We start from the raw sequence: 66,758 nt of genomic DNA, 5'->3' as shown, positions 1-66,758 counted from the left end.
GGGGTAACTGGGAGTTCTATTGAAGATGGGAAGGTAGATGGGAAGGTTGCCCATAGCAACCAACCAAATTTTTAAATTTACCCCTGAGTTGGGCATAAAGGAACAAAGAGCAAGTGCATACCTCCCAACTGTCATGGGACAGTCCCGTATTAGACCTTCTGTCCCATCCGTGGGGAGGAATGGGATCATTCGTCAGTCTGCATTTAGGTCTACAGTCATTTGGTCGACCCCACTAGGTCTACTCGCAGGACGGTCGACCTGACTTAAGGTCGACATGGGCCAAGGTCGACATGACTTAAGGTCGAATTTGCATAAAGGTCGACATGAGGAAGGTCGACTGGTCATAAGGTCGACATGGGTTTTTCACTGTTTTTTGATCCGAATGTCGACACAGTCGACATGGACACAGTTAGCAATGAGAATCGGACCCTCGCATCGCTCGCTTCGCTCGCCATGCTTCGGGCACGGTGCCTCGCTGCGCTCGGCACACTATTTTATTCTCCCACCACGCCCTAGTGGATGGTAGGGCATGAAATACCGCCTGTCGGCACATGTCGGCTCAAAAAACAGTGAAAAACCCATGTCGACCTTATGACCAGTCGACCTTCCTCATGTCGACCTTTATGCAAATTCGACCTTAAGTCATGTCGACCTTGGCCCATGTCGACCTTAAGTCAGGTCGACCTTCCTGCCAGTCGACCTAGTGGGGTCGACCTAATGACTGTAGACCTAAATGCAGTCTGACGAATGACCGCATCCCAGTGGGGAGCAGTGCCGCAGTGGGGGATGTGGCAGTTGGGAAGCAGCCTGTCACTCGCTGCTCTGCTCAGCACCTGGGTCACATGCGTGCACCGTCTATTCATGAGAGAGAGGAACTGGGGCATGGCTAGCAACTCCCAGAGTGCTTTGCATGCCCCCATAGTGAGGCCAAACGGAGGTTTGTCATTCCCAAGAAGAAGCCATACCTTCTTTTGCCGTACAATGGCCATACAATGTTGTCTGTGCAGCAGGGGCATCTAATTAGCTAAGCGGTGGCATTATCTTCTAATACCTAAGATAAAGCTCCACAGCTATGGACATACTGTATTTTAGTTTTGCAAGTTTAAGTGTGAAATGGTGGATAAGTGTGGGTGAAGTATGTCAGTACCGTAGAACACAGGGTTCTTCTCACTGTCGACTACCTGGAGGCTGACTACTCCCGTCACCTGGACACAAGGGCATACAGGACAAGGAACACCCAAAAGAGCTAAACCCCAAAAACACAATAGTAGTAACGATCACCACATGTGTGGACGTTGAGTCGCGTTTTTTATTGCACGGGATAGCTGTTCACCACTAAAGGTGACCATACATGTACAGATTGATTGCCAGATCTGGCTTGTCGGAACAAAAATCTGGTAGCATCTGAATGACAACATTTCAAAGCAAATGGTCAACTGTCATTTGCTCTCATCCATTACCAGGTTTTTGTTCCAACCAGCCAGATTGGACAATAAATCTGTACAGTATGTCCAGATGGGCTCTTCATGCTGCCGCCTGTGAGCGGGCGGGGAGGGAGCTGGCTGCACGGTTCCAGCGCCCGACGCTGTCTATTCTTTCATGCTGGGGGGGGACTCCCAACTGCCCCCCCCCTCCGCGGGATACGGCCGGCCCCGTGTGGGACCGTCGTCCCATACAAACGGACTGTTGGGAGGTATGGTTATGACATCTTTTTCCTTATCATGCAATGGCAGCAAAACTGAAGGGCAAGACCATGGGGTGAAATTAGGGTTGCCACCACACTCATCTTGGATTCCTGCGCGCGGTCCAAGAGAAGTGGGCATGGCCCAATAAAAGGGGCATGGCCTATTCAATACAGTGGGCGTGGCCCCTGTAATAGCTTCAGTCTGATTTAAGCATCTGGGCTGAGCCATGGATATACCTAAAACCTGGACCGTTGGGGTGCCTTGAGGACCGCGTTTGGGAACCTCTGGGTTAGTGGCTGACAGTGTATCGTTTCACTGTCTTAGTGACTGCATCGCATTTGTAATGTTTTACTAAATGTGACAAGGAATCACATACACTGGATAAAGATGAAGTCTGGGTCTTTATTTTGAAACAGGTAAACAGTATACCAGGTTAACAGCTCGGCATACAAAGTTACAGCATCGCCGGGTTTTCCACAGATTTCACAGTCAAGGTACACTCCAAAGAACCTAACGTAATATAATATTACCAGTCTATCTCTCACCTGCATTTTAGCATTGGGAGCAATGATCTCCTGCCCTGGACACACATATAACAGGAAACCACAGGTGCTGCTAATCAGCCGAACCTTGATCTCATCAGATTAGGAAACCTGGACTTGATTTAATTTTCTTGCTGCTGCTCTTTTAAACTCAAGTGGAAATATGCTGTCCCAAAAGTCAATGGCCTTTATTCAGATTGCAGTACAAATTTGTTTGGAAAATGGGCAAAACCATGTGCACTGCAGAGAGAGTTAAATGTGGGTGGGGTGTGTTGAAACTGAAATCTAAATTGCAGTGTAAAAATAATTTAGCCAGTATTTACCCTGCACAGAAACAAAATAACTCACACAAATCTATCTATCTCTGTTGCATCTGCCCGACCTGCAGTGCACATGGTTTTGCCAATTGTCCAAAGAAATTTGTACTGCAATCAGATCTGAATAAGGGCCAATGAACGCAAGAGACGGTGTGGAAAGCTAAACTGTCCGTAGAAGAAAAATAGTGAAAGGGGCCTCATGCAGGTGGGATTTGCTCAGCCTTTGTCTTTAGTGGTATTGGTGGTAAGTCAGGTCACAGTAGATTTACTGCACAACTATGTGACTTAGTTTCACACTGTTACATGGAGCAGACACAAGTAGGCAGTGGGTAGAGTACACGCCTTGCATATGTGAGTGGTGCAGCCAGGATCAAATGTAGGGGTTGGTCCGTCCCTAGGAACAACATTATTGGTAGCCATCAAAGTGATTTGTCCCACTACTGCATAAACTCTAGTCTCAAAAGTAAGTGGAGGAACGATTGGCATATAAGGGGCTGTAATGGCATTTAAGAGGTATTTGGAGTGGTGTGATGGCATAAAATTGGCACTTAGAGAAGAGTGATGGCATATAAAGGGCATGTAGAGAGGTGTGATGGCATATAAATTACCTAACGGAGAGTGATGGTATGTAGAGGGCATATGGGTGTGATGGCATATACATAGGCTTACCATACTATCCCTTTAAACCAGGACACTTATGAATTACACAGGTTCCCTATCTTATGCTAACCAAATTAATTGCAGACTTGAAGTCTGCCAACCACATACCCTGTGTAATTCATGAGTGTCCCAGTTTAAAGGGATGGTATGGAAAGCCTACATATAAAGGGCATGTGGTGAGGTGTGATGGCATCCAATGGGCACATTGTGGAGCTTGATGGCATATAAGCAGTGCAATTTTTGTAGGAAAATAGGTTCAGGAACTGTGGGCAGGGCAGAAAGTGGGCGGTGATGTGGGTGGAGCTAACAAAGGGGTGGGGCATCTATTATTGCATAAACTTTTTTTAACACATAATGCCCCCGGCAGAGCTTTATATACACAATGCCCCTCCCCCTCAGCAGTGCCATATATACACCTAATGCCGCTAGTAATGCCATATAATACACATGCCACCAGCAGTGCTAGCTAGACAAATCCCCCAATTCCAGCAGTAATGTCAGATACACAATGCCCCCCAGCCACATGGGGCGTAGCCAATGAAAATGGGGGTGCCACCAATATGCCCCCAATAGTGCAGTGCCAGATACACATATGCCCCGATAGTGGCAGATACACATATGCTCCCAATATTGCAGTGCCAGATACACATACAGTATGACCCCACAATGTCAGATACACATATGCCCCCAATATTGCAGTGCCAGATACACCTATGCCCCCACAGTGCAAGATATACAGCCTACACATAGCCTACAAACAGAGGATAATCACATGAATGGGGATAGCACATATACTTTTTTCAACATGCTCTGCTCCGATCGGGTTGGAAGAGGTATTATGGAGAAAAGCGGCACAGCTTGAGATGGAGGGCTACCAGGTGGCAAAGCAGAGATGATGTAGAGCTACATTCTCTGCACACTGCAGGTGGTGAGTGGGGCGCAGAGATCCCTACTGCTGTGGGACTTTATAAAAATAGCACCGCTCCCCCTCCTGTCCGCCATTACCGATGCCCGTTCCCTACCATTGAACGGTGCCTCTCTCAACCCTCTCCCCGATGCTCCTGACTGCTGGTCCCTCAACCAATCAGAGCTCGCTGGCTGGCTCCTGATTGGCTGCCGTCCCGCGAGCTCTGTTCGGCTCGCGGGCCAGCAGCCAATCAGTAGCCAGCCTCCAAGCTCTGATTGGCTGATGGACCAGTCAGGGGCTCCTGTCTGAAGGAAAGTCGCGGTGAAGGAGTTGGACAGACTGGCAGGCCACAGAGGTCCCGGAACGCCGTTCCTGATGACGTCATTTTTCAAGAGAGGTTCAGGAACGGCGTTCCGGACCAAAAATAGCCCTGCGTATAAGGGTCATGTGAAGGAGTTAAGGTGGCCATACACCTACAGATTTATCTTCAGATCTGGCTGGTTGGAACAAAAACATGGTAATGTATGAGAGCAAATGACAGTTGACCATTTGCTTGGAATTGCTGGAAAACTGACAAACTGTCATTCAGAAATTACCAGATTTTTGTTCCAACCAGTCAAAACTCAAGATAAATCTGCAGGTGTATGCATACCTCCCAACTGTCCCAAATATCCCGGGAATGTCCCAGTTTTCGGGGACTTTCCCGTGTCCCTCCCGTGGCCGGCAGTGTCCCACGGCGGGGGCAGTTGGGAGCCCCCCCCCGAGTTGCTGACAAGCGCTAAATAGACGCAGGCAGGGGGGCTGGGGGCATGGCTAGAGGCTTCACAGAGCCTCTGGGCCATACCCCCACAGTGGCGGAATGGGGGCTGGCCTCACGGGAAGACGCAATGATAGGCCACACCCCCTTTCTCAGTAAGCCGTCCCCTAGGCGCGCACCTTTGTCCCTACTTGAAAGACCAAAAGGTTGTGAGATATGGTGTATGGCCACCTTTAGACATTGACATATACTGCATCTCTCTGGTCTGTCCTGTCCTGTCTCAGTCATGAGCAGCATTTGCTGGGACAAACACATATGGCCTCCAGTGCCACGTCAGATGGGACATGTTCACAGTTGTGGCAACATGAGATATCCAGACAGTAAGTGTAACACTAGTCTGGGACTGGCGCTGGGCAGAACCAGTGTACGATGGGTCCAAATGACTAGTCTATATAAAAAAAACTCTTGACAGACCTTAGTTGAAGTTAAAATTGATAGTTTGCTCTCCAGGTGGTAATCTAGAAGGGTCAACTGTTTGTAATGACCTACAGTATTGTATCTAACCATTTTCATTGTGGTTAGATACAGTACCATACTGTAGGTACGAGTACATTTTGGAAGAACAGAGTAATACACTGGGTGAAATGTAATAGGATGAGAGATTCAGAAAGTGAGGGATTCGGTAAGAAATCTACAGTTTTTTTAAAAGCGGCAATCATTTACACTGCAAAACCAGTTTGATGTAGAAGTGTGATGCTGCTTTCAGACCGCATAACTGGCTTTGACCCTGTATTTGGAAATGTTTCCAAAAACGGGTCTGCCAGATAAAACCCCTTTCACACCGCAGCACTTAAACGGTATATTACCGTTTAAGTGCCGATTTTTTGACACTGGCAGACCCGTTTTTGGAAACTTTCCAAATACAGGGTCAAAGCCAGTGCAGCCTTCAGCCCTCCCCTCCGTGCAGCTCCCCCCCCCCCCCCCTCGCGTGTCGACCGAGAGCATGTCGACGCCCCCCGCGCATGTCGACGCCCCCGCGCGTGTCGGCGCCCCCCCACCCCACCCCGCGTGTCGGCGCCCCCCCCCCGTGTCGACTTACCCCGTGCCGGTACCTCCGTTGTGGACTGCAGCTCAGTATGCTCGGAAAGCACTTATGAAAAAAGTGTCTTCCAGAAAATGGCTGCCCCATAGGAAACCCTGTTTAAAAAAACTGTCTTCCGTATAGGGGGCAGCCATTTTCTGAAAGACACTTTTTTCATAAGTGCTTTCCGAGCATACTGAGCTGCAGTGCCGGGAACCACAACGGAGATACCGGCACGGGGTAAGTCGACACGGGGGGGGGGGCGCCGACACGCGCGGGGGTCGACACGCGGGGGGGCCGTCGACACGCGCGGGGGGGCGTCGACACGCGCGCGGGGGGTGTCGACACGCGCGGGGGGGGCTCCAGTGCTGTGAATACTTAATGAGCGCTCATTAATTATTCACTGTGCTGAATTTAGGACCCAGCTCATTGGCTGGGTCCTAAATACCGTTTCTGAGCCGATTTTTGCGCTAAAATACCGGTTCAGAAACGGGTAGGACCCTGCATTTTAACCGGTTAGAAAAAACTGCATTTTCTAACCGGTTAAGTGGGACTGGACCTTTCAGACCGCACACATTACCGTTTTAAAACGGTAAAAAAACGGCAATTTACCGTTTTAAAAGTGCGGTCTGAAAGGGGCATAAATGATTGCTACTTTAAAAAAACTGGAGATTTCTTACCAAATTTCTCACTTTCTGAATCTCTCATCCTATTACATTTCACCCACTGTGTCACATTGTGGCTTGATTGTGGAAATGTAACAGGGGCGTAACTATAGCACCGCAGCCCCTGCAACCGCGGGGGGGGGGCGCTGTGCTATAGTTACACCCCGCCGCCCCGCCACCATCCCCCGCAGTCTTTACCTGTCAGTGTCTTCAGTACGCGCTGGTCCCGGCTCCCTTCTTCTGCTATGAGGACCACAACAAAATGTCCGCCCCCATTTAGCAGACAGTTCTCTGAAACTGTCTGCTGCATGGGGGCGGACATTTTGTGGTGGTCCTCATAGCAGAAGAAGGGAGCCGGGACCAGCGCGTACTGAGCGTAGGTAAGACTGCGGGGGATGGGGGGGATTGCATGGGCGGCGAGGCGGGGGTTGGTGCGGCGGGGCGGGCGAGGGTTGGTGCGGCGGGGCGGGCGGGGGTTGGTGCGGCGGGGTGCGTGGGTGGGGGCGCCCTCCCTTTAACGGCGGGGGGGGGGGCGCCCAAAAGCTAGTTACGCCACTGAAATGTAATGTACAGTAAAGTGCCCACATCACCCTTAACATAAAAACAGGGATTTGATTATGGCACAATTGGGTTTCAATGTTTATTGAATTGCAAAAAGAGCGAGGAAAAGGGGGATGGGGGTGCACATTTCAAATAAGGCTACATAGCTGCTATAATAACTAAAGCCTAAAGCTAAGATTCCCTTGGATTTTGCAATATGGAACAGTGCCCAGTCTGGGAAACAGACATGAAGAAATGAAACTGAATTTGAACAAAGAAATTACAGAAACTGGGGACAGTTGGCCTGAGGGGTAAATGGGAGTTCTATTGAAGATGGGATGTTGCCCATAGCAACCAACCAAATTAGTAAATTTACCCCTGAGTTGGGCATAAAGGAACAAAGAGCAAGTGCATACCTCCCAACTGTCATGGTACAGTCCCATTTTTTTTGGTCACAGACCTTCTGTCCCATCCGTGGGGAGCAGTGCCGCAGTGGGGGATGTGGCAGTTGGGAAGCAGCCTGTCACTCGCTGCTCTGCTCAGCACCTGGGTCACATGCGTGCACCGTCTATTCATGAGAGAGAGGAACTGGGGCATGGCTAGCAACTCCCAGAGTGCTTTGCATGCCCCCATAGTGAGGTCGGTACTTGTTTCCTAGCACGGCGCCTGTCGGGTCCCATTGCATACCATTAGTTAAGTTATGCGATGGGACCCGATCTGACCCGATATTCGGGTTTTAAGAGCTTCCTATAAAATTTTAAAATTGCGTCGCATCGCATGCCATTACAATGGCATGCAATGTGACGAAATTTCACATTGTACAGCCACCCTGATGGCTGATGACTATGTTAAATGTACCCACACACCCGATTTTTAATTGTACACCCAACCTGATGGGTAATTATTATGTCAAATGGCCCCCCATTGTTAACGCCACCCCACTATCAACGCGAACTCGAAGTGTGGCGAGCGCAGCGAGCCCGCGAGGGGCAGACGTACGCATCCTCCGACCTTTTCATACACCCACTATCCACGTCGGCGTGGAGTAGATTTATAGATAGTGTGGCGAGTGCAGCGAGCCACCGAGCCCGAAGCGTGATGAGCGCAGCGTGCCCCGCGAGGGGAAGCGGAATACATGTGAAGTAATCCGCGTCCCCTCGCCACGCTGACATGTATAGTGGGGGTATGAAAAGGTCAGAGGACGCAAACCGCCGCCCTGCGCGGGCGAGCTGTGCTCGCCACGCTTCGGGTTTGCGTTAATAGTGGGGTGGCGTTAACAATCGGGGGAGCATTTGACATAGGAATCACCCATCAGAGTGGCTGTACAATTAAAAATCGGGTCTGATCGCATCGCATGCGATGCGATGTGACCCGATATGATAGACCCGATGCCATAAGATTAAAATCTGTGGCGCCGTGCTAGGAAACAAGTACCGTGAGGTCAAACAGAGGTGTGTCATTCCCAAGAAGCCATACCTTCTTTTGCCTTACAATGGCCATACAATGTTGTCTGTGCAGCAGGGGCATCTAATTAGCTAAGCGGTGGCATTATCTTCTAATACCTGAGATAAAGCTCCACAGCTATGGACATACTGTATTTTAGTTTTGCAAGTATAAGTGTGAAATGGTGGATAAGTGTGGGTAAAGTATGTCAGTACCGTAGAACACGGGGTTCTTCTCACTGTCGACTACCTGGAGGCTCACTACTCCCGTCACCTGGACACAGTGTTGCAAGTAAGGGGGTACTGTGTGGTACGGAGTACCTGTAAGAAATATGTTGCAGGTACGCAGTACCACTTACCCCCTGACCCACTGTCAATTCTATTTTTATTTTAAGTCTAAATATAATGCATCCGCAGCACGCCCACCCAGCGTTATGATTGGTGCTGTATGCAGCTACCGGTTACTGCTGATTTAGCCTGTCACACTGACAGGCATCAGCGGTGGCGGCAGCATGAAGAGCAGGCTTCACAATTGTAAGCACAAGCTGCCCGGCTCTCCCCCAAGCAAGAGCCAACCCACCCCCAGCCATTCCCTGTTTCTCATTCCCTGTCTCCTGATGCCACGCCACTATTGTCATTTAGTCACTCCTCTAGCTTTGTGTGACTACGCCCCCCTCATGACACATGGCCACGCCCATTTTTGGTGGAGGCTATCAGTACCACCAAGAAAAAAATTCTACTTGCACCACTGCACTCTATATTCCCTTTTTACATGTACACACACATTACAGAGAGCGTATCGGTCACATCAGCCCCTGCCCCAGTGGTGCTTACACTCTATATTCCCTATCACACGTACACACATTACAGAGAGCGTATCGGTCACATCAGTCCCTGCCCCAGTGGTACTTACACTGTATATTCCCTATCACATGTACACACACATTACAGAGAGCGTATCAGTCACATCAGTCCCTGCCCCAGTGCTGCGTCGATCCCTGGTTTAGTATTAAGGCAGGGTCCAACTCCAGTCACACAAAAACTAAGGTGTTGGATTTTAGGAAGGCTGACTTTGCAAAAATGGGGAGATGTTTAAGCGACTCATTAGCGGATCGGAGGAACTTGAAAGGAGTGCAGGAGAGGTGGAAAAAATAAAAAATTGCAATACTAAAGGCAACGGACCCTTGTATCAAAAGGGTTAAGAAAAGTAACAGGAAAAGGAAGCCAGTGTGGTTTATTAAAGAGGTATAAACTAGTGTAAAAGCAAAAAAAGATGGCCTTTAGGACATACAAGCAGACTCAAAATAATAATGACAAAGAAGTGTATCTTGCCAGACGCAAAGAGGCTAAGCAAGTGATCAGGCGTGCCAAGGCACAAGCTGAGGAGAAAATGGCTCAGTCGGTAGATAAAGGAAACAAAACTTTTTTTAAGCATATAAGTGAAAGGAGAAAATCAAATGGAGGAATAAAAGGAGTGCGGACAGACACTGAGAATTTGGTGGAGGGAGACAAGGAAATTGCAGATCTAAATAATTACTTTTGCTCCGTATTCACTATAGAAGGAGAAGGGACCACAGTTAAGTTTCAAGGACATTCATAAAAATAAGGTAGATGGAAGTACATTTACTAGGGAGAAAGTCATAACAGAACTTTCAAGACTGAAAGTGGATAAATCAATGGGGCCAGATGGAGTGCATCCTAGGATACTAAAAGATGTGTTGGTAGCGCCATTAACAGATTTATTCAACCAGTCACTAGATACAGGTGCAGTTCCAGAGGACTGGAGAAAAGCAAATGTAGTTCCACTGCACAAAAGCGGAAGCAAAGAAGAAGTAACTACAGACCAGTGAGCCTTACATCAGTAGTAGGGAAATTAATGGAAACACTATTAAAAGAAAGAATAGTGGAATATCTTAAATTACACAATTTACAGGATCCAAAACAGCATGGTTTTACTGCAGGGAGATCATGCCAAATAAGTCTCATTGACTTTTTTGACTCCGTGACCAAAATACTAGATGAAGGGGGGGCTGTAGATGTGGCATATCTAGACTTTAGTAAGGCATTTGACACTGTCCCACATCGCAGGCTGCTAAATAAACTTGAAAGTGTGGGATTGGATTATAAAACAATTAAATGGATAAGAACCTGGTTGCAGGATAGGAAACAGACAGTTGTAGTAAATGGAGTGCATTCTATGGAGGGACATGTTACCAGTGGAGTACCGCAGGGATCTGTACTTGGACCAGTGCTCTTTAATATCTTTGTTAGTGACATTGCAAATGGTATTGAAGGGAAAGTATGCCTTTTTGCAGATGACACAAAGATATGCAACAGAGTAGACACACCAGGAGGGGTAAATCAAATGACTGATGATCTAAGTAAACTTGAGAATTGGTCAAGAGAATGGCAACTACAGTTTAATGCTAAAAAATGCAAAATTATGCACTTGGGACTCAAAAACCCAAAGGCTCAATATAGTATCAAGGGTACTATAATGGAAACTACTGAGGAGGAAAGAGATCTAGAAGTCACTATTTCAAGTGACTTAAAGGCAGGGAGGCAATGTAACAAAGCAATGAGGAAGGCTAGTCAGATGCTTGGTTGCATAGGGAGAGGAATCAGTAGCAGAAAAAAAAAGACGTAATAATGCCACTGTATTGGTCATTGGTACGACCTCATCTGGAATACTGTGTCCAGTTCTGGAGACCATATCTTCAGAAGGATATAAATACATTGGAGAGTGTACAAAGAAGGGCAACTAAAATGGTGCATGGCCTACATCACAAAACTTACCTGGATAGACTAAAAGATCTTAACATGTATAGTTTGGAGCAGAGAAGGGAAAGGGGGGACATGATCGAAATCTCAGTGTTGCAAGTAAGGGGGTACTGTGTGGTACGGAGTACCTGTAAGAAATATGTTGCAGGTACGCAGTACCACTTACCCCCTGACCCACTGTCAATTCTATTTTTATTTTAAGTCTAAATATAATGCATCCGCAGCACGCCCACCCAGCGTTATGATTGGTGCTGTATGCAGCTACCGGTTACTGCTGATTTAGCCTGTCACACTGACAGGCATCAGCGGTGGCGGCAGCATGAAGAGCAGGCTTCACAATTGTAAGCACAAGCTGCCCGGCTCTCCCCCAAGCAAGAGCCAACCCACCCCCAGCCATTCCCTGTTTCTCATTCCCTGTCTCCTGATGCCACGCCACTATTGTCATTTAGTCACTCCTCTAGCTTTGTGTGACTACGCCCCCCTCATGACACATGGCCACGCCCATTTTTGGTGGAGGCTATCAGTACCACCAAGAAAAAAATTCTACTTGCACCACTGCCTGGACACAAGGGCAGAAGGACAAGGAACACCCAAAAGAGCTAAACCCCAAACACACAATAGTAGTAACGATCACCACATGTATGGACGTTGAGTCACGGTTTTTATTGCACGGGATAGCTGTTCACCACTAAAGGTGACCAAACATGTACAGATTGATTGCCAGATCTGGCTGGTCGGAACAAAAATCTGGTAGCATCTGAATGACAACATTTCAAAGCAAATGGTCAATTGCCATGTGCTCTCATCCATTACCAGGTTTTTGTTCGGTACTTGTGAGTTATCCGGGCTGCCGATTTTGTCCTTAACTTAAGGACACCCGACCGACGCGATGCCCGCGATTTAGCCCAAATCGGGGGCATCGCGTCGGTCGTGGCCGTTATAAGGGGCCGCGACGTGATGCCCGCGATTTCCCATAGACATTAATGTTAAAAGACACGATGGACCCGATTTCCCATAGACAGTAATGTTAAAAGACGCGATGGACCCGATTTCCCATAGACAGCAATGTTAAAATAAAATGACAATGTGAAATTGGCCAATATGGCCAATTCACATTGGATATGTTTTAAAAAAAAATGTTTCATGGCCCCCCACCACCGTTAACGCCACCCCGCTATTGACGCCAACCGGAAGCGTGGCGAGCGCAGCGAGCCCACGAGGGGCGGCGGTACGCGTCCTCCGACCTTTTCATACCCCTATTATCCACTAGGGCGTGGAGTGAGAATAGAATAGTGTGGCGAGCGCAGCGAGCCACCGAGCCCGAAGCGTGGCGAGCGCAGCGAGCCCCGCGAGGGGACGCGGATACCTTCACAGGTATCCGCGTGCCCTTGCGGGCTTCACAGGTGTCCGCGTCCCCTCGCCACGCTTCAGGCTCGGTGGCTCGCTGCGCTCGCCACACTATTCTATTCTCACTCCACGCCCTAGTGGATAGTAGGGGTATGAAAAGGTCGGAGGACGCGTACCGCCGCCCCTCGCGGGCTCGCTGTGCTCGCCACGCTTCGGGTTGGCGTCAATAGCGGGGTGGCGTTAACGGTGGTGGGGGGCCATGAAACATTTTTTTTAAAACATATCCAATGTGAAATGCCCATATTGGCCAATTTCACATTGTCATTTTATTTTAACATTGTTGTCTATGAGAAATCGGGTCCATCGCGTCTTTTAACATTACTGTCTATGGGAAATCGGGTCGGAAATCGGGTCCATCGTGTCTTTTAACATTACTGTCTATGGGAAATCGCGGGCATCGCGTCGCGGCTCCTTATAACGGCCACGACCGACGCGATGCCCACGATTTCGGGCGCGATGAAAAAATCGGCAGCCCGGATAACTCACAAGTACCTTTTGTTCCAACCAGCCAGATCGGACAATAAATCTGTAGACGTATGTCCAGATAAGCTCTTCATGCTGCCGTCTGTGCTGCGCTGCACTTTGCGCTTCCTCTCACTTTAACAGATGGGTAGCAGCAGCACCGGCCCTGCGGACATAGCAAAGACTCAGGGAGCAGGCGGGGAGGGAGCTGGCTGCACGGCTCCGGCGCCCGACGCTGTCTATTCTTTCATGCTGGGGGGACTCCCAACTGCCCTGCCCCCCCCCCCTCCGCGGGATATGGACGGCCCCGTGTGGGACCATCGTCCCAAACAAACGGACTGTTGGGAGGTATGGTTATGACATATTTTTCCTTATCATGCAATGGCAGCAAAACTGAAGGGCCAGACCATGGGGTGAAATTAGGGTTGCCACCACACTCATCTTGGATTCCTGCGCGCGGTCCCAGAGAAGTGGGCATGGCCCAATAAAGGGGGCGTGGCCTATTCAATACAGTGGGCGTGGCCCCTATAATAGCTTAAAACCACAAAAACAACCATTTTTTGCCCATTACATCTACACACATTATATATATATATATATATATATATATATATATATATATATCTCTTATATATTTGGCTACATCTGTCACTCAAAGTGTGTCTGGAGATATAACCCTGGGTGGAGCCTCTGACTCACATGACTGACTCACATGACAGAGAACCAGCCCAGTGAGCCCACAGACAGTGCCAGACACCCTCTCCATGTTACACAGCAAAGACACAGCTACACACCAGACACACCAGGTGAGCGCCCCACACCTCCATACCTCCCAACATGACCCTCTCCAGGAGGGACAGAATGCTATGTTTGTGGACTTCCATCTTAATTTATGATTGTCATCACCTGTCATTTTAAACAGGGTAATTGATAAGAAAGGTGTTTAAGCACAGGTGATGGTAATCCATAAATTAAGAAGAAAGTCCAGAAACAGAGCAATGTGTCCCTCCTGGAGAGGGTCATATTGGGTATGCACCTCCCTCCCCCCCCCATTCACGGCATCCCCACGATTAACCCCTTCCTGACAGAGCTAGTTTTTGCGTTCCTGACAGAGCCATTTTTTTCAAATCTGACATGTCTCACTTAAGTGGGGATAACTTTTTTTTGCTTTTACTTATCCCAGTGGTTTTGAGATTGTTTTTTCGTGACACATTGTACTTCAAATTAGTGGTAAATTTGGGTCGATACAGTCTGTGTTTTTTTGTGAAAAATACCAAAATATCGTGAAAAAATGGAAAATTTAGCGATTTGCAAAATGTTAAATTTTCTGCTTGTGAGACAAATAATCTTACCACTCAAAATAGTGAATAACTAACATAGACCATATGTCTACTTTATGTTGACATCATTATTTCAACTTCCTTTTAATTTTTTGGGACACTAGGAGGCTTCAAATATGAATAGCAAATTCTCAAATTTTCAAGAAAATTTCAAACACTGATTTTTTTAGGGACCAGTTCAGTTCTGATGTGACTTTGAGGGACTTGTATGTGAGACACCCCCATAAATGATGCCATTTCAAAAACTGCACCCCTCACAGTATTCAAAACAGCATTTTGGAAGTTTGTTAACCCTTTAGGTGTTTCACAGGAATTAAAACAAAGTGTAGGTGAAATTTCAAAATTTCTTTTTTTTTGCAGATTTGCAATTTTAATACATTTTTCTAAGGAACACAGTACATTTTACTAGAGAAATGTGACTAAAAATTGATTCCCCCAATTCTTTTGTTTTCATAAATATCCTATATGTGGCCCTAGTGTGCACGGTGACCAAACCACAGGCTTCATAATAGAAGGAGCACCTACTTGATTTTGGAGCCTCCTTTTTATGAGATTATTTTTTAGGCACCATGTAGGTTTCTAGGCACCATAACATGCTAAAAGTTAGGAACCCCCCCACAAGTGACCCCATTTTGCAAACTACACCCCTCAGGGAATTCAGCTAGGGGTATAGTGTACATTTCAAACCCGCAGGGGTTTCACCAATTGTGGTACAACTGGGCAGTGAAAATGAAAAATTATTTTTTTTACACAAAAATGCAGTTCTGGCTCCAAATTTGTCATTTTCAGAAGGTATGAAGGAGACAAAGCACCCCAAAATCTGTGCCCCAATTTCTCCCGAGTACAGCAATGCCTCACATGTGACCAAAAAATACCAGTTGGGTGCATGGCAGGACTCAAAAGGGAAGGAGTGATTTTTGGATTTTGCAGCTCAGATTCTGGTGGAATTTTGGTGGGTGCTATGTCGCATTAGCAAGACCCCCCAAGCACCAATACAGTGGAACCCCCCCACAAGTCACCCCATTTTGCAAACTACACCCCTCAGGGAATTCATCTAGGGGTATAGTGTACATTTCAAACCCCCAGGGGTTTCACCAATTTTGATACAAGTGGGCAGTGAAAATGAAAAATTACATTTTTTTACACAAAAATGCAGTTCTGGCTCAAAATTTTTCATTTTCAGAAGGTATGAAGGAGAAAAAGCACCCCAAAATCTGTGCCCCAATTTCTCCCGAGTACGGCAATGCCTCACATGTGACCAAAAAATACCAGTTGGGTGCATGGCAGGACTCAGAAGGGAAGGAGTGATTTTTGGATTTTGCAGCACAGATTCTGGTGGAATGAATGGTGGGTGCTATGTTGCACCAATACAGTGGAACCCCCCCACAAGTCACCCCATTTTGCAAAGTACACCCCTCAGGGAATTCATCTAGGGGTATAGTGTACATTTCAAACCCCCAGGGGTTTCACCAATTTTGATACAAGTGGGCAGTGAAAATGAAAAATTACATTTTTTTACACAAAAATGCAGTTCTGGCTCACAATTTTTCATTTTCAGAAGGTATGAAGGAGAAAAAGCACCCCAAAATATGTGCCCCAATTTCTTCCGAGTACGGCAATGCCTCACATGTGACCAAAAAATACCAGTTGGGTGCATGGCAGGACTCAGAACGGAAGGAGTGATTTTTGGATTTTGCGGCTCAGATTCTGGTGGAATTTTGGTGGGTGCTATGTCGCATTAGCAAGACCCCCCAAGCACCAATACAGTGGAACCCCCCCACAAGTCACCCCATTTTGAAAACTACACCCCTCAGGGAATTCATCTAGGGGTATAGTGTACATTTCAAACCCCCAGGGGTTTCACCAATTTTGATACAAGTGGGCAGTGAAAATGAAAAATTACATTTTTTTACACAAAAATGCAGTTCTGGCTCAAAATTTTTCATTTTCAGAAGGTATGAAGGAGAAAAAGCACCCCAAAATCTGTGCCCCAATATCTCCCGAGTACGGCAATGCCTCACATGTGACCAAAAAATACCAGTTGGGTGCATGGCAGGACTCAGAACGGAAGGAGTGATTTTTGGATTTTGCAGCACACATTCTGGTGGAATGAATGGTGGGTGCTATGTTGCACCAATACAGTGGAACCCCCCCACAAGTCACCCCATTTTGCAAAGTACACCCCTCAGGGAATTCATCTAGGGGTATAGTGTACATTTCAAACCCCCAGGGGTTTCACCAATTTTGATACAAGTGGGCAGTGAAAATGAAAAATTACATTTTTTTACACAAAAATGCAGTTCTGGCTCACAATTTTTCATTTTCAGAAGGTATGAAGGAGAAAAAGCACCCCAAAATATGTGCCCCAATTTCTTCCGAGTACGGCAATGCCTCACATGTGACCAAAAAATACCAGTTGGGTGCATGGCAGGACTCAGAACGGAAGGAGTGATTTTTGGATTTTGTGGCTCAGATTCTGGTGGAATTTTGGTGGGTGCTATGTCGCATTAGCAAGACCCCCCAAGCACCAATACAGTGGAACCCCCCCACAAGTCACCCCATTTTGCAAACTACACCCCTCAGGGAATTCATCTAGGGGTATAGTGTACATTTCAAACCCCCAGGGGTTTCACCAATTTTGATACAAGTGGGCAGTGAACATGAAAAATTACATTTTTTACACAAAAATGCAGTTCTGGCTCAAAATTTTTCATTTTCAGAAGATATGAAGGAGAAAAAGCACCCCAAAATCTGTGCCCCAATTTCTCCCGAGTACGGCAATGCCTCACATGTGACCAAAAAATACCAGTTGGGTGCATGGCAGGACTCAAAAGGGAAGGAGTGATTTTTGGATTTTGCAGCTCAGATTCTGGTGGAATTTTGGTGGGTGCTATGTCGCATTAGCAAGACCCCCCAAGCACCAATACAGTAGAACCCCCCCACAAGTGACCCCATTTTGCAAACTACACCCCTCAGGGAATTCATCTAGGGGTATAGTGTACATTTAAAACCCCCAGGGGTTTCACCAATTTTGATACAAGTGGGCAGTGAAAAAGAAAAATTACATTTTTTACACAAAAATGCAGTTCTGGCTCAAAATTTTTCATTTTCAGAAGGTATGAAGGAGAAAAAGCACCCCAAAATCTGTGCCCCAATTTCTCCCGAGTACGGCAATGCCTCACATGTGACCAAAAAATACCAGTTGGGTGCATGGCAGGACTCAAAAGGGAAGGAGTGATTTTTGGATTTTGCAGCTCAGATTCTGGTGGAATTTTGGTGGGTGCTATGTCGCATTAGCAAGACCCCCCAAGCACCAATACAGTAGAACCCCCCCACAAGTGACCCCATTTTGCAAACTACACCCCTCAGGGAATTCATCTAGGGGTATAGTGTACATTTAAAACCCCCAGGGGTTTCACCAATTTTGATACAAGTGGGCAGTGAAAAAGAAAAATTACATTTTTTACACAAAAATGCAGTTCTGGCTCAAAATTTTTCATTTTCAGAAGGTATGAAGGAGAAAAAGCACCCCAAAATCTGTGCCCCAATTTCTCCCGAGTACGGCAATGCCTCACATGTGACCAAAAAATACCAGTTGGGTGCATGGCAGGACTCAGAAGGGAAGGAGTGATTTTTGGATTTTGCAGCACAGATTCTGGTGGAATGAATGGTGGGTGCTATGTTGCACCAATACAGTGGAACCCCCCCACAAGTCACCCCATTTTGCAAACTACACCCCTCAGGGAATTCATCTAGGGGTATAGTGTACATTTCAAACCCCCAGGGGTTTCACCAATTTTGATACAAGTGGGCAGTGAAAATGAAAAATTACATTTTTTTACACAAAAATGCAGTTCTGGCTCAACATATTTCATTTTCACAAGGAATGAAGGAGACAAAGCACCCCAAAATCTGTGCCCCAATTTCTCCCGAGTACGGCAATGCCTCATGTGTGACCAAAAAGTGGCAGGACTCAGAAGGGAAGGAGTGATATTTGGAGTTTGCAGCACAAATTCTGGTGGAATTTTGGTGGGTGCTATGTCGCATTAGCAAGACCCCCCAAGCACCAATACAGTGGAACCCCCCCACAAGTCACCCCATTTTGAAAACTACACCCCTCAGGGAATTCATCTAGGGGTATAGTGTACATTTAAAACCCCCAGGGGTTTCACCAATTTTGATACAAGTGGGCAGTGAAAAAGAAAAATTACATTTTTTACACAAAAATGCAGTTCTGGCTCAAAATTTTTCATTTTCAGAAGGTATGAAGGAGAAAAAGCACCCCAAAATCTGTGCCCCAATATCTCCCGAGTACGGCAATGCCTCACATGTGACCAAAAAATACCAGTTGGGTGCATGGCAGGACTCAGAAGGGAAGGAGTGATTTTTGGATTTTGCGGCTCAGATTCTGGTGGAATGAATGGTGGGTGCTATGTGGCATTAGCAAGACCCCCGAAGCACGGTGAAATTATGAACCTAATATTCCATAGATGTGTGGTATAATTTAAAACACTCCTTTATACATAGGCCGGGTTTGTCGGGGCAAGTGTCACACTGGAAAATAGTTTGCTTTCTTATTCCCTTTTTATAGCAAACTTTGCACCTTTTTTGTGTCCTGCCCTTTTTTCCAGTGGAGGGGATTTCATCAGGAAAATGCTGCCCTGGTACAATACGGGGGCCAGTACTAGAAGTACTGGGGCCCTCTGCCTGCTGGTTCCCAAATATTAGGCCCTTTATGACTTCCTCTTGAAAGTGCATAAATGTCCCCCTCTGGCCGGTAGAACGGAATAGCACGTAAGCGTTATACAGTGCCATCTGGATGATATACACGGCCACCTTCTTGTACCAGATTTTTGTTTTCCGCAGGGCACTGTACGGCTTCAGTACCTGATCTGAAAGATCCACTCCGCCCATGTACCTATTGTAATCCAGGATACAATTAGGTTTTGAGGTGTGGGTACTGGTACCTCGTACAGGGACGGAGGTGGTACTGTCTCCGTGAATTGTTGTCAGTATAAGGACATCCCTCTTGTCCTTATATTTGACCAACAACATATTTTCGGTGCATATTCCCCTGCTTTCACCCCTTCTCATTACTTGGGCAATGTGCGTTTTTGGGAGGCCTCTTTGGTTCTTGCGCACAGTACCGCAAGCTGCTGTACCTCTTGAACCAAGGGCCTTAAACAGGGGGATGCTAGTGTAAAAGTTATCCACATAGAGGTGATAACCTTTATCCAGGAAGGGGTGCACTAAATCCCAGACAATTTTCCCACTAACACCTACGAGGGAGGGGGGGCATTCTGGCGGTTGAATTCTTGAATCCTTCCCTTCATAAACCCTAAACCTGTGGGTGTACCCTGAGGTGCTTTCACACAGTTTATACATTTTTATGCCATACCTTGCCCTCTTACTGGGAAGGTACTGGCGGAATTTAACCCTTCCTTTAAAATGTATAAGGGACTCGTCGATACAAATAAATTTTTCAGGGATGTACACCTCTTCAAATTTGGCACTGAAATGATCAATGACCGGCCTGACTTTGAATAGCCGGTCAAAGGTGGGATCATCTCTGGGTGGGCACTGTGCATTATCGGTGTAATGTATGAATTTAAGAATTGTCTCAAATCGAGTCCGGGGCATGGCCATACGGTAAAATGGAGTACTGTACAGAACATCTGTACTCCAATATTGCCTAATTTCTGGCTTTTTTACTATGCCCATATGAAACACCAGACCCCAAAACGTCATCATCTCTACTGCATCTACAGGGGTCCACCTAGCAAATGATGACGTGGGGTTTTGAGCAATAAACTGCTGGGCATATAAATTAGTTTGGTCCACCATTAAATTTATAAAATCATCAGAGAAAAATAATTTGAAAAAGTCAATTTCTCTGAGACCTGTGGAATCAAATTGGATTCCTGGCATGGCCAAAAACTCAGGAACCTGGGGCTCAAAATTGTCTGGTGGTGGGGTCCATACTAGATCAATTATTGGGGGGGGAATCTCAGCTGATCTACGGGGGCGTCTTTGAGGGGGTCCCTCATCAGCAGAGGAGGAAGAGGAGCTTAAGGCAAATCCTTCAAATTCCCCGCTTGCATCACTGGCTGTGTCAGAGTCAGAAGCAAGCATGGCATATGCCTCCTCCACTGAATACATTCTCCTGGATGATTGGGAGGACATTTGGGAGGACATTTGGGAGGACATTTGGGATGCCATTTTTATTTTTGTGTTACCGGTAGTGAAATGTTTCAACACGTGTATAGTGTAGGGGGGGGCACAAACTTTATTTCAATCCGGGGGGTATGTAGTGTGTAGTGTGTATGTAGTGCAGAAAAAAAAAAAATACTTTATACCAATAAAAAAAAAAAAAAATGAAGGTGTTAAAAAAAAAAAAAATGAAGGGGTTAAAAAAAAAAAAAAAGGAAGGGGTTAAAAAAAAAAAGGTCCTGCGCCAAAAATTGAGCACAGATGTTGGTCAGTAACGTCTGTCACTGAACAGCGCTCAAAGGCAACAGGAATTTGATCAAAAAAAAAAAAAAATAGATCAACCCTGTGCCGAAAGAGATGATCAGTGATGTACGTCACTGATCAGCGCACAGCGGCCACAGGACACCCACAAAATCACAGTGTGTGTAAAAAAAAAAATTAAAAAAATACCCCACAGCACACACACAAAAAAAAAAGGTGATCAGTGATGCGACACTGATTACCAGTGAGGTGCAGCAGGTGCACAACCTTTGGTGCAACTGACAGGTATATATAAAAAAAAAAAAACCTCTGTACCCCCAAAAAAGTTGCTGATCACCTCAGATATAGTGATCAGCACAAAAGGCGGGGACAGCAGACACAAAATTTAGCACTCTCTATCACTATCTCTCTCTATCTCTCTATCTCTCACTATCTATCACTATCTATCACTCTATGACACTGCAGCAGCAGCACTGACAGGTATATCTATATATTAAAAAAAACCTGCGCCCCCAAAAAGTTGCTGATCAGTTAATTTATACTGATCAGCACAAAAGGAGGGGGCAGCAGTCAGTTATATAAAAAATATATAGCACAATCTGTCACTATCTCTCTCTATCTCTCTCTATCTCTCTCTCTCTCTATCTCTCTATAACTATCACACTGCAGCAGCACAAAATATAGCACTCTGTCAGTAGGCCTCTCTCTCTATCTCTCTCTCTCTCTATCTATAACTATATCACACTGCAGCAGCACAAAATATAGCACTCTCTGACACTATCTCTCTCTCTATCTCTCTCTATCTCTCTCTATCTCTCTCTCTCTATCTCTCTCTATCTCTCTATAACTATCACACTGCAGCAGCACAAAATATAGCACTCTGTCAGTAGGCCTCTCTCTCTATCTCTCTCTCTCTCTCTCTATCTATAACTATATCACACTGCAGCAGCACAAAATATAGCACTCTCTGACACTATCTCTCTCTCTATCTCTCTCTATCTCTCTCTATCTCTCTCTCTCTATCTCTCTCTATCTCTCTCTATCTATCTCTCTATCTCTCTATCTATCTAGCTAGTACACTGCAGCAGCACAATTTCACAGGAAGGCACAATTATTGAACAGGATCCAGGAAGCAATCAGCAGCGATCAGGTAAGTATTGCAGCAAGTATTCTGGTCAGTATGGCGGCAGGGGGGTACGGTGACCGCACTGCACGCTTTCCAGACCGGAATGGCGTCTGCAGTGCAGTCACCGTTAGTTTAAATCCCCCTCCTTGGCTGTGATTGGTCCGTCGGACCGACGGACCAATCACGGCCTTTGGGGGCGGGCGGGGTGAGGTGGGGTGACACCAGTGTCACCCTTACACCCCGCGGTGATTGGTGCTGTACTTTACAGCACCAATCACCTCTGATCCCGTGTCACCGGCGAACGTTATTCGCCGGTGACACAGGAAAACGCTGTGAATGGCTGTTCACACTGAACAGCCAATCACAGCGATCGCCGACGGGGGGGCGGCATCGCAGCCCCCCCGGGGCATGCACGGACATGTCTGCTGTCAGGGACAGCAGACATGTTGAAACTGTCACCGCGTCTATAGACGCGGTGACAGTTTAAATCCATGACGTACATTTACGCCATGTGTCGGGAAGTGCTTCCCGACCATGACGTAAATGTACGTCAAATGTCGGGAAGGGGTTAAATGGCACATGCAAAACACTGACATGGCTATGGTCGACAATGAAAAAGGTTGACAAGATTTATTTTTCACTTTTTCAATGTTTTCATATTCATTCTCATGTGTCGACATGGACACCAATGAAGTGCCACACTTATGTCAACATTTACATGTGTTGACCTTTCTGTGTTGATTTTTTTCTTGTGGCGATTCGCGGCACCCCCCGCGACCCCCCTCCCGCGATTTGCAGCACACCCCCCGCAATTCGCGGCACCCCCGGTGACTCCCGCGATTCGCGGCCCCACCCCGTGACACCCCCCCCCTCCTGCAATTCGCGCCAACCCCCGGGCCCCCCTCCCGCGGTTCACGGTGCCCCCCACGACCCCCCCTACCGCGGTTCACGGTGCCCCCCACGACCCCCCCTACCGCGATTCCCTACCCCTGACCCCCCTCCTGTCATTGCGGCAACCCCCCGCCCCCGCGACCCACCCTCCCGCGATTCACTGCAACCCCCCGCCCCCCCCCCTTCCCACGATTCGCGGCGCCCCCCCCCCCGCGACCCATCCTCCCGCAATTCACGGCATCCACCCACGACCCCTCCTCCCGTGATTCGTGGACACCCCTCACCTCCCCCACCCCCGCGCGTGATTCACGGCAACCCCAGGATTAAATGGCACATGCAAAACACTGGCACGGCTATGGTCGACAATGAAAAAGGTTGACATGAGTTTTTGAAGATTTATTTTTCTTTTTTTAATGTTTTCATATTCATTCTCATGTGTCGACATGGACACCGATGAAGTGCCACACTTATGTCAACATTTACATGTGTTGAACTTTCTGTGTTGATTTTTTCTTGTAGCAATTTTTTTCCAGTGACAACTATGAACTATGTGCACGTCAACCTACACATCATCAACCAATTCTTTGTATAATATATAACACCTGTTCTGTTTTACTGTAGGTGTTTTAAGTCAGACCTTTTACTGCTACTATTACTGTTTATGTAAATGCATTCTGAATGACAGCAACATCCTACCATCCTTCTACAAGAATATATAACCAACTAGGTGATTTATCGCGCCCCGTGCCCCCCCCCCGCAATTCACGGACCCCCCGCGCACCCCCGTCCCGCGATTCGCAACCCCCCCTCGCGCAATTCACGCCCCCTCCCACGCTTTGCGGACCCCCGCCCTCTCCCGCGATTCGCAGACACCTGCGCCCCCTCCCTCCCTTGATTCACGGCACCCCCCGCACCCCTCCCGCAATTCACGGCACTCCTAAGCCCCTCTTTAGTCCCCCGTATACTCACACACCCCTATCACTACCCAGCTTCCTGCTCTCCTGAACTGTAACTTCCACCACTGGGGAGTCGCTGACGCTGTTTTGCCCACATGCCCCTATCATGCCTCATAGCCCAGCCTCCTGCTCTCATGCACCCGAACTCCCACCCAGTAGGAGGAGACACTGACTAAGGGCCACCATCCTGTACTCCTGTGCTGCCACGCTGGACCCTCATCCACTGGCAGAAGCAGCACAGTATCTCCCACCCTCCTCTTTAGTCCCCCTTATTCCCACACACCCCTATCACTACCCAGCCTCCTGTTTTCCTGTGTCGTGACCTCCGCCAGTGGAGAGCCGCTGACTCAGAAACACCCAACTATACTATTGCACACACACACACCTAAACAACATGCACACACAGCCCCCCCCCCACACCCACAAATGTCACTGTACCATCCACACTATCAATGTACATCTTACTCTGTAACCGCTTTTTAATTAAACAAAACAATACACACCCCCTTCCAAATCATATGCTCTCTATTTAACACATTTCACCTATAACTGAAGTTATAGGTGCCCCCCACGTGCCCCCCACGACCCCCCCTACCGCGATTCCCTACCCCTGACCCCCTCCTGTCATTGTCACAATAGTAGTAACGATCACCACATGACCATCGTCCCAAACAAACGGACTGTTGGGAGGTATGGTTATGACATATTTTTCCTTATCATGCAATGGCAGCAAAACTGAAGGGCCAGACCATGGGGTGAAATTAGGGTTGCCACCACACTCATCTTGGATTCCTGCGCGCGGTCCCAGAGAAGTGGGCATGGCCCAATAAAGGGGGCGTGGCCTATTCAATACAGTGGGCGTGGCCCCTATAATAGCTTAAAACCACAAAAACAACCATTTTTTGCCCATTACATCTACACACATTATATATATATATATATATATATATATATATATATATATATATATATATATATCTATCTCTTATATATTTGGCTACATCTGTCACTCAAAGTGTGTCTGGAGATATAACCCTGGGTGGAGCCTCTGACTCACATGACTGACTCACATGACAGAGAACCAGCCCAGTGAGCCCACAGACAGTGCCAGACACCCTCTCCATGTTACACAGCAAAGACACAGCTACACACCAGACACACCAGGTGAGCGCCCCACACCTCCATACCTCCCAACATGACCCTCTCCAGGAGGGACAGAATGCTATGTTTGTGGACTTCCATCTTAATTTATGATTGTCATCACCTGTCATTTTAAACAGGGTAATTGATAAGAAAGGTGTTTAAGCACAGGTGATGGTAATCCATAAATTAAGAAGAAAGTCCAGAAACAGAGCAATGTGTCCCTCCTGGAGAGGGTCATATTGGGTATGCACCTCCCTCCCCCCCCCCATTCACGGCATCCCCACGATTAAATGGCACATGCAAAGCACTGACATGGCTATGGTCGACAATGAAAAAGGTTGACAAGATTTATTTTTCACTTTTTCAATGTTTTCATATTCATTCTCATGTGTCGACATGGACACCAATGAAGTGCCACACTTATGTCAACATTTACATGTGTTGACCTTTCTGTGTTGATTTTTTTCTTGTGGCGATTCGCGGCACCCCCCGCGACCCCCCTCCCGCGATTTGCAGCACACCCCCCGCAATTCGCGGCACCCCCGGTGACTCCCGCGATTCGCGGCCCCACCCCGTGACACCCCCCCCCTCCTGCAATTCGCGCCAACCCCCGGGCCCCCCTCCCGCGGTTCACGGTGCCCCCCACGACCCCCCCTACCGCGGTTCACGGTGCCCCCCACGACCCCCCCTACCGCGATTCCCTACCCCTGACCCCCCTCCTGTCATTGCGGCAACCCCCCGCCCCCGCGACCCACCCTCCCGCGATTCACTGCAACCCCCCGCCCCCCCCCCTTCCCACGATTCGCGGCGCCCCCCCCCCGCGACCCATCCTCCCGCAATTCACGGCATCCACCCACGACCCCTCCTCCCGTGATTCGTGGACACCCCTCACCTCCCCCACCCCCGCGCGTGATTCACGGCAACCCCAGGATTAAATGGCACATGCAAAACACTGGCACGGCTATGGTCGACAATGAAAAAGGTTGACATGAGTTTTTGAAGATTTATTTTTCTTTTTTTAATGTTTTCATATTCATTCTCATGTGTCGACATGGACACCGATGAAGTGCCACACTTATGTCAACATTTACATGTGTTGAACTTTCTGTGTTGATTTTTTCTTGTAGCAATTTTTTTCCAGTGACAACTATGAACTATGTGCACGTCAACCTACACATCATCAACCAATTCTTTGTATAATATATAACACCTGTTCTGTTTTACTGTAGGTGTTTTAAGTCAGACCTTTTACTGCTACTATTACTGTTTATGTAAATGCATTCTGAATGACAGCAACATCCTACCATCCTTCTACAAGAATATATAACCAACTAGGTGATTTATCGCGCCCCGTGCCCCCCCCCCCCGCAATTCACGGACCCCCCGCGCACCCCCGTCCCGCGATTCGCAACCCCCCCTCGCGCAATTCACGCCCCCTCCCACGCTTTGCGGACCCCCGCCCTCTCCCGCGATTCGCAGACACCTGCGCCCCCTCCCTCCCTTGATTCACGGCACCCCCCGCACCCCTCCCGCAATTCACGGCACTCCTAAGCCCCTCTTTAGTCCCCCGTATACTCACACACCCCTATCACTACCCAGCTTCCTGCTCTCCTGAACTGTAACTTCCACCACTGGGGAGTCGCTGACGCTGTTTTGCCCACATGCCCCTATCATGCCTCATAGCCCAGCCTCCTGCTCTCATGCACCCGAACTCCCACCCAGTAGGAGGAGACACTGACTAAGGGCCACCATCCTGTACTCCTGTGCTGCCACGCTGGACCCTCATCCACTGGCAGAAGCAGCACAGTATCTCCCACCCTCCTCTTTAGTCCCCCTTATTCCCACACACCCCTATCACTACCCAGCCTCCTGTTTTCCTGTGTCGTGACCTCCGCCAGTGGAGAGCCGCTGACTCAGAAACACCCAACTATACTATTGCACACACACACACCTAAACAACATGCACACACAGCCCCCCCCCCACACCCACAAATGTCACTGTACCATCCACACTATCAATGTACATCTTACTCTGTAACCGCTTTTTAATTAAACAAAACAATACACACCCCCTTCCAAATCATATGCTCTCTATTTAACACATTTCACCTATAACTGAAGTTGCAATACAGGCATCTTTCATACAATTCTAACCATCTTTCTCATATACAAATGTTCACAAATTAAGGGGGCGCAGCCCCTTATGACGGTGTGAAGAGCACGATGAATCACCTAGTGTATATATATATATATATATATATATAACGTGCTGGCTGTTAAAAAAATTACCGCGGGCTGTCTGGGCTGGCTTGCAGGCTGGCTGGGCTGGCTTGCAGGCTGGCTGGGCTGGCTTGCGGGCTGGGCAGGGCCGAGCAGGGCAGGAGACGAGAGGAGGCAGCCGGATGATCATCATGCCGGTTACTCCGGGCGCACCAACGCTGGGCGGGCGGCGGGCCTGCAGACACTCGCAAGATGACGACATCATCATCTCGCGAGTGCATCTGTCAGGCTGCGGAGGCAGTCCTGGCAGACTCTGCGGTTGTGAAGGCGGAGAGGCGGCAAATGAGTCTTTTTCAGACACCCGGATTCCGGGAGAAACCCGGAATCCGGGAGATTGAAAAAGCCTCCTGGAGGGTTGCCACCTAAATCTGGAGATTCCCGGGAAATCTGGGAGAGGTGGCAACCCTAGGTGAAATGTAATAGGGTGAGAGAATCAGAAAGTGAGAGATTTGGTAAGAAATCTCCAGGTTTTTTTTTAAAGCGGCAATCATTTACACTACAAAATCAGTTTGATTTTGCCACTTTAAAAAAACCTGGAGATTTTTTACCAAATCTCTCACTTTCTGATTTTCTCATCCTATTACATTTTCACCCCATATTTCCATTTCTATACCACCTCTGCTATGGCCCAGATCCCAGCACATGTTTAGCACGGTGTTTGTTTGTCATCTACAATGATATATTAAATCATTATTGTATAACATGTGTTTAGTGTTAAGCTTTGTTTTTCCATCTCTGGGGGACTTCCAGGCTAAAACAAACACACATGATGAAATGAAACTAAATGATGACTAAACAGGAACAGAAACTGGTGAAAGTTTCGTTTCTTTGGCACTGAATCTGGGGAGTATATACTGCATGCTGCAGCAGCACTCATCATCACATCAGTAGAGCATCAGCTGGATAGGAGGATGTGTGACTGATGATCCGTCTTCTCTGCAGCGTGTGGTAAGAACAGTCTCCTCAGGGGGTATATATACTCATAGTACTAAGCAATGGAACTTCAGATCCCACGGCTGTACCTGCCTAGAATAAAGAAGCTTGTTTTGCATTATGACTTTGGGAGGCAAATCTGTAAAAACGAAGGGTTTGGGAAATCCCTTGCTTAGTAATTATATGCTAGCCTAACATGCTGTACGTTCAGTGGAATGTGTGTGAGTTGTAAACACTGTTTTATCAGTCCTGGTAGTAAGCATGAGGAAACTTCAGCCTCGTGTCTTATCATTCCTTCTACCTTAAGGCAGCTGACTTTAATTTGGCCAATGAGACATTTAAACTGTATTTCTGTCTGTTATTGCTGTTATGTTCCCTGCATCCTTATATCTGCTGGTTAAATGACATGTTTACTGTGTATATGTGATATATTAGTATCTTGAAGTCTTTTCCTATTCCATTATAGCCACGCAACTTTAGCTGATATGGGGGCAGATGTATTAAGCCTGGCGAAGAGATAAACTGGAGATAAAGTGGAGAAAAAGTGGAAGGAGATAACGCACCAGCCAATCAGCTTCCAACTGTCATATTTCTAACACTACTGATTGGCTGGTGCGTTCTCTCCTTCCACTTTTTCTCCACTTTATCTCCAGTTTATCTCTTCGCCAGGCTTAATACATCTGCCCCTTAGTGCTGCTCTTTTCTCACAGACCCTGATGCTGCTTTCAGACCGCATAACTGGCTTTGACCCTGTATTTGGAAACGTTTCCAAAAACGGGTCTGCCAGATAAAACCCCTTTCACACCGCAGCACTTAAACGGTATATTACCGTTTAAGTGCCGATTTTTTGACACTGGCAGACCCGTTTTTGGAAACTTTCCAAATACAGGGTCAAAGCCAGTGCAGCCTTCAGCCCTCCCCTCCGTGCAGCTCCCCCCCCCCCCCTCGCGTGTCGACCGAGAGCATGTCGACGCCCCCCGCGCGTGTCGACGCCCCCCCGCGCGTGTCGACGCCCCCCGCGCGTGTCGACGCCCCCCGCGCGTGTCGACGCCCCCCCCACCCCACCCCGCGTGTCGGCGCCCCCCCCCCCCGTGTCGACTTACCCCGTGCCGGTACCTCCGTTGTGGACTGCAGCTCAGTATGCTCGGAAAGCACTTATGAAAAAAGTGTCTTCCAGAAAATGGCTGCCCCATAGGAAACCCTGTTTAAAAAAACTGTCTTCCGTATGGGGGGCAGCCATTTTCTGAAAGACACTTTTTTCATAAGTGCTTTCCGAGCATACTGAGCTGCAGTGCCGGGAACCACAACGGAGATACCGGCACGGGGTAAGTCGACAGGGGGGGGGCGCCGACACGCGCGGGGGGGTCGACACGCGGGGGGCCCGTCGACACGCGCGGGGGGGCGTCGACACGCGCGCGGGGGGTGTCGACACGCGCGGGGAGGGCTCCAGTGCTGTGAATACTTAATGAGCGCTCATTAAGTATTCACTGTGCTGAATTTAGGACCCAGCTCATTGGCTGGGTCCTAAATACCGTTTCTGAGCCGATTTTTGCGCTAAAATACCGGTTCAGAAACGGGTAGGACCCTGCATTTTAACCGGTTAGAAAAAACGGCATTTTCTAACCGGTTAAGTGGGACTGGACCTTTCAGACCGCACACATTACCGTTTTAAAACGGTAAAAAAACGGCAATTTACCGTTTTAAAAGTGCGGTCTGAAAGGGGCATTAGTAGGTCAAATCTGTGGGCAAATTGCTGTTTTAGGGTTAACTTGCTTCAAAACCCCTGGGACCACCCCCTTTCCCCATGCTTAATGAGGCAGGGGACTATGTAAAAACCGGACTGGCTAGACACCAGACCGCCGGACAGGACATCAAAATCTGCAGTCCGGAACTTATAGGGTCCGGTCCGGGGGGTGTCCTGTTCGGGGGGTGTCTTGTCGGGGGGGGGGGGTCCCTGTGATAGCTATTATCAGGGACATGGGGAAGGGGAGATTACAGCCTCCCCCTGTGGTCCGGACCGTCCGGTTTTTGCTACATGCCCGGACCATACAGGGAGACTTTATTCTACCCATCCTCCTCTACCTGGTGACAGGTGTCACAGGCAGAACCCCCAGACAGGACACCCCCCGGACCGGACGCTACAAGCTCCAAAATGCAGAGTTTGATGTCTGGTCCGGCGGTTTTATCCTGGTCCGGTTTTTACCCATACCCATGAGGCAGTTATTTTATTTTAAATGACTTGATTTGGCTATTTGTAAATAGGGTAATATTCTTGCATAGTATAAGTTCAAAAATGTGGGGCAGGTGTTTGGGGACATTGTATTAATGAGGCAGGTGTTTATTTTGCAGAAAACACTTGCTTCCTATCAATTTTAACTGCTATTAAGAAATGCAAAGATCAGCCATCGGAAATATTTTAAGAGCCCAAAATGTTTTCCAGTTGGTCACTGCGGTTGTATCTACATATAAAATGCTAAACTAACAGTCACACCTTTATATAGGCATGGCGAATGTCATTTTAATCAAATCTGTTTGTGCCTTTTACAGTATAAGCTGGCTCCAGTTGATGGTTCCCTATGTAGGCATAGGTGTGCGCACATAGGGCCTTATTCTAGTTCACTCTTTCTGACAAAATCCTTCTTAGATGGACAAAACCATGTGCACTGCAGGTGGGGCAGATGTTACTTGTGCAGAGAGAATTAGATTTGGGTGGGGTTTTACTTCAAAGTGAGACCTATATTGCAGTGTAAGAATAAAGCAGCCAGTATTTACCCTGCACAGAAACAAAATAACTCACCCAAATCTAAATCTCTCTGCACATTTTACATCTGCCCCCCAGCAGTGCACATGGTTTTGTCCATCTAAGAAGGATTTTGTCAGAAAGAGTGAACTAGAATAAGGCCCATAGAGTGTTAATGGTGCACAGACACCCCTTAATGCTGTGCCCGGATCCGATACGTAATCCCGGCGGTCGGAATCCCGACACTGGAATCCCGACCGTCGAAATCCCGACATGGGGGGGACGTGGATCGCCCCCCCTTGCGGGCTCGCTGCGCTCGCCACGCAGCGGGCCCGGTGCCTCGCTACGCTCGGCGCGCTATTTTATTCTCCCTCTATGGGTGTCGTGGACACCCACGGAGGGAGAAAGTTTCGGGATTTCGGCGGTCGGGATTCCAGTTTCGGGATTCTGAACGCTGGGATCCCGACCGCCGGCAAATTGACCGCATCCCCTGTGCCCACCTTTATATACTTTTGCTTTTTAGAACTGGTATTCCATTAAAACAAGCGCCCATCAATCAAGTATGTGTGTTTTTTTTATTTGTACTAGACCATTGTCATATCACTACATACCTGCGTCATCCATATATGTTTCTGACTTCATTTGCATGTACTGTTAAGGTGCCCACACACGCACCGATCCCGGCGGTGCGATGCTATACGATGGGGTGCGCGCTCCCGCGGCACCTCATCGCACAGTACAAAAAGTATGTGCTGCACATACTTTTTGTACTAGCTTTTTCTAGCATAGCAGCACATCGTATGCACAAGGCATACGATGCGATGCTATGTGTGCTAGTTAAGCCCACAACGCACGCCGGGATAGGTGCGTTTGTGGGCTCCTTAACACAGAGTAATTAAAAGATTAAAACTGAACTAGGCAGAAGATGATGGTGGGTCTGAGAGACGTTTTATATTGTAGCGAGTGCGAATAGCTGATGGTAGACACGTCTGATTGGTGGTGCTAGACACACGCAATGGGCGTGTAAAACACCCCCTAATGAAATGTGCTGCGAACGCTTATGTATGTAGGCAGGTGTATAACAAAGAATAAAGTGCAAGTGCATATATATTTGCACTTGCACTTTATTCTTTGTTATACACCTGGGGGCCCGATCCCCAAAATGTTGACAGGCTCCTATAATGGAATAAAACTTCTGCAGTGTTCTTAACCTCTGGGGGGTGGCAGTTGGGCGGGCAGACAAGGGAGGAAAGTAGGATGCGCTTCCTGCCCTCTCTCCCGCACTAGTTGCTGCGGCTGGGTCCCTGTCCGATCTGTGCTGCCTGGTGGGGGCCCTTTTAGAGAGAGGAGTCCGGGAAAACTTACCCCCCCCCCCAGAGCACCCCTTAATCTGGCTCTGTATGTGGACACATCTATACATCTATTACCAAATCTTGCCAAAAAAACTCATTTGGTGTACAGACTTTTTTTTTTTAATGGGGTGATGCGAAGTTATTCAATAGTTTTTGCCAACAGGCGCACTAATATCCTTTCTGCTTACTGCAAAACCGCACTTTGTGCATCGTGCCCAGTACTTTAGATGGGTTTAGTCATTTTATGTGACTAAACCTAGCACATGTGGGTGAAAAAAAAGGAAGCCCAAACAATCACATACTGCTCTGTCTAAAGTGACTGTGTATTTTTCAGAACAATAATGTAACTAATAAATTTTATGGGCTAGTGTTCATTCTAGCACCCGCCATCTTTGAAAACGCATGCAGTTCCTCTTCCCTGCCTGAGGTGGTGCTGTCTGCTGTGGTGTTTCTAGCACAGGTCTGGTTTGCATATCAATGCGGATATACAGACCGCACTGTGCTAGAAGCACTACAGCAGACAGCAACACTCCAGGCATGGAAGAGGAACTGCATGGGTTTTCAATGATGGCGGGTGCTAGAATGAATACTATTATGGGTACACTGAACACTGGGCCTGATTCAGAGTCAGTTGTAGTTCAGCGTAGGGATGGCCATCGGTGCAGTTGCCATCGATTGTTACCATTGATGGTGATTCTGCATCCAGATATCGATAATTAAAAACTATGTGATGGACAGCCATCGATAGTTTTAGCTATCAATGGTTATCCATTCTTTTTGATTGACTGGCCCACAGGCCAATCAATATGTAGGGGCGGAGCTTCCAATGTGTCGAGGGTGGAGCTATGCTCCGTGTCCCTCTACCTTGAAGAAAAAAAAAAAGAAACCTAGTTTCTACTATGCCATCGATGTAGGGAAACCATCAGGTTCTCTCCCATCAATGGCAAAAGTATTCGCCATAAACCATCGATGATTTTGAATCATCGATGGCCATCCCTAGTTCAGCGAGGATTTGCTAAACTACAACTGGCGGCGCTATTCGGGGGGAAGGGGGGGTGGTGCAGTTACAAAAGATACAAAAAATGTCAACTAATTGAATTTCCCGAAAATGGAATGCAAAACCGTTGCGCCTGAAAAAATTATTGTGCCTGATTGAATTTCCACTAAAATATTATTCTAATTATAATATTCTTGAAAACATTAGAATGAGTATTATATTGTTTTATTTATTTCTTATTAAATGGCAATTTATTATATTGATTATGTATGTTATATTTTATTACTAAAAATTGTTAACACTATTTTTAGTGAGCCTCTCTGTCAAATGTCACAACCATTTCCTCATGCACACCATACTTGCCTATTCTCCTGGAACAGCCGCGAGGCTCCCGAAAACCAGGTGGCACTCCCGCCCACCTGGAAAAGTGTGTGAGTCTCCATTGACGGTCCCTAAAACATGTCACTGTAGCCTGTCCCCTGCCTCTAATATTAGCATAGTAAAGCTGGGGGCGGGGCAGTGCTGACGCAATCTTGTCTCCATGCTCCTGGACCTCCCCTTATTCATCCAGCATGCTGTGTGACTCGGTTGCAGCCTTCACGGCCCTCCAACTGAATGGCTGAAGAGCTGTTCAAAGTTTACAAAATGCAATATGCCCCCCCCCCCTAGTATAAATTGTGTTTGGACCCCCCCCCACCCCGTGGTATAGAGTGAGACAGCTCCCATTCTCCCTAACCCCCCCCACCCCGGTGCGGTATAGAATGTAATGGCCCACCTAGGGATCTGGATTAGTAGGTCTACAGTCTAGATCAGGCAAACCAACAGTGCAGGTGTTAAGCTGTGTACACACGGGGGTGATAGGGGCTGAAATTGCTGGGAATATGGTCGCTGGCGACCATATTGCCAGTGATGGGAGTGTGCCCCGGCGATAAATTGCCGGGTGCGCGCTCCCGTTTTCAGCCCCATTCTAATCGCTGGAGTAAGCTCCTGCGACCAGCTGATTACCTCTGCGGCTCCCCCGGCAGAGGTTCCTTCTCATCAGCGACCATCTCTGGTCGCTGATGAAAAGGAGACACTGAGCAATATATTTCCCCCGTGTGTACGGGGCTTATGTGATATCCAGGCTTCAGCACAGATCGGTAAATGAAAATAACTGAGGTACTAATTAAGTTACCTGTGGTCAAGCCTGGATATCATTTAAACCTGCACTGTTGGTGTGCCTTGAGGACCGTGGTTGGGAATGCCTCGTCTAGATAAATAGGTTGTGGGTACACTCACATGGCTCCTCATACTTCAGGCCACTTTACTGCTCCAATTTGGAGTCCACATGGGTGGTAAAGTATGAAAGGTCCCCCAAAAAACTGGAAAATGAGTCACGAAAAACCACTTCTCGCGTTTGTCATGTCGACATTTTGCCAATGTTGACTTATTGACTATCTTATCTAGAAACTGTCGACCTATCATCCTGATACCGCTCCCCAGTAGGTACTCTAACCTGGCCTGTGCTTGTCTATTTATTGGGTGGGTGTCTAGTCTCCTTGTACTCACCAGCAGCATAGTGTAGTGGCGGGTCATCTTCACTCCATGCGGGGCATTGTCTAGAATACAATAGAGAAATGAAGGCTAGAATTATTATTTTTTTTTTTATATGCTTTACTAAATATATCCCTTACAGTTGATTATACACAATTAAGATTCGGATATCTAGCAGCAATTAAAATAAAAAAAAAAAGGTTCTTGTATAGTTTCACGGTGGCAGGCTACACCAGGTTTTCAGCATAGGCTAAGCTACGTTGTCAGTGTCGCCCAACGGCTGCCTAGCGTAGTGTCCCCGTCAGGCAGCGTAGTCACTGTACTGTCCCCGGGAGCTGCAGCTCTGTCCCCGGCATCCCTGGCAAGCCTAGTGAGCACCTCTCACACATAGCCGGTAACCGCCAGATCCCCTGTGCTGGCGGACGCCGGCGGAGAGGCGCTCCATCTGTCTGAGACGCATGAGGGTTAGGGGTGCAGTAGCGCTTGCGTCTCCTGAACAAAGGGGGGGGGGGGTGCGGTGTGCAAGTGTGTCTCATGTACAATAAAGGATGCATTTGCCAGTGCTCCATGTCACATACTGGCAAATGCCTCCATTTCAAATCCCCACTATCCCGTCAGCCAGAAGTGTGACCTGTTCATACCCCTGTTATCCACATCGGCGTGGAGTTGATTTTATAAAGTGTGGCGAGCCCCGTGACAGGACGCAGATTACTTAACATGTATTCCTCGTCCCCTCGCAGGGCTCACCACGCTTCGGGCTCGATGGCTCGCTGTACTCGCCACACTTTATAAATTCAAATCCATGCCGATGTGGATAGTGGGGGTATGAACAGGTCAGGAGGACACGTACCGTATTCCGCTCGCCATGCTTCAGGCAGAAGTGGATAGTGGGGGTGTTTCAGGAACGCATTCACACCTGTCATGTCAGGCAGGTTAAAATGGTCAATGGCTCCCACATAATGTAATAAGCGCTGACTGACTACGCTGACTACGTAAGCTCCGGCTAGCCACGAACGGGCGGGAACACTACGCTGATACTGACAGGGACGCTGAGTACGCTGGTGGTGGGAACACTACGCTGATTCTGACAGGGACGCTACGCTGACTATGTAACTGCCGCCGTGAAATTACACAAGTACTTAAAAAATAATGGTCAAATTCAGCATTACTTTTTTATTTTCTCTGCATGTTTGCGTGCGTGTGTATGAAAAGGGCGGTACTTGTTTCCTAGCACGGCCACACCGGTTTCCATCGGGGTGGTCGTGTCGGAAAAATCGCGTTGATCGCATCGCATGCGATTTGGTCGCATGCGATGCGACCGACCCGATTTTTTAATTTAATCAAATGTGAATAGGGTCCCTGGGACCCGATTTTACATTGGATTTAATGTAAAACATTCCCTAGACCCCCAAATTTTACTACGTAAACCCCACCCCACGATAGACGCCAACCCGAAGCGTGGCGAGCGCAGCGAGCCCGCGAGGGGCGGCGGTGCGCGTCCTCTGACCTTTTCATTCCCCTACTATCCACGTCGGCGTGGAGTTGAGAATATATAGTGTGGCGAGCGCAGCGAGCCACCGAGCCCGAAGCGTGGCGAGCGGACGCATATAACTTCACAGATATACGCGTCCCCTCGAGGGGCTCGCTACGCTCACCACGCTTCGGGCTCGCTGCGCTCGCCACACTATATATTCTCAACTCCACGCCGACGTGGATAGTAGGGGAATGAAAAGGTCGGAGGCCGCGCACCGCCGCCCCTCGCAGGCTCGCCACGCTTCGGGTTGGCGTCTATCGTGGGGTGACGACGGGGCCATATATAATGTGAAATGGGTCATATTGGACCCATTTCACATTTTTTCCTATGTGAGATGGACTTAATCAAGTCCATCTCATCTTGTGCCATTATAATGGCACAAGACCGACGCAATGCTCCCGATTTCAATGTTAAAAAATATTTTAACATTGAAGCCTATGGCAAAATCGGGGGCATCGCGTCGGTCGCGTCGGGACCAATGTTAATGGTCCCGACCGACGCAATGCCCCCGATTTTTCCTTTGCCGGCAAAATGGACCTGATTTCAAAGGAAATCGGGTCCATCGCGGGGATCGTGTACCTTAACTTAAAGGTACACGATCCCAACGATTGTGGCCGTGCTAGGAAACCAGTACCAAAAGGGCAAATAAACGTAGCCAGCAATAATATCAGTGAGGTGACTGATTAGCCTTTCTTATCGCCATATCCACAACATTCATTCTCCCCTCTGTTTGTAGTCACCTGGGTGACCGTCTTCAGCAGAGGAGGCGAGGGCTGCGTGCCGGACATGGCAAATAACACTCGCACGTGCACCAGCAAACCCGGCTACAAGTGGTTTCTATTTCTGCGATCTCGCTCTTGGCTTCAGGTAATGTAGGTGTGAGGATAATGTTAGGGGGATGTATTTCTCAAAGTCAACATAGGGGTTCACTTAAATTCAAGGCACTCCCCACACATGTGTGCGCACAGTGGGGCTGATTCAGACCCGTTCCTTAGGCTCTGAATTCAGCCCCTTCCCCGATTGGTCAGGTAGTGATCGGCTTCGCCGAGTACCACATTCGCCTGGCAGTTTGCTCCAGGAGAAGTGGGCAGGAGGTGGCAGCAGGGTGTCCCCATAAAAACACTGGGCGTTCCCCCTACAGATGCAGGCGTGGCAATGCCTGCTTGGGGCGGGCGGCTGACGTCACATGATGTCAGCCAACCGCCCCGAATTTGGAGAACAGTGGCCACTAGAGAAGTCAGATCAGGCTGGAGAAATCACCAAATGCAATGGTGACTGACCAGTGAATGTTCTCTCTTTCTTTAGGCCACATGCCATGGGGTTTGTTAGTGTGCACATCCCCTCGCATGCTAGAGAAGGGATTCACATGATGTGGGGGAGGGTGTGTTCGGACAGTCCGCGTTTACACGTTCGCTAGGCTGAGAACATGTGCAGCGTAATGAACAGGTCTGAATCAGGCCCAGTATGTGGTGATTAACAATATTTGTAGAATTATCTTTAGCAATGAGTCATTAGCAGTGATATATATATATATATATATATATATATATATATATATATATATATATAAAACACACACACACACACACACAGATGTAGAGCCGCTCGTCTGGCGCACGCCAGACTGCCCCCGCTGGCTAGCGGACGCTACATCTGACTAGTTTACCGTCGGCGGGGACAGAAGCCCTGCCCGTCTCTGCTTCAGGGAGACGGGAGGAGCGGGGAGGTGGGGGAATGTGGCGGGGACCGGCGGCGGGGGGGAGCTCCGTTGTAAGGGAAAGCATGCGCGTCTCCTTGTGAAGTCTGGTGGGGCAGGCGCGTGGCGAATCCACCGCCAGCCCCTGCAATGATGGAGCCGGCTCCGTCTGTATCTAACTATCTATCTATCTATACATTTACTTTATCCTCAATAGTTAGATACAATTGATGACTGATGCTGCCTTTCCCCCCACACAATCTACAGTCTACAATCAAAAGGTCGAAAGGGTCAAAAGGTCTACACTGAAAAGGATGACATGCGTTTTTCATGTGTTCTGGTGTCTTGTCGGCATGTACACTGTATAATTGTACTACATGCCCTTGCTTGGCTTGCTGCCCTCGCCAGGCTTCGAGCATGGCACTATTATAATCCAACTCTGCCCATGTGGATGTTAAAGTATGAACAAGTCGGTATTATTTGTAAAAAAGTCATGAAAAACTCATATCGACCAACAGTTGTTGACCTTTTGATTGTCTACCTAGACACTTTAGCTCTAAATAATGGATATTATAATGCAAAAATCCTCAGCTTTAACCCAGCTGGTTGAGTCTTCTGGCTTTTAATGGACACTTTCTACTTCAGTTTTACAAATGACATATTTCCATATCCTGATCTTTCTTTTGTTTATTTTAGCAGTAACACAAACATCGCAGAATACCAACACAAATATGGGTAAGCTGGTTTTCTATTCTATAGTTTTTCTAGAAGTATGTTTGCAAATATGTATTTTGGAGCCGTCATTCACCAAGTCTTTAGCTGGTGTACCTGGCATCACCAGGAAATGTATTGTTGTTCCACTCTCTCCCCTTCTGTTTAATATTTCTATTTGCCCATCCCAGGTTGCTGCCAGCTTTGGGGACAATAGAATAACCCTGAGGGTGGATGGATTAGCCTTGGCAAAAAATAAAGGAAAATTTAACCCCCCCCCCATTGTCCTTTTCCAACAAAATCCCAGGTCCAGATATGTCCCTGCAGGGCAGTGGGGTGGGTGGGGGAAATTTGGATACACCGGCTGGCGGGTGGTCAGTGAGGGGCGGGCCTTCAGTGGAAGGTGGTCAACAGCGGGTGAGCAGGCAGTGGGAGGCGCTGCGTAATGGCTAGCCTCCTCTGCCCAGGTCGAAAATACTGGGTAAGAGCTGTTTCCACTGCTCGTTACCCAGGCTAGACCCGCTAAAACTCTAGGTAAATATCACGTTGCCTGGTATTTTTAATTTGTTACCATTTTCATGCACAAAAACTCAGGATTTTTATGTCAGTGGTAAATTGATATTAGGCTTAAATTGTCCCTGTGATTGTTACTTAATCAAACATGGATAGTTCATAGCCATGTTTTGTCATTGCCCTTTTCTGTCGTTTCCCCCCATTGAAATATGAGGTAGTGATCATTTCTGTTTTTCCAAATACCCACAAGTAAGCTAGGGTTAGCTAGTTGTCTCCCACTGCTCTGCAAAAAAAAGCTCTATTAAGAGCTATAAACATTCTTGATGTTGCAATTTATTTTATTTTTCATTTTTTATTATCTTTATTTTTATATTATTATTTTTTTATTCTCATTATATCTCTAACCTATTAGTTTCTAACCTATATGTATTATCATCCTATATTTTTAACCTACTTGTTTCCTTGCCTTAACCTCACAAAAAAAGCTCTTTGTTCTAAATACAGCGATAAATCTTATTAAAAATACAGAGCAGCTAATATAGACAAATTGGCCCAGACCCCAAATCTATATATCCTTATCATTTCTGTTTTTCCATTTATGTTTACAATGTGTGTTACTGTTTCAGAATCGTAAATGTTATAAAATATTCAATTTTTTTAGATTTTTTCCAAAGAGCGCCTCCATTTCTGATACAGCTACAGAATATTTTACGGAAATACCCAGATGGAGGCCAAATTCTTAAAGTAAGTCTGGTCGGCATTTGCTTTACTACTGTATGTTTATTAAAAGATGTTTGTATAGCGCTCCAATGTTACGCAGCACTTTACATAGAACATCGGTCACATACTGTAAGTCCCTGGGCGGGATGAACTAACCAATGTCAGAACATCCTGCCACACATCACATTCATACTAATTGTGTATTTACGAACATTAGTATCGCATAAGACAGCTGTGTTGATAGAAACTGTTTTTTGTGATCAGCGTTGGTCCCGTAACTTCCAGGTTTCAGCCTCAGTGAGGGCCATAATGGGCGCGGGAGGGATGCATGTGAATCTGTCTCAAAGCACAATGCGGAAAGAAGCTGCATCTTTCAATAAAACCAATTTTTTACAGCTTATTATTCTTATTACATCTGAATCCATGTAGATAGGCTAAATATGTTAATACATACAAAGTACACACGAGATAGATGAAGATAATAATAATAAGAACACCAAGTTAATGCTAAGCATTAGTCTAACTTATTACTAGGGATGCCAGTTCCGGGGCAATTTTCGATCCCGGAACACGTGTTATTTTTGCTAGTGGAAAAAGGGTATAGCAGGGGAAGAAGCATGAAGCAGTGACAAGGGAGGAGGGGCCATGGGCCACTTTTTCTCTGGCTCACTTCTCCCTGATCACTACTTCATACATCTATCTCTAAGTATGCTTCAAAAGGCTGGGCGGTACTTGTTTCCTAGCACGGCGCCCGTGATTTTGATTGTATCCATCGGGTCGGAAAAATCGCGTCGATCGCATCGCATGCCAACCAAATCGCATCGCATGCGATGCGATCGACCCGATTTTACATTGACTTCAATGTAAAAAGCCCCCAAAACCCCCATTTTAATACCAAACCCCCCCTCATGTTTGAAATGCGCCCCCCCCATTGTTAACGCCACCCCACTATTGACGCCAACCCGAAGCGTGGCGAGCGCAGCGTTCCCGCGAGGGGCCGCGGTACGCGTCCTCCGACCTTTTCATACCCCTACTATCCACATCGGCGTGGAGGTGATCTTATAAAGTGTGGTGAGCGCAGCGAGCCACCGAGCCCGAAGCGTGGCGAGGGGACGCGGATACCTTCACAGGTATCCGCGTCCCCTCGCGGGGCGCGCTGCGCTCGCCACGCTTCGGGCTTGGTGGCTCGCTGCGCTCGCCACACTTTAGAAAATCAACTCCACGCCGACGTGGATAGTAGGGGTATGAAAAGGTCGGAGGACGCGTACCGCCGCCCCTCGCGGGCTCGCTGCGCTCGCCACGCTTCGGGTTGGCGCCAATAGTTGGGTGGCGTTAACAATGGGGGGGATTAAACATACTTTTTAACCATATTCATTGTGAAATGGGCCATATTGGCCCATTTCACATTGTCACCTATGTAAAATCGCGTTGATCGCATCGCGGCCCATTATAATGGCCCGCGATCAACCCGATTTTAACTTGAAATTTTTTTTAACATTGACGCCTATGGAAAAATCGCGGCCCCTTATTAAGGGCTGCGATGGACGCGATCAACGCGGTTTTCTCTTTCACCGGCAAATTAGCTGGTGATTGACAGAAAATGGGGTCCATCGCGTTGATTGTATGCCTTAAAGTTAAGGCATACAATCAACGAGATGGGCGCCGTGCTAGGAAACAAGTACCGGCTGGGCTTTCTCTTCCAGCGGGCATGTAAACCAGCTAGCCAGGTCACGCATACACATGTACAAACTGCAAGCTCGGTGAAGCAGCTCATTAACCCTGATCTCCCAGCAGGCCCAGAGATATATTATTGGTAAATAGAGGCATTAAGGTATTTTCTGTATTCTATATATCAAATGAACTTGATTGTTGTTCCAACCATATATGTATGAATAGTTTTTTTTGTGTGCTGTAATAGTGTAAAGGCCCCCATACACTACGCGATTTGGGCCCAATTTCACCCGATTCTGGAGGATCGGGCTGAGAAAGCGGGTGAAATTTCCCAAATCACGTATGGTATGACATCCGATCTCATCCGATGCGTGGTCCTGTGCGCATCGGATCAGATTGGGAGATAAATCTTATGTGCAGCCGGCAGGGAGCAGGTTCGGGGGAGCGGGGACCAGAAAGCAGGTTCCGGTCTGGGGGAGCTGCAGTAGGGGTAGTGGGGTAGCAGAAGGAGAGGAACGCAGAGCAGAGTCCGGTCCCCACGGCGAACAGCAGAAGAATAGAAAAAAAAATCCTATTCAAAAGGCTGGGTGGCCGCTGATTGGCTGAGCTCTCAGCCAATCAGCGGCCGCCCAGTCTTTTGAATAGGATGTTTTTTATTCTCCCTCTCGCTGCTACCCCAGACTCTGCTCTCAGTTCCCCACGGCGAACGGGAGAATAGAAAACATCCTATTCAAAAGTCTAAACAGCCGCGGCCGCCCCGTCTTTTGAATAGGATTTTTTCGTTCTATTCTCCCGCTGATCGCCGAGGGGACCGGTCTCTGCTACGATACGATTTATCACATATGAAAAATGGCAAATCAGGAGGTACTAGGGGAGCTCAGGGGAAGTCGGGCCGACATTAGGCCGACTTGTCCTTAGGACAAATCGGCCTAATGTATGGGGGCCTTAAGACAACACAGGAGAGCTGCTTAGACGCAGAATCACCTAAATGTAACTGTTTTTTTATTCCTTTGTAGGAACTGATACAGAATGCTGACGACGCTAAAGCAAGTGAAGTAATTTTTATATATGATGAAAGGGAATATGGAACCGAAACCTTACACTCAAGTGATCTCCATGTCATCCAAGGTATTGTATCCTCAGAGCTCCATATATAATAATTGCAGAGCTTTAGCATGGGAACACCCATAAAAAACAGTTCAGCAAAGTCTCATCAAGCTGCTGTACAATGTATCAGAGTATCTCCTGCAGATACTGAGCAGCACTGACAGCTGTAGCAGGGCACACAGAATGGCTATTCACTGATTACACAGAGGGGATGGCAGACATGTAGTGCTGCAGCGGACACTGGAGAGGAGACAGCATGAGCTCTCCCTCTAACATCCGCACCCACTGCATCGGCCGGAACTCCCTCTCGCAAGTATTCACCCTCCTCCCACCCCACCACGCTAATCCATCCCTGGCCTTAGGGCAGCCACAGCAGAGCTGCCAGCATCATCCCAGTTCTCCATCTGCACACTATTAAGCAACACACCATCCTGTACTAGCTGGCTACCGACAGCACACTCACCCATTCTTCTCCGCTGGCTCTCCCCTGGTGCCCCATCTCCACTGTTCCCAGTGGGGGCGGGGGTGGCCGACTCTCCTCTTCTGCTCGCTCTGACAGCGGGCGGCCTGACCAGTGGCGGTGTTGGTGTGCGACTGCAAGGGAGCCCGGCCCTGGCTCAGGCTGACGGGAAGCCTGCCGGTGTTAACGGAAGATGAAGTAGATTATTCTCTCCTCCTGTGAGTCCCCTCCCATCTATCACACCGAGCTGTGGGAGCTGGGCTGCAGCAGCAGAGCGCCAGCATCAGTGGGGCTCCTGTGCCTCTATGGCACCGGCTCCCCCCGCCACCGCTAGGGCTGTGGAGCCCTATTTACAACACTGTGTACAATAGTGTATTCCAACTTCATGCCTAGCAGATTGTAGATACCGTGCACTAGGCTGCTGCTCTGCAAGCCTTCATCCATCTCCCTGCTGTACTAGATAACTGTCTGTGTGTCGGCTCAGGGTCCAGCATAACATTCAGAGCAATACACCCATCATATTATTTTCTGACATGACAAACTGCTCTACTTGCCCTATTTATATTGTTTTAAAATTGTAGTTGTAATAACAAAGATAGGACAATAGCCTGGTCGTGACTCCGTTACAATAACACATTTCTTACACAAACTCAATAAGTTATGTATACATGACACAATAAGTTATGTATACATGACACTAACACAGCCCGGTATACATATGCCCATCTGTACATAAATTGGGTTGGGATACGGTCATTTAGTCTACAGCATGATGGTCGACACCATTAGGTCGACATTGGAAAAGGTCGGCATGGTTCTAGGACGAAAGGTCATTAGCTTGACAGGTCATTAGTTCGACAGTGTCTAGGTCGACAGTGAAAGGGTCGACATGGAGTCTTTCACTGTTTTTTGAGCCGACGTGTACCGACAGGCGGTATTTCATGCTCTACCATCCACTAGGGCGTAGTGAGAGAATAAAATAGTGGCCGATGCATTGCGAGCGATGTGAGGGGATGAGGTGTGACCATGTCGACTGTGTTGACATTCAGGTAAAAAAACAGTGAAAAACCCCATGTCGACCTTTTGACTGTTGACCTAGACATTGTCGAACTAATGACGCTTCAACCTATAGCCATGTCGACCTTTTCACATGTCGACCTTTTCCCATGTCGTCCTACTGACTGTCAACCATCATGCTGTAGACCATATATGCACCAGCAGAGAGATATTATTTATACGGCAGTATATGCACCAGCAGAGAGATATTGTTTTTATATGGCAGTATATGTGCGAGCAGAGAGAGATTATTTTTATATGGCAGTATACGCACCAGCAGAGAGATATTATTTTTATACGGCAGTATATGCGCCAGTAGAGAGAGATTATTTTTATACGGCAGTATATGCACCAGTAGAGAGATATTATTTTTATACGGCAGTATACGCACCAGTAGAGAGATATTATTTTTATACGGCAGTATATGCACCAGTAGAGAGATATTATTTTTATACGGCAGTATATGCACCAGCAGAGAGATATTATTTATACGGCAGTATATGCACCAGCAGAGAGATATTGTTTTTATATGGCAGTATATGCACCAGCAGAGAGAGATTATTTTTATACGGCAGTATACGCACCAGCAGAGAGATATTATTTTTATACGGCAGTATATGCACCAGCAGAGAGATATTATTTATACGGCAGTATATGCACCAGCAGAAAGATATTTTTTTATATGGCAGTATATGCACCAGCAGAGAGAGATTATTTTTATACGGCAGTATACGCACCAGCAGAGAGATATTATTTTTATACGGCAGTATATGCACCAGTAGAGAGATATTATTTTTATACGGCCGTATATGCACCAGCAGAGATATTATTTTTATAAGGCAGTATATGCACCAGCAGAGAGAGATTATTTATACGGCAGTATATGCACCAGCAGAGAGAGATTATTTTTATATGGCAGTAGTATATGCACCAGCAGAGAGATATTATTTTTATACGGCAGTATATGCACCAGTAGAGAGATATTATTTTTATACGGCAGTATATGCACCAGTAGAGAGATATTATTTTTATATGTCAGTATATGCACCAGCAGAGTTATATTTGGTACTTGTGTACTAGCACGGCGCCCATCACATCGCATACCATAAGGCATACGATGGTATGCGATGCGATACAATGTTAGCAGATGTTATACAATTATAAATTGTATACCATCGAATTGTATGCCATTGTATGGCATATACAAGGGTATAAGATTTTAAATTGTATAAGCACCCTAATGGGTGTTTTCAATGTTAAATGTGCCTCCTATAAGATAAATAATTGTATAAGCACCATAATAGGTGCTTACAATGTTAAAAGCACCCCCACGCCACCCATGCTATCAACGCCAAACCGAAGCATGGCGAGCGCAGCGGTACCCGTCCTCAGACCTTTTCATACCCCCACTATCCACGTCGGCGTGGAGTTGACTTTATATAGTGTGGCGAGTGCAGCGAGGGGACGCGGAATACATGTGAAGTAATGCGGGGCTCGCCACACTATATAAAATCAACTCCACGCCGACGTGGATAGTGGGGGTATGAAAAGGTCAGAGGACGCGTACCGCCGCCCCGCGTGGGCTCGCTGCGATCGACACGCTTCGGGTTGGCGTTGATAGTGGCAGTGGCGTGGGGGTGCATTTAACATTGTAAGCACCTATTAAGGTGCTTATACAATTAAAGATTGTATATACAATTTAAAATCACATCTCATTGCATTGTATGCCATATACAATGGTATACAATTTTAAATTATTTTTATACGGCAGTATATGCACCAGCAGAGAGAGATTCTTTTTATACGGCAGTATATGCACCAGCAGAGAGATAATATTTATACGGCAGTATATGCACCAGCAGAGAGATATTATTTATATGGCAGTATATGCACCAGCAGAGAGATATTTATATGGCAGTATATGCACCAGCAGAGAGATATTATTTATATGGCAGTATATGCACCAGCAGAGAGATATTATTTTATTTATATGTCAGGAGTACACTGGTATTAATATTTCTTTATATGTCAGACTCAGTACAGTAGATGCACCAGCAGAGAATATGTTTACTAGTTATGTAAGGCTGTCAATACACCAGCAGGGAGGTATTATACAGCAGATGCACAAGCAGACTGGTATACAAGTGGTTATTAAGTTTAACAACAGTGCACAGTCCTATACTATTACTGATTGAAGTGGCCAGGTACTGGCTGGGCTTGCAGTGCAGAGCACACACCACCAGAGAGCAGAGCATACAGTGGCACTAGTAGGCACTGGCAGTCACCCCAGCAGCAAAAAAAAGACCGGCCCCTAACCTACCTAACCTAACAAAGCTCCGCACAGTAAGCACACTCCTATCCCTAACCCTCCTAACTCACGAGTGACAAATGGCGCCGGATTCTCGCGGTTATAGAGAGGTCCGGATCTTGCGACAATCTGGCTCCCAGTCGAAGTCCACATGGATGTTAAGTATGAAAAAGTCCCCAAAAATATAACCAATCGGGAAAAACCCATGTCGACCCTTTTCATGTTTCGCCCTTTGCCATGCCGACCTTTTGCTTGCGTTGACCATTTTTTCAATGTCGACCATGTACATATCGACATATTGACTGCCGTCCTACACATTGCCAACCTATTTCAGCCCATATATCCATGTTCATTTCCTGCTTGTGATTATTGTTCTCCTGTTCTTAGATGCCCAGGAATGAGTCGTCATTGGAACGGTTACAGCAGCACTGAGCATTTAATAATCTACAGTACATGTCCTATGGTCAGGGCTGAATGTGTCGATGGGGGCGGGCAATGGGAATGTCTGCTAAGTTAAACTTGGCGATTTTGCCGATTTCCAATGGGTCAAAACGTCAAAATCTAAACATCATATAGGGGGTTATTGTAGTCCATTCTTTTTGACAAAATCCTTCTTAGATGGACAAAACCATGTGCACTGCGGGTGGGGCAGATGTAACTTGTGCAGAGAGAATTAGATTTGGGTGGGGTTTTTCTTCAAAGTGAGATCTATATTGAAGTGTAAAATCATGCAGTCAGTATTTTCCCTGCACAGAAACAAAATAACTCACCCAAATCTAATTCTCTCTGCACATGTTACATCTGCCCCCCTGCAGTGCACATGGTTTTGTCCATCTAAGAAAGATTTTGTCAGAAAGAATGAACTAGAATAAACCCCATAGTGTGTACGCGCCATTACTGATGCGCATCATCAGCGCCATCCTCCGTCGGCTATGCTTGCGAGTGTGTATGCACTTGCTAATGCTGCGTCCACATTGCTCCCGATGTTGCTGAGTGCACACATCATCTAGTGTATACCCAACATTAGATGGAGGGTTGTAGTAGAGGATGAACATGGACTGTGTACAGTATGTGAAGCTGTTGGAGTATTGTGTACTCTATATAAAATTAAGTTAATTTATTCAATTTTGTTTTTCCTCCAGGTCCATCTCTCCTGGCTTACAACAACGAGACGTTTACTGAACGGGACTGGGAAGGAATACAGACACCAGGAAACAGCATTAAGAAGAAAGACCCCAATACTGTTGGCCGATTTGGGCTGGGCTTTAACTCTGTATATCACATTACTGGTTAGTCGGAGAACAGTTTAATTTATTACATTAGAATATATAATGGATTTACAACGATTGTAGGTTTCTGGTATTTGGAGCTGGATGAATTCTACCTAACGAGCAATATGATAAAAGTAGGAGGTGTTTGGGACACAACGTGTCAGTGAGGTCTACACTCGCCCCCTCCGCTCCATGCAAACACCTTTGCTGTCAATCGGACAGTCATTTGCATTTCTGAGGCCCGTTCGCTTAATCAATCCTAACTGAATAATCCCCATGGTGTGCTTCAATGTACAGTAGCGGCTGCAGTGGTTTTTTTTCTGACACAATTTCTGTTCTGCTCCCTATACCAAGGAGGGGGGCATACATGCATTTTTTGCAGGCTTGACTCCCCTAGTTTAACCAGCCTTGATTACCTCTAACCTGAGGCTGTCTAAAATCATGGTGGGGACCCTCATATGGGTTTTGTTTTTAGTATTGGGCTGAATCTCTTGATTGGAGTCCCTCTATCGGGATGTTGGCATTGGTATTATGACCTCTGGAAGCCTGACTGCCAGTCATTCGTATGTATCCCACTTGTGTTGGTTTCATCGAACAGGTTTGATTTAACCAACAACTGGTTTCTGGCTTTTTTCACAGTGTCACCCCAACAGCCAATTATTGTTATGGTCTATATCTGCATTTTTCAACCACTAGTGTGCCTTGAGCTTTTCTAAAGTGTTCCCAGGGCCGCCAAAAGGAGGGTGCTGTGAGTACAGCTGTCTTGGGCCCCTGCCTCTGGAAGGGCCCGGGCAGCTCATTTTGCACACAGAAAACGCCCACGCCCGATTGCCTCCGCTGAGCTGCGCTCAGTGCGCTGAACAAAGCAGGTCATGGAGCACAGGCTTATTCAGCGATGTGCTGCTGAGCGATCTGTCTGGGCTAGTGTTCTCCATCAGAACACTGGCCCTGACCAAAGCGATTAACTAGATTTATCCAGCATGATTGACACTATCGCAATGCCTCTACATACGGAGTGATGTAGGGGTATTTTCTAAGCGATCAATTGAGATCGCTTAGAAAAAAAACCTTAATCCCTATGTGTGTAGGCCCCATAAATGTCAGTGGGAGAGAAATAGAAGTGATGGTACAGACAGAAGGGAAGACAAAAAATAGGAATGGTGGAGATTAAAGACCGTAGTTATATATTTAGCTCTTTACCAAAGCTAATAGATTTTTAGAAGCATGCTTTGTTTATTTTATTTTATTTTTTTCATCCACAGACCATCCTACCATCTTCAGTGGGAAATATCTTGGGATCCTGGATCCACAGGAAAAGATTCTTCAAAGGGGAGGATTGTTGTGGAACATTGAGAAAGGACGGAAATGTGTAGAAGAATTCAAAGACCAATTTCAACCATTCCAACTGGCATTGGAAGCCCTTGATCCAGGTCTTTGGGCAGAAATTCTCAATTCTGGTTATTTCAATGGGACTCTCTTTCGCTTCCCTCTTCGACTATGTCCTTCTGAAATATCTGATAATATCTATAGTGCAGACAGAGTTCAAGAGCTCTTTGAGTCTTTTATCAAGGATGCTAGCATCAGTCTTCTTTTCCTTCGTCATATCAAAAGTGTATCGTTAAAGAAATTTGGCAAAGATGGAGACCTCATGCCTTTGCTCACAGTTAACGTATGTACTGAAGATCCATTTGTCTCAGAGACTGCTGATCTTGCCGTTGAAACACATTTTAAAGTTACTTCTCTAAAGTGCAATGGTAAAGCAGAGGAAGAATGCAGATGGTTGGTGACTGCCTGCACAGTCCAAGAAAATGTATTTCCAGAACTTACAGAGTTGAGTAACAAACGGTGCAACAGGCCTGCTCTTGACTTGGCTTTTCCATTATCCAAGCCCTGCATGGATTTGTTTGGAGGCCGTTTAAGTTGTGTTCTGCCACTTCCAGACAAAGAGGAGAACAGGACAGGTCTGCCATGCCTCATCAATGGCTGTTTTGACTTAACCGACGACAGGAGAGGCCTAAAGTGGCTTGAAATTGATCAACAGCATGACGAAGCTGCTATATGGAACCATATGCTGGTAGAACAAATATTGCCTTTACTTTATAGATGTGCCATTAAGAATGCAGTGTCTTTAGTAAAGCTGTCACAAATGACAGCAGAGATGGTATACAATATTTGGCCAGACCCAGAGAGGACTGCACATAAGGGCAGATGGCATGGTCTTGTAAAAAAGTTGGCCCTTTCACTGGTGAAAGAAAGCGTATTTCAGACCATTGACGAAACCCAGTGGATAGATGCAGCACAAGCTGTGTTTTTACAAATTGAAAATGGTGAAACCTGTGATTTGTTAGAGGAACTACTTCTGCTGTTGAATGTTCCACCTGTTAAAGTTCCTGATCATGTCTACTCACTGATTCAGTTGGCTAAGGGCAGCATGGCGAGATTTAATACGGTGTCTCCAGGTCTTGTGAGAAAGATCTTGCATATGGACGACTGGCTTGAGTTTTCAAATGAAAAAAAACTGCTGCTTCTCAAGTACGTTATCAGAGATGGACTCCACAATGAGCTACTGAACCTACGACTGCTGCCGTTATCTGATGGAACATTCACCAGCTTCCAAGACACAGAGAGTAATGGCATGGTTTACATGGACAGCGATGAGTTTCCAAGGTAAGAAATTTAATTTATAGTCCCGGCGGGTTTTTAATGAAGACTTTTCTGTCCAGTGGTGGAAGCAGTCATCACCGGGGTATGATGTCTCTGAAACCTGAAAGTGTGGAGGGCTTGGCCAATGTGCATTGTAAGCTATGCTGAAGGACACATTTGGGCTCGTATGTGCTTATGTAAGCCCAATTAAACAACTGTTTTTGTAATTAAATCAAAGGATCTTTAAAACATCAGCAGTTTATAGGTCCTGGGGAAAGTGGGTTATGGAGTGTTCTACCAGAAAGAAACATCTAGAACAACTTTCTACTCTCATAGGTTGTCATTTGAGGCAAGAATTCTGCAAGCAATGGTGCAGCATGGAATTGTATAGTGTAGAGAGATTTGTGCTGACCAGGAATTGGGCCAAACAAGAGGCCATATTTATGCATCTCCATTCACCAAAACCATTACCTCCACTGAATAACCGACTACAGCAGCAAGCTTTTCTGTTTCAGTGATGTCATTGGGATTGTATGGGGTGCAGAACTACAGGAAACCCTGGAGAGCCAGCAAGGAGAGTAGACTTTGGTCCAGATTCAGTTACACAAAAGTTTTTTTTTTTTTGTTCTTAGCCAATTACGGTAGGGTGATTCTATTACCACTACAGTGGCTGGGAGCAAAATAAGCCTTCTGAGACTTAACTTGCCAAGTGTGGCTTTCTAGGCTAGCTGATTCAGTAGCTTTTATAGAGAAGCCAGAAACTGGGGTATACCTCTTTTGAAAGAGGGAGTCCAATCATTCAGAATGCATTGCCCTAGTAACAGAAAAATATTGCATCAGAACAATAAATAACAATGTCTGCAGAAATATTGGGAAACTACACATGAACAAAATGCAGTCAATTTGCGCAATATTTACATGTTGTTGTTTTTTTTTCTTTTACTGAAAGAATATTATTACCGGGACTTGCACACAGATTTATTCCAACGGATCTACCTGGTGATCTACTTTTGTTCCTTACAGAACTTGGAAAAAAGAGTAAGTACATCTTGTTTGGCTTAAATATCTCTTGAATGTCTCATTTATTTAACTATTTTTGTATTTGTTAAATATTTTCTTAAATGTGTGTTCCGCCATGGGAAAATATGTAGTTTGAACATATTTGATCTTGAATATACAAATACCTCATTATCACGCCTCCCCTCTGGGAAAAGTAAGCGAGTATGGCTTGCTCCCAAGCAGAAGAACAAATGGATATGTTCAGTAAGGGTGTGTTATATGCCTAAAGAATAATATATGAACCAAAAAAAATTAATACAGAACAATGCTGGGGTTCACTGACACGTGAATAAAATATACCATGTGGCTGGTTTAAGATATATATAGAATTGTTAAATCAATTGTCCAAAAATTACATCAATCTGACAGAAAATGGGGAATTCCCATAAATAGATAAAAGAGAAACTCAACTCCTCTAATGATGTAGATCAGTACCACAATTATAGTAAATTAATTTGGTGCAGGCTTCTAGCAAAATAGCATCCAGAGTGTTAGGGGTAAATTTACGGTACTTGTGTATTATAGCGGCGCCCATCGCATCGCATACCATAAGGCACGCGATATTGCGCGATATTGTACAATGTCATACAATTTTAAAATTGTATAAGCACCCTAATGGGTGCTTACAATGTGAAATGCACCCTCACGCCACCCCCCCACTATAAACGTGAACCTCCGACCTTTTCATACCCCCACTATCCACGTCGGCGTGGAGTTGAGAATAGAAAGTGTGGCGAGCGCAGCGAGGGGACGCGGATACCTGTGAAGCCCGCGAATGGACGCTCGGTGGCTCGCTGCCCTCGCCACACTTTCTATTCTCAACTCCACGCCGACGTGGATAGTGGGGGTATGAAAAGGTCGGAGGACGCGTACCGCCGCCCCTCGCGGGCTCGCTGCGCTCGCCACGCTTCGGGTTCACGTTTATAGTGGGGGGGTGGCGTGGGGGTGCATTTAACATTGTAAGCACCCATTTGGGTGCTTAAAAGCACCCTTTAGGGTGCTTATTCAATTTACATCGCATAGGAGGCAAAAATCGCGTGCATGGCATGCGATGCGATTAAAACATCGCGCGATGAACATCGGGGGCGCCGCTATAATACACAAGTACCAAATTTACTAAGATGGGAGTTCTATTGACGATGGGATGTTGTTTATAAAAACAGAATCAGTACTTGTGTATTATCACGGCGCCCATCGCATTGTGTACTACTAATTAAGGTATGCAATGGCATGCGATGCGACGTGATCATGCCCGATTTGGGCTTATTCCCATGTTAAATGCCCCCCCCAGACCCGATTTTTAATTGTATACCCACGCTGATGGGTAATGAGTATGTTAAATGCCCCCCCATTGTTAATGCCACCCCACTATCAACGCCAACCCGAAGCGTGGCGAGCCCGCGAGGGGTGGCGGTACGCATCCTCCGACCTTTTATACCCCCACTATCCACGTCGGCGTGGAGTTGATTTTATGTAGTGTGGCGAGCGCAGCGAGCCACCGAGCCCTAAGCGTGGCGAGCAGACGCGGAATGTATGTGAAGTCATCCGCGTCCCCTCGCGGGGCTTGCCACGCTTCGGGCTCGGTGGCTCGCTGTGCTCGCCACATTATATAAAATCAACTCCACGCCGACGTGGATAGTGGGGGTATGAAAAGGTCGGAGGACGCGTACCACTGCGCTCGCCACACTCCGGGGTGGCGTTGATAGTGGGGTGGCGTTAACAATGGGGGGGCATTTAACATAGTCATTACCCTTCAGGGTGGGTGTACAATCAAAAAATCGGGTCTGGGGGGGCATTTAACATAGGAATCAGGCATGTGGGTGCCTGTACAATTAAAAATCAGGTCCAGTCGCAACGCGTGCAATCATATCGCATGTGATGCAACGTGATTTTTGGTTGTACAATGGCCTACGATGGAAATCGTGGGCGCCGTGATAATACACAAGTACCACAGAATCAGATTATATCTCTTATCTTCTAGAAGGTGCTAAATAAAGATGTAGAATCTGATTGGTTGCTATGGGCAACATCTAATCTTAACTAGAACTCCCATTTTAGTAAAAGTACCCCTTAGTCCCAACAGTGATATGGATGCATAATACAATCTGTGGATTATAGTGCAGGTATTGTCTGGTATAGTGCCCACTGGTAGGTTAACTTTACCAATTCAACAATGTAGAACATTTGTAGCTGCCGTCCTCGCATATGTGCAGGCAATTTAGATGGTAAAAGTGCTTATTCGATTGTGTGCTGATCCAGATTGTAAACCGTTGCCATTTTGTGGTAGCTCTTGATGTGATAGGTTCCACGTCTTCCTCGGGTGCTCCTTAAGAACAATGGCAATTGGTATGGAGAATTAAACCATTACACATTATGCAAATAATAAAACTATGTGTTTAATAAAAATTGTGTACTTTTTATAATAATAAGAGATGGATCATTTGATATTGAAAATTTGTGAGTGCTCACACCAAAAAGCATTTATGGGTATCTGTAAAAGAATCATTCTCCAAATGCAGGATGTAGAAAAGTCACTGAATGGATATGATGGCGTTTCATTATTCTAATGTCTGGTCCATCCAAATGAACAGGTGAAAACAGGCTTTAATTGGATAACACCAACCCCCCCAAATAAAAATAATAATAGTCATGGGCAATCAATTTCTCTCTCTAAATGCAAAAAACTTTTTGAAATGTAACATTTGTATTTTCTTTTTTAGGAACATTCAAGAATCTTGTGTGTTTGGATAAAGAACTGATCTGCAGAAGACTGTGTGAAGCCCTTCCTCAGAGATGGCATAATAGTTCTGACACCATCATTTGGCATCCAGGGGATTCGGATAATCCACCAATGCAATGGATTTTCACCCTATGGTCCTTTCTCCAACGATATGACCACATATTACATTTGTTCGACAACCAACCAATTGTGCCACTAAATAAAGTTACTAAAAGTTCAACTGACATTCCGCTTGCACGGCTAAAAAGAAATCCAGCATTGTTTTACCAAAACAGCGATGGGCTAAACTTGGCTGAAAGCATTACTGTGATATTGGAGAAAGCTGGTTGCACAATAGTACAACACAAGAACTCTTGTTTGTGGCACAAAGACTTGCACCTTTACATCCTGGTTCCCACGCCAAATAATGTTCTACAAGCCTTTTTCTATTTAAACCTAAACCAGATTCGAGAAATACTTTTGCGTGCTCCAAAAGAAAATGTAAGAAAGTTTGCAAAATTCTTTTCTCAAGCTTTTGCTTTCACATCCACTGAACTGGATTGTTTGTACACACTACCACTCTTTTGCACTGCTCCCTCTATTACACTCCCTGACTCTGAACTGGTAGCTGCTGATCGCCTAAGTGCAATAGAGCATGGCACACTCCCAGCTGTGCTGGAAACCTTGGTGCTCCCAAATATTGTTATAAAGTGCCGTGACGAATCGGACCAAAGACTACTACAGCTGATGAACATTCCATTACTAAAATCAGCTGATTTGGCTTTAATGATTGTAAGAGCAATTGAAAATGGCACCTATAATTGTTATCCTGACAAAGCGCAAAATGCAATGGTGTGGATTTTGCGGAATGGATATGTGCTTTTTAATCAGAATGACCAACTGAAACTGGTGTGCAAAAGTCTTCGTTTCATACCTTGCAATGGAAAACTTGAACAACCGTGTGTTCTTTATGACCCTACAGTTGAAATATTGAAAGAGTTGTTTGAACCAGAAAAATTTCCCCCTGACAACTATCATGAGGAATCGATATTGATGTCGTTAAGACTCCTTGGGTTGCAGTATACCATACATCAAATTAAACCGGATGATGTGTTACAAATTGCTCAGACATTTAGCCAAGGTGAAGACTGTGCTAGATCATTTAAAAAAGCTGAAGTTCTGGTTAAGGTCTGCAATGATACTACGGTATTATCACAGTTTAACAAACACAGCTTAGGAAAACTCTGTAGCCTTTCCTGGGTACCATATAACGCTAACGACTCCGAGACCGTATTGCGTGAACCGGAAAATCTGAGAAATATGATGTACCGCAACATAGTGGAGTTTTCAATGTCTTTAACAAATTGTTTTAATGAAAAAGCAAGTGCCATTCTTGGCCTAAGTCAGCCGCCACCTCCGGAAAAAGTTGTGGAAAATCTTCAAGAAATCCGTATGTACTATAAGAAAATGGACCAATCCTCCTTGTATGGGAGACTCCATGACATTTACAAGTACATGCAAGATCGTATTATGCAGTTTTATGATATTCTCGAAGAAATCATCATTTGGAATGGAGAGAGTTTTTCTTACCCAGATGAGATTGTTTTATCCCATCCTGAAGGCTTGGATCTAAGTTCCAGTGTGAAGAAAGTACCATCAGATTTTTTAATTTACAAAGACCTTTTCACCAGTTGTGGTGTGAACAGCACTTTGCCAGAAGATGAGGTGATTCTAATCCTGCACACATTAAAAAATCATCTAGACAGCGGACTCTCTTCTGGAACTTCCAAAGACCTGAAGCTTGCAATATCTATCCTGGAATGGATGAAAACCAATTCTGTACCTGGAACAGATGATCTCCCCATTCCAGTAGCGCTTGGAAGTTCTGGATTTAGCCTGCAATCACTCTCTGATACTGTGTATCGTGACATGGAAAATAAGTGCCTACCCACTACATCTGCCGACTGCTATATCACCCATGAAGACCTTTCTATGGCAACAGCCAGATATCTAAATATTCCACTTCTGAGCACCAAGTTATTAAACCCAGAATTTTTTGAACTATGGGGGCCATCTGAGCCAGTGACTCTACGAATTAAAAATATCCTTAGAGAATACAGTGAACATGTAGAACTGTTTAAAGAACTTATACAGAATGCAGATGATGCAGAAGCCACAGTCTGCTCTTTCCTGGTGGATATGCGACAGAACTCTGAGTGCCGACACAGTCTTATAGACCCCGGTATGGCCAGGTGTCATGGGCCAGCATTGTGGTCTTACAATAATAGCAAATTCACAGAAGAGGATTTTACCAATATTACTCGTATTGGAGCAGCCACAAAGGAAAGTCAGAAGCACAAAATTGGTAAATTTGGACTGGGATTTAACACTGTGTACCATATTACAGATGTGCCTTCCATTATGAGTGGGTCAAAAATTATCATATTCGATCCAAATGTGAACCACTTGCAGAAACACATTAAAAGTATTAACCCAGGAATGAAGTTGGATCTCCAAAAAAATCCCAAGGTCCTTGAAGACTTTTCTGATCAGTTCCAACCATACTCCAGTGTATTTGGTTGCAAGCTAACTCATCCTTTTTACTTTGACGGGACTCTCTTTCGCCTACCATTCCGTACAGTGGAAGAAGCTCAGGACTCGGACATCTGTCCCCAAGTATTCAGTGAGGAACAAATCAACATCTTTATGAAAGATTTTGAGGGATCCACAGATACCCTTGTTTTCCTAAAAAATGTAAAAGAATTACACTTAAGTTGTGTTGACAATAGTTCTCGTCTAGAACACCCATTGAAAAGAGTTCACCTTCACAAGGAAAAAGTTCAAAGACTGGCTATATCTCAAGATGCTATATTACAACAGGAACAAATAAATGTGTCTAAAAACTTAGGTGTGTTTACAAGGGGGTTAGATATTAACAGCTCAAACATCATAAAAATTGTTGGGCAGCATATATCAAGTGATGAAACATACTACCTAACGCAGTCTAGCCTCGGGATCCAAGAATCATTTGAAATGTTCATGCAAGACCAAGAAAAGTTTTCACTACCAGTTGGCGGAGCTGCTTTTCCTTTAAAGAAGAATGAGACTACTGGAAAATGGATTCCTGATTTAGTCGACTTTCATGGAACGGTATTCTGTTTCCTCCCTCTTCCGGTTTGCTCTGGCTTGCCCTTTCATATCAATGGAAGTTTTTCAGTTATGTCAAACCGCAAGAGCTTATGGGATACAACCGTAAAGGGTGAGTGGAATAAGAAATTACTCGCCGATGCTGTTCTAGTGGCTGTCCTAACTGCGCTATTGCAATTAGAAATACTAAATCAGAATGATATTATACAGGACTACTGCTATCATACATTTTGGCCAGACATCACAAAAGTCAACACTCATTTCACAGAAGTGGTGAAAAGCTTTTATCACGCAATCGTCTATGGATTCAAAAAATCCTTGCCTGCTCTCTTTAGCAATGGCCATGAGTGTTGCACTGTAAAGCATGCTTGCTTTCTAGAACTAGACAAATTCTGTGATCAAGCCATTGAATGCCTTGCTAAAAAATTGTTTACCAAAATTCTAAAAAAGCCATACTTGGCTATAGACCTTCCAGAATGGGTAAAGAATGGTTTCCGTGAGAGTAATTGTGCCAAGGGGATAGAAAATAACTTTTACAATCGTGAAAGATTCTACAGGGAGATAATATTCGAAAACCTGGACTCTTTAGATGCAGAAGACAGAAATACCATTGTATTACATGCTATCGACCTACAAACTACACCACTGGACATTTTACTTGTGTCAAAACCTTGCATTCCAACATCTTCACGTGGCAGATTACAGTTTATTGCAAATCTGGTGCATCCACAGGGAAAGGTGTCAGCACTGTATGACCCTGAAGAAGGACATTTTCCTGCAGGAGAGGAGTTTCTTAAACCAGAGAGATTACACCGTTTACAGACTCTGGGTATGCTGAAGAATGAATTGCCTATAAAAGAACTCATGAGGAAAGCCTGCAAGATTAAAGATGTATGGATGAATGATAGAGACAAGGCTTTAAAACAAATCTGTTGCGTATTGGAACTGTTAAATGATCTTCTTCAGAAAAGTCCTGTAAAAATTCAAAAGCAAGACTTCCAAGACCTTATGTTTCTTCCCGCAGTGCCACCGCAAAGCATCATTGCCCAGTTAAAAGATCTGATGTTAACCAAATCAACAGACCTTTATCATTACAAGTATAATGATCTTGTCAGCATGGTTAAACCCGTACTAAGCAAAGAACATTTGGGAAGCATTAAGTTGACTAATTCTGTATGGTCTTTTCTGGGCATGGATCGTCTTCCTTCTGCCCAGATTGTGATGTCTCAACTGCAGCAGGCTTGCACAGTACAAAATGTGTTAAACCCACAAGAAACTTCTCAAATTGTACTGACATGCTATAGTTATTTTGATAAACAACTTGCAAAGGAACCAAGCTACGCTGGCTACATTAAGGACCAATTATCACGTTTCCTGTTTATCTACACTGACAATGGTTTTGTTCCGATGACTGTAGTGGCTCACAAACTTTCTTTCGATGCTTCCCCTTATTTGCATAAACTGCCAAAACATTTTGAAGCTTTTCAGAAACTTTGGGATTGTGTTGGAATACGTACAAAATTTTCATTTCAACATTACATTGCTGCCCTTAAGCAGATGGCTTTAAAGCACAGAGGAATCCCGCTTTCACAAAATGAACTCAGAGTGGCATTAAACTTACTTAATAGCTTATATGAGATAGCGGATGTTGATCTAAGCAATTCAGTTTACACAGAGCACATTTTTGTGCCAGACAAGCAATGTGTATTGCGCCATGTGGACAAAATCTTTTACAATGACTCTCCCTGGCTTCCTTGTGAGGAAGAAATTAATTTTTGCCATGATCTGATTCCTCGAACTGTGGTATCTTTAGGAGTCAAAACAAAACGTCACCGCACACTTCAGAAATTAAAAGTTTCTCACCTTTTAAAATGGGTTTCTGAATTTGGTGCAAAGGAAGACCTTACCACGCGCATCAAGAACATTATCAAGGAGTATTCGTCAAAAAAAGATATACTGAAAGAACTTATTCAGAATGCAGATGATGCTAAAGCTACTGAAATTCATTTTGTGCTGGACAGCAGAACACATGGAACAAGAAACACATTTGGAGAAGAATGGCACCCGCTACAAGGCCCAGCTCTTTGTGTTTACAACAACCAAAAATTTGATTCCAAAGATATTGATGGAATTAGACAGCTAGGTATAGGCGGCAAGCAGGATAACTTGGATACAACTGGAAAGTTTGGGCTTGGCTTTAATTCAGTATACCACATAACTGATTGTCCTTCTTTTGTGACTGGTGATACAATCATGTGTGTCTTCGACCCTAACCAAATGTTTTTGGAAACTGCTGATGATAATAGCCCAGGTGGAATGTTCACTGTGAATAATGAATTCAGGAACACCTTTCAGGATGTGTATAACACTTTTTTACCTTCTGTGTTCAACCTACAAGAGGGTACAATCTTCCGTTTACCACTAAGGATGTCACAGACCGTGTCGAAGTCCAACATCAGTGACCAAACTTCATCTTTGCAGGACATTAGAGAAATGTGCGAAGATTTGGATAAAGATGCAGACAGCTTGATTCTGTTCTTAAACAACATTAGAAAAATTACCTTTTCTGAAATTTCAAAAACAGGAAATCATAAACTGGTCCTCTCTATTGAAACAAAATTACACGATAGCCATGAGAAAAGATTATCTACATTCCAAGAAAGGTTTTGCAAATGTGCTGAGAATAGAGAACTTTTATCTGAGGCTTCACCCTTAAGAGTATCTTTCGTTGTGGAAATAAGACACAGCAGATCAGAGGCTGCAACCCGTTGGCTTGTAGTTAGGCAGTTGGGCATCGAAGGCACTGGCTCTTTGGCTACTTTAAAGAAAATCTCCAATCATTTACATAAAACTCTTATTCCTCATGGCTCAATAGCAGCCTGTCTCACTGGTTCAATAAAAGGAAGGGCTTTCTGTACTTTGCCGCTTCCTGTAAGAACTGGTCTCCCTGTTCACATCAATGCAAATTTTATTGTGGATATGGCACGTAGAGATGTTTCCAAAGAAGACGGCAATAGCATAAAGACTGCATGGAACAAGTTTCTTCTCTCAAGTGTTACAGCTCCACTGTATTGCTATCTTCTTGAGTGCCTGCGTGAAGAAATAATTCCACATAAACCATGTACTTTTCAATGTTTTGATACCTGCAAGCTGTATCTAGATAGGTACTTACATTTTTTCCCGACTGTTACAGAATCTGTGTCACCTCTGTGGCACATAGCAGTTCATACAGTCTATTTGACTATCTTTAAAAACAACATACAAGTAATTCCGGTTTACAGGGTACATGAAAACAAACAGAAATACGCCAAAGATATTGTGTCTGTGCAGTGGGCAAGCATTGGGCAAGACTCAATCACTGTAGAACCATTCTTTTTCATCCTGAAAGAATTTAAAGACATTGAAAAAATACTTCATAATATTAACATGCGATTAGCATATGGAGGTTCCGGAAACTTTCTGGGTAAAGCTTTTAAAGCAGCTGATGTAAATATCCTTGAATTAAGTCCACAATCTCTGTGTGAATACTTGAGACAAATTCAACTATTTCCCCAAGGTATTACAATACCTGCCCCTGTCTCTATGTCTCTTCTCAGAGATAATAATAGTTGTCATTTGCTTTTGAGCTATTGTCTGAGGCTTTTTTCCAAAAAAGAAACATTGGATCTGCAGGGAGTTCCTCTGCTAGTTACAATGGATGGAATGCTTAACAATTTTGATAAAGGTAATCCAAAATTTTCTTCAGAATTCCATGCACTTTTTCCAGATGAAAGTAGCAAGTTTATAAACATGGACATTTTTAGAACCTGTCTTGTAAAAGAAGGTTATTGCAGACACTTGACTGTTGGGAATTCTGCCATTTTCGTAAAGAATCACCTTGGGCCGATTCATGAAATAACTTCTGCAACAACTGGATCTGGCCTTTTACTTTCACAAGAAAAAGTTGACTGGTTTAAAAGACTATGGAGTTTTTTCAAAAGTGAAATACAAACGCAGAAAGCAGAAAAGCAAGAGCAACTATTTATGGAAATTATTTCTCTGTATTCTCAATGGGCAATTGTACCTGTCTGTCTTAACAAAGATTCTAAAACATACATCCTTCCACCTGTTCATCTTCGGAACATTTGCTCTTCAGATATCAATGACCTTGGCAAGTTCTTGTTCAAATTGGGAATCCCTAAATTAGAATTATGTATCTTTCCCATAGAAATCATTAGCCGCATAAAAGGTCAATTGTTGGACACAGAAAATGTTGAAATGGTGCTCAAACAACTGAATTCTAGAAGTGATCTTCACTGGGAATTAATGGAAGCTGGTGACCTTGACATGCTTTTGTGGAATATCTTACAGAAGTTGCCATCTTACAAAAACCAAAAATTTCTTGTGCAAATTCTCCAGTCTTTACCGTTGTTTGAAAACTATCAAGGCAAAAGAAAATCCTTAGCTGTATATCAAAACAAGTATATTCTTGACACAAAATTTCACCTGAACTCTCTTAATCTTTCTGAAATAAACCATCAAACAATATTCCTTAAAAATACTCCTTTTAACAAGAAGGCTGCTGAATACATGGATATTCCATTAATCAATGACTTTTCATTACTTACAGATTTCCTCATCCATCACCTAACATCCCTTAATGACTTGCAATTACTAGACATTCTTAGGTTGGTTTTGGAAGTACAATATTTGGAACCTTATAAAAAAAAAGAAGGATGGATTTTAACTTCCCTTAAATCTGTAAGATTAATCAGAGACAAACAGGGAGTACTTCAACAAGTATCGTACTTTTTTGATAAGAGGGTGCAGATTTTTTCAACACTTGAACTCCAGGAATTGTTTTTGCCGGACAATTTGTCAAAGATGTTTGAAAAGATGCTAGCTCAGTTCTACTCTCTCATGGAGAAACTTGGGATGCAGTGCTCACTTTCAGAAAGTGATTTTATAAGATTTGCTACAAAGATTCAAGAAGATTCAAAGAAAACACACAATTTAAAATCATTAATTCCCAAGGCTAAAGCATTGTTTAAATATTTGCTAGCTATGAATGATGATCAACTAAGCAGTGGGTTTGCAGCTGAGGTAGGAAACATCTCATTTATCATTCCTTGTGATGTCCATGATGACTTACAAATGCTTCACCCTTCGTATACCAAAAACTTCAACACAGTGTCACTTAAAGGATCTCTACTAGTGTCGGAGTGTTATGAACCATTGGTTTGGACCTCCATGTCCATAATAAAACAAACTTCAAAATGTAGCAAGAAAATGGAGACATTTCTCAGTCAATGTGGGATTCATCGTGAGCCACCTATGAAAAAGGTAATTGAGAACGTGAAAAATGTATGTAAATCTCAATGTGCTAGCAAACAGTTACAAGAAATAAGATGTTGTGTCTTAAAAGAAACTTATACTTTTCTTCAAAGACAAGGCCCAGACATTGACATTACTCCTCTAGAGAATGTACCTTACATTCTAGTAGATCATTGTAGAAATATTGCTGAAAAAAATCAAGTTGTTTTTAATCTTCAGAGGGAAGATCATCTCCAGCCATACCTGTACAAGTTGCCTTCTTTACTTGCATGTTATAGTGACTTTTTCCAAAAAGTTGGAGTTGAGGCTGAGCCTTCTGTGTTTCACTTTGCAAATGTTCTTTCAACAATTTATAAGGAGACATTAGACAAAAATTCTTTGCACCCCAATCTCATAAAGACAGTTAAAGAAGCTACACATCAACTTTCCAAACTTCTTGAGACTATAAAAACAAAAGATCTCCAAAACCTCACGACTCTTTATCTTCTGGCTACTGATGGCAAACTCTACAAGTCCTCTAGCCTGGTTATAAATAATTGCCGTTCACGAACTACAACAGCCAAACTGAACTGTCTATTTAAGTTTGTTGACCATCTGTCATTTGATGTCTATGGACAAGAAAATCTCATGAAATATTTACCATTGGCTATTCGTCCAAGAATGCTTTCTGATATTACAGAAGAATTTCTTAATTTAGATTTACTAAAGCTTTGTACATATGGTGAAGACTGTCCACTTAAAAGAAAATTAACAGAAATACTACTTTCTTTAGAGTTTCATGATGGTCTAATTTGCTTACTACGACACCAGAGCAGTGGAAAGATGACTCGGGAGGAGGCTAAAAAGAAGTGTAGCATTATTTTTGGAAAGTTAGACATAATTTGTTGCCTTGAGATACAGACTATTCTTATGTATGAAGATAATCCATTGGATGGCACTCAAATGCTAAAAACAGTTGACATAAAGTGTGAAGAAAACTGCTGTAAAATTTATCTGGAACATAGTGAATCAATGGTGACCAGAAAGGCTGTGAAAGTGGCAGATGCTCTTGCAAACCAAATAAACATCCTAATGGAATATGTGTTAACCACTTTATCGGTAAAAATTGTGAAGGAAATGCTGGTCTGTGAAGACACTAATGAAATAATTGACGTGCTGAAAGAATATAACATACAGAGCTCTAACACTGGAAACTCAAATGCCTTTTCATTGCCAAATCCTGGAGAGAAGATTCCCAGTGAATGGCATGATTGCTTAGACATGAGCATTTTGAATAATTTCAAAGTAGATGATTACGTTGGCTACCTGGATCCTCTGGACAACTGCTACTTATATGCTATAGTTATAGAAGAACTGGAACATCTGAAATTTGAAGGCTGTGAAATGCAAATGTATCGCATAAACATTGGCCAAGATGAAATGATTGACGTTAGTGTACTTGATTTGTATCAGTTCAAAAGGTCGGTGAGCCAAAGTATGAAAAGTCTTGTTTTGCACAAGAACCCACAACATCAAGAAGAAATTCTTGAAAAATGGCATAAATCATCCATGGAAGAAATTAAAAAAGAAATTGATCTACAGTTAAATAAAATATGGGGATTACCTGTAGTTGAACGGATAAAAGCAATAAGACGGCTCTATCTAAAGTACCATCCAGACAAAAACATTGGCAATGAGAAACTATCAACAGAGATTTTCCAATATCTTCAGCAAAGAATCAAAGTATTGGAATCTGGTGGGAAATTGTGCCATAGCCACGCATCAACCAACCATTCTGGTCCTTCCAAAAATTCTTCGAAGTTTTGGGCAAAATGGGACGAGGAAGCTTTCCAACACAAAGAAAACCGTGAGCGCTTTTCACATGGAACTAGATGCAATTATGATTTTTGGGCATACCACAGCAATCCTACTAATCCAAAGCCTCAAGAAGCTGAGCGATGGTTGAGGCAAGCCATGTGTGATCTGAAGGCTGCAGAGCATGATGTTGGTCACCACCACACAGAATGGGTGTTCTACAAAGTACATCAAGCTGTAGAAAAGGCTTTATTTGCAGCACAGTATTTAAAGTCTGGAAAAATTGACAAGGGTTGTGGTATAGTCTCTTTAGCAGACAAGGTATCCCGCTACTGTAACAGTCTCCACAGCATTGGTAAACATGTGATACAAATGGAAAGGTATGGAGTAGATAAGCAAAAAACTCAATACCCTAATTACTACGCTCCACCCGACATTCCTAATGATAGATGCGCTTCGGATCTAGAAGAGGCCGTTATTACTCTAGCCAGAAATGTTCTACAGAAAATAGAGCTTTATGTCCTGAAATGAGAAGTGCTCCAAGAGATGGCATTCCGGCTTTTACAGAATGTCACTTGTAATTACTTTGTCGTTTTCTAATTGTCAGTTATTGAGGAAAAAAAAGATAACAGTAATGTTTATTTGTTGCCTTGCTGTGTCGTTATACTACTACACACAAGTAATTTAGCTAATTATGTTTTATATTGTATTAAATCAAGCACAATATGAATATAGTTTAGATTTTCTATACTGTTTTTTTTTCTCATGTATTGATTCTCATGTAATAATAATTTTCCAAAAGATTTTCCAATAAAATGTGTTCTGCATAACGATGTTGTTTTTGTAGCCTTATTTCAGTTCACTCTGATACAGCAGTTTATTAAGGCTCTTGGCAATCCTAGTTTTCTGTAAAAGTAATTAGTATTTTTTAAGTGGTGTAAAAATAAAAAATAAATACTTTGATACAATTAAAAAACTAATAATAAGCCCATTTATCTAATTAAGACAGAAGAGCACAAACTCATATTAATTAACTAACCTTCAATGAGGTACATATAGGTCCTGATTCTGGTTGACTCTGTAAGCTGAAAAGATTGCAGTTAAACAAGTCCCAGAGTGCCCGCCCTGCCGAAAAACTGCCCCGTGCCGGAAAACTTCCCCACACCGCTGTATCCCCTTGCGATGTGCTATGAAAACACATCCCATCGCATGTGCCCACAGCAGGAGATATCATTCGATGGTCGGCGACCATCGAATGATTTCTCCTGAGCTCTCAAATATAAGTCAGTGGAGACTGACTTATGTTTGCGGGCGCTGGAATGAAGACAGGGCAGGCGGCTGATATCATGTGATGTCAGCCGCTCTACCCGACACACTTTGTCCCATCCACATTTGCATGTGAATGCCCATCATTGTCATGGGACGCATGTGCAAACCTGGCCATCGGGGAAGGGGACGATTTTTGGTTCACTGTGAGTGAACCAGAATCGGACATATATTCTAGTGCTTTTCCTCTTCTATATGATTCTTCATTTCTTCTACCCTAGTAGTGTACATCCCCACCATTTACTAGTAACCACACCGGTGAAAAATATGCACTAAACCGTAGTGCCCACTAAATTGAACTTATTGTCTAATTTGCACTTGACTTATAAATGCAGTTGATTGCTGGTTTTCATCACAAAATTTGGTTCAAGTAAATTAGCAAGTGTATGCCTCAGGCATATGCAATGCAGGTGCTAGCTGCGCAGTGCGGTCTGGTTGCATTTTCTGAATTGGTAATCCTCAGCGCAAGACTTTGCTAATGATAATCATTGGCTTCCGACTACATACAACCTACTTATGAACACATTCTTTCAGACCTGGACACTCTAAAGCAGTGGTCGCCAACCCGTCGCTCGCGAGCTACCAGTAGCTCGCCTGAGCAAAACGGGTGGCTCGACCACTGCTCTCCGCCCCAGGTCCACCCGCTGCTGCCTCCCCCTGCCGCCGCTACCTTCCCCCGCACTACTCCAAAGTCTTTTTCTT

At 45.2% G+C, this 66,758-nt stretch overlaps 1 protein-coding gene across 3 annotated transcripts; it reads left to right on the top strand.

The window, feature by feature from the left end:
• The first annotated feature begins 28,319 nt into the window (after positions 1-28,319).
• Positions 28,320-65,560, top strand: LOC146042514 (sacsin-like). 3 transcript variants are annotated; one of them, XM_083162552.1, is made up of 9 exons: positions 28,320-28,401; positions 37,279-37,409; positions 38,938-38,973; positions 40,124-40,206; positions 42,870-42,981; positions 47,927-48,073; positions 49,318-50,722; positions 51,648-51,736; positions 54,478-65,560. In XM_083162552.1, the coding sequence occupies exons 3-9, from the start codon at positions 38,970-38,972 to the stop codon at positions 65,259-65,261; spliced, it is 12,624 nt and encodes a 4,207-aa protein (XP_083018678.1). In that variant the 5' UTR covers positions 28,320-28,401; positions 37,279-37,409; positions 38,938-38,969; the 3' UTR covers positions 65,262-65,560. The 3 variants fall into 3 exon arrangements, with proteins under 3 accessions (XP_083018678.1, XP_083018677.1, XP_083018679.1); XM_083162551.1 differs by having other exon boundaries at positions 38,935-38,973; XM_083162553.1 differs by lacking the exon at positions 37,279-37,409 and having other exon boundaries at positions 28,352-28,401; positions 38,935-38,973.
• The last annotated feature ends 1,198 nt before the right edge of the window (positions 65,561-66,758 follow it).

Source organism: Crinia signifera, chromosome 19, assembly GCF_055691185.1.
Source record: "Crinia signifera chromosome 19, ASM5569118v1, whole genome shotgun sequence".
NCBI classification, from domain to species: Eukaryota; Metazoa; Chordata; class Amphibia; order Anura; family Myobatrachidae; genus Crinia; species Crinia signifera.
Note: the sequence above shows the minus strand (reverse complement) of the source record. Positions and strands in the feature narration are given on the sequence as shown.

Coding starts and splice junctions, on each gene's coding strand:
- LOC146042514 (XM_083162552.1), top strand. Junction 48,074..49,317: donor CTCTGTATATCACATTACTG/GTTAGTCGGAGA, acceptor TTTCATCCACAG/ACCATCCTACCATCTTCAGT. Junction 51,737..54,477: donor TACAGAACTTGGAAAAAAGA/GTAAGTACATCT, acceptor TTTCTTTTTTAG/GAACATTCAAGAATCTTGTG.